This window comes from Dipodomys spectabilis, unplaced genomic scaffold, assembly GCF_019054845.1.
Source record: "Dipodomys spectabilis isolate Male_0828 unplaced genomic scaffold, ASM1905484v1 ptg000483l, whole genome shotgun sequence".
Classification (NCBI taxonomy): domain Eukaryota; kingdom Metazoa; phylum Chordata; class Mammalia; order Rodentia; family Heteromyidae; genus Dipodomys; species Dipodomys spectabilis.
Genome location: NW_024871160.1, coordinates 3299625 through 3371713, shown reverse-complemented (window position 1 = coordinate 3371713; position 72089 = coordinate 3299625).

Here is a 72089-nt window from a genome sequence, read left to right as displayed (position 1 = left end):
ACTATTAAGATCAATCAGCACTCTAGGATTATTGCATCCAATTTTAGAGCAGACCGATGCATAAACTCCTCTTTCAATCGGTATTCCTATGCATAGGAATGAGTCTCTTGTGATCTCCTGCTATTGGTGTCAGGACTGGGATTTGAACCCAGGGCCTATATTGACAGTTTGGCCTATGGCTTCACTGATAGCCAACCAGCCACCAGCAATGGCAGGTCAGGTCCACTTTGCAGTTTTGTCATTCAGACACAGGATGGTCACTGTGCAAAGAAAAAAAAATCATAAAAACCCCAGCTCTCTGCAGCTCACCACTTTTTGTGCTTTCCAATTTGTTTTTCTTCCTGAAAGACCTCTGTGCCAAGGATCTCATGATCGGCTATGGGTCCAATGAGTGCACCCCAACCAAGTGAGATCCAAGCTGAAGCAGAGTTTCCATGACCTGAGTTCAAGCCCCATGGTTGTCCAAATAATAGAAAAAAGAACATATAAAAACTTAATTATTTAACTAAATTTTAAAAAATGAAGCTCCCTGGTTTGGAATTTTTGCCAGTTTTCTTTCCTAGCCTGGGATTTGAAATCAAGGTCTTGGTAAATCTGTAGCAATGTGAGCGAAGAGTTGTCATTACTTGAGTTCAAACCCCGTGCCAACCAAAAATGGAAAACTAAGTCACTGACCTCGGCATGGGGAGGTAGTTGTGGAGATGGAAGGAAGGGATGGTAGGGGAAAAATACAGGAGTAAACAATGCTCAATAGGACATGTACTCATTACCTTGCTCCTGGAACTGTAACCACTCTGTAGAACATTTTTACAATAAAAAATGTACAAAAAAAGAAACAATGTAGTACTCAGAGAAACACTTTGCAGGTAAGGGAAGGATGATTGAATAACTATAAAAAACTCTACACTGCTTTTTTTAATGTTCAGTATGGAACTGAATAAACATAACTGCTTCTATTAAAAAAATTAAGTCACTGTAGTGGAACTCTGGCCAGTATTTCTGCCATTGCTAGTTTTTGTGCTCACCGTCCAGGTAACTCTTTTGCACCATGGGTGAATGCGGAGCTCACTGTCCTTCAGAAAAAGAAATTCAGGATAGAGTTCTAGAGTTCCCAGGGCCTGAATGAAGGCCCTGAAATTGAAGAAATATTTCTATACATGTGTAATACATAATATATACTTATATATGCATGTTAATTTCATACTATGATTTTTATTATTGATTTTGTACTTTATTTTTCTTTGATTCATTTATTGATTATTGTATTTAGTATTATTATACACATAATATTATATTTTGCACATCTATTATAAAATTATACACAATAATTTAGGGCATTGACTCATTTTAATTAACATTTTATTAAGTGTTGAAACATGATACATAATTAAATGGAAGCATTTGTCACAGTCTTCACATGTTTACAGTCTCTCCCAAGTATGAGCTTTGAGTTCAAGCCCGAAGACTGGCAAAAAAAATTGAGCCTGGTGAGACATATTATACTGGAACTCACAGAAAGGCCGAGGTTATAGGTAAGACGTAGGGTGGAGGTCAGGTGCTGGTGGCTCACCCCTGTATTCTACTCAGGAGTATGCGAGCTGAGGATCTCAATTGCAAACAGGAAGGTCAATATAAGACATTTTTCTCCAATTAAACACCCACAAAGCCAGAAGTAGAGCTGTGGTTCAAGTAGTACAGTGCTAGCCTGGAGCACAAAACCTCAGGGATAGGATAGCATCCTGGACCTGAATTCAAACCCCAGGACTGGCACACACACACACACACACACACACACACACACACACACACACACACACACACACACACACACACACACACACACACACACAAATACAGAGCATTAACCAGTTGGCCTGCACAAATTCCATCTCTAGCAACTCAATATTAAAATAAAAAAAAGATGGAGAAGGGAAGGAAAGACTTGCTACAGGAAGTGATATACCCAGTGCCAAAATTCCACAGTAGTTCTAATATGTGGGCACAAGACAGAGAGCCTCAGGCAGAAGGTATAGCATGGGCAAAGGTCCTGAGGTGTGCTGTACAGCAGGTGGTGTGAGTGGAATGAAGGTTCTATGGCTTCAGAAAGGTCTGGCAGGAAATTCAAGGCTGGGTCAAAGTTGACTTGTGTCACAGGGCAGAGGGTGAGGTCCCAGAATGGCGCCCAGGGAGAAGATTAGCTTGGCTTTATGCTAGGGACCCAAAGCCATTTCCTGTGGCTGGAAACCTGTTTTCACAGCTCCTAACTCTCAGGCCTCCTTTGCATGGAGGAGTCAGGGCAAACGCAGGGAAGAACTCTTGCTTTAGAAAAGCTTCTAGCCCCATGCCACCATTCGCTCAACCCCTGTAAATCCTAGCTACTCATGAGACTGAGATAGAGATCGAGGGTCAAGCCAGCTCAGGATAAGAAACTTAATGATTCTCCTCTTGCTGATTAACTACCAAAATCCAGAAATGGAGCTGTGGCTCAAGTGTTAAAGTGGTAAGCTTGATGGAAAAACGTATAGAGACCAGAGCCCAGACCGTGAGTTCAAGCCACAATACTAGCGCAGGAAAATTAAAGAAAAGATTTCAGGAGCTCCTAGTCCACTGTGGTGTAAGGCTAGATCATCCAGGCACAGGTGGATCATGCCTGTTCTCCTAGCTCCTCAGGAGGCTGAGATGTGAGGATCACATTTAAAAGCCAGCCCAGGCAGGAAAATCTGGGACTCTGATCTCCAAGGCACCTACAGAAAACCAGAAGTTGCTCTGTGGCTCAAGTGGTAACGTGAAGATTTGGGGGACAGCGCCCAGGCCCTGAGTTCAAGCCCCATGACCAACACCAGTCCTGCTTGGACCTTACTCTGTAGCTCTAGGCAGAGTTCTTTTCAGTGGACCCCTGAGGGTCTCCTAATCTCCAGGTGTTCTACAAGTCTTGGTAGCAGCCTTTTTGTAGGCCATTGCCTACAGAGCAGGGCAGAGAACCAGAGAAGTATCGAGCCTTGGGGCATGAAGATCATCAGAATGGCATGTCATGGGTGCAATGTGTATCGGAGTAGTCAATCACTGTCTCAGACTATGGTTCTGGGCCAGGAGGGGCAGGAGCATAAGATGTTACACCAGATAATGCCCAGTCACATGAGTATAACAAGAGTGCATATTTGTCAGTCAGACCTTGGGCAGGTGTTGAGTTGGGCTCATGGAAGTTTTGTAGGCTCAGGAATCCACAGCCAACTGGCTGCTGCTTATAGAAGTAGCTATCCCAGGAGTCTGAGGGCTCGGTTCCCTGTTGTCCTCACCAGTGCTTCGGGAAGGGGGACAGATGGAAGTCTGCAATCATGGGCCGACTACCAAGGAGCAACCCTAGTGTCCTTCCCTTGATCCTGTAGCCCCATGTTGAGATCGAGGTGCAGATTCCATGGAACTTACTGCCATGGACCAAACCCTTCAGCCCAAGAATTTCTTAAGAAGAAACCACTTGATCTGGCTTGACAGTTTACTGTGACTATGACTCGGGCAGCCCCCCAGTTCTAGCTCAGGTCATCCAGGTCAAAATTAATGCGCCAGAACAATGAGGTACTGGCTATACCAGTCTCTCATCCCCCAGTTCCCTGGCCCTGGAATCTAAAGTATATGCCTCTGTATTCTGGGCATCCAGAATTGTCTAGAATGACCTGAGAGGCCCAGCTGGGGCCAGAAGATAGATTTGCCTACGATAAGGTACGTTGTCATTTGCTAGACATCGAACAATACATCCAAGCCACCTTGCCTCACCTCTCATGTAGCCGAAGACTATCATTGTTTGGGGAGCCTTCAGTCAGCTATCAAGGTCAAGTTGGCCATAGCCATTGGCAACCACCCTTCCCCCACACCACTACCAGCCTTCTGGGAGTGGGACATGCAGCCAGGGGCCCAGCTGAGAAAAGGACAGGACACAGCATGACTGAACCTGATCCCCCAGAGGCAGGAAAGAACATATGTCAGCCGGTCCTGAGGACCCAGAATCCCCTGCATGAGTACAAAGATATGGACAGCCAGACTTGGTTCCCAAGGGAAAGCTGGAATATGCAGGTCTCTGGCAATTTAGGACTCATTGTAGACCATGATGGGGACTAAACACAAGGTTGTTATTGAGGAAGGCCACCATCCAAGGTCAGGAAGAGGCAGACAAGCACCCAGGAAGTGGGCAGAGAATGATGAGGGAAAAATGCACACACACACACACACACACACACACACACACACACACACACACACACACACGGGTAGCCCAAGGCCTCAGCAGTCCCTGAGCAACTGAACATCCCAACCTCTGATACTACCATCCTCAGACCGAATGTTGACAAAACTCAGAGCCTCTCACACGTCTGGAATGGCTCATAAAACAGTATGGCATTTCCTAATGTACACACCACTATGAAGAAAAATCAGCCACATTATTTTGGTTGTCGGTAATGGGGTTTGAACTATGGGCCTGTGTGCCATCCCTCAGCAATTCAGCTGAAGGTGTGCGCTCTACCACTGGAGCCACAGGACCACTTCCAGTTTTCTGGTGCTTCACTTGAGTTAAAGTCTCACCAACTTTCCTAACCAAGCTGGCTTTGAACCGTGATCCTCAGATCTCAGCCTCCTGAGTAGCTAGGATGACAGTTGTGAGGCAATGTCAGTGTCCGGTTTCAGCCACCTTCTTACAACCAGGGGAAACCCAACTTGTCAGGCCATAAAGCAAATGCAACCCTTCACTTTCAGACTTTGACACCAGTATCCAAAGCCATTCTTCCTTGGTTTGAGAGAATATAATCAACACTACCCTCCAACCCTGCTCCCATTTGCCCACTCCCTGCCTACCATAGGCCACAACCTCTGGAGTTCTTGGTAAGACAACGCCCAGCCTGCTGTAACTTCACACTCGGGCAAATTTGGAGAGTTCTTAGAAATGGCTGTACAGTGAGGCCAGAACCTGGTGTCCCAACCACATCAACCTCACTCCTTCACCATCTCTGGCAAGCAAGGGGTGTCTTTCTTTTCTGTTTTTTGTTTTGGATGAGGGGCTTGAACTCAGGGCTTGGGTACTGTCTCGGATGATGAATTTTGCTCAAGGCCAGTGCTCTTCCACTTGAGTCATGGCACCACTTCCAGTTGGAGATTGGAGATGAGACTCTCATCAGACTTCCCTTCTTGTGCTGAGAAACAAAACCCTCTGGATCTCAGCCTCCTGAGTAGCCAGGACGACAAGCATGAGCCATCAGCGCATGGCCTATGGTGTCTCATTCTTTACAATTTCCAACTAGTCCTCCTCTAGACACCACCACCTATATGATCCTCTACCTCCCTCAGGGACAGCAAAGGGAGGCTAGAATCTGGGGAGGGCCATGGGCGTTAATGCCCCCCTTCACATCACTACCTCTTTGTAAGCTCCCATCTGCTTCCTCTGGATGGCCTGGTTGTCTGGAGCATATCAGACCCACTAGGACTTCTTCAGGCTTCCCTTTATCATCCCGCCACACCAACTGATACCTGAGAATGTCTGGGGCCAGCTGCTCCATGTCCCAGTGGAAGATATTGGGAGGGTTGCTGATAACAGGGTCCAGGTGTGCCCAGGGCAGAAAGAGTGTCCAGATCCCCTCTGTCAAAGAAGGAGACACAAAGCAAGGATGGATCTACTAAGTGCTACAGGGCACACCATGCACCTGTCACCCAGGTCCCTTGGAGTGAAGTTTTACGTTGACAGTGCTGGGGCTTGAACTCAGGATACAGGCGCTGTCCCTGAGCTTTTTTTGCTTGATGTGAGTACTCTTCCACCTGAGCCACATTACCACTTCTAGCTTATTCTGTGTATGTGGGACCTAGGAATCGAACCCAGGGTTTCCTGTGTGCTAGGTGAGCCCACTACTGCTAAGACAAAATTCCAACATTGGATAGCTGTTCTTATGTGACCCTTTGGGCCTGTCTCGGGACAGTCTTACACATCTTTACCGAGTATCTAACCAGCAGCCTTGGCTGGAAAGGAACATGCTCTGCTATGTTGTCCTTTATCTGTGGCATCTTTTCTCTCTCTGCTTTCTATCACATCCTCCTTGTTAAGCAAGACCCCCTTTCAAGTGCTGCCTCTAAGAAGCCCGCTCCAATCACCCTGGCATAGGGGGATCTTCTCCGCTCTGCAGGTTGTTGGCCTTGTCATGCTCTGCCTTCCAGCTGGGTTGAGAGCGCACAAAGGAGAAGGCCTGGCTTTCACCACGCAATTTCTGAAGGCTCTGATACACTACCTAGGAACCAGTGTGGTATCACTCTCTGTGAGAGGGCACTTGAGGCCCAGGCAGTCTGGAGGCAACAAATGGGGCCATATCTTGTGTGGGTTTGAACTGAGGATCTGGGAGCTGTCTCTCTGAGTTTTCATGCTCAAGACTGCTATTCTACCACTTGAGCCACAGCTCCACATCTGGATTTTTGGTGGTTCCATGCAGAGAAGACTCTTATTGGCTTTCCAGCTTATGACTTCCTTCGATCTTTGATCCTCAGATCTCTGCCTAAGGAGCCAGGATGTCAAGTGTGAGCATGAGCCCAACAAGGTCCAGAACCTTTCCTTTGAGCTTCTGTTTATCTCGTGTGAGCTAACAAGCCCTAGTTAAAATAGTCATTTATAGGGGATCAATTTTCTCTCCTAGGTCAGTTAACCCCAAGAGATAAAGTATCTTTGGAAAAGGCTAGTGAGAGTTGGCCTAGGTGAGTGTGTGTGTGTGTGTGTGTGTGTGTGTGTGTGTGTGTGTGTGTGTGTGTGTATGTGTGTGTGAGACTATGAGTTTCAGGGATACTTACCTCCATCTCTCTGGAGCTTCTTTCACCCACTGGTGAGTACATCCAGGATCCCCACCCCAAGAAAGGCGGGTAGGGCAGGCTACTTAAGGTCACATCAAGTGGGATGATCTGAATTCTATCTTGCAACCGAAGCCAGGAGAGATAATAGAGAGAAGGAGAGGAACATCAAAGGAAGCCCCTTACCTATGGCTACAAGTACGGGAGTGAAGAAGGTATCCATCCATTTTGGTAGTAAGATAACAAGTGCCCACTATTCATTTATTTTATTTTTTGTGAGTCCCAGGTCTTGGATTCAGGGACTCGGTGTCATCCCTGAGCTTCTTTTACTTAAGGCTGTGGCTCTAACACTTGAGCCACAGCACCACAACTGGCTTTTTTCAGGGGGGGAAGGAAGTAATTTATGGGAGATAAAAATATCACAGACTCTCCTGCCTAGGCTGGCTCTGAATCATAACCATCAGAACTCAGCCTCCCGAATAGTCAGGATGACAGGCGAGAGCCATTGGCACCTTACCGCCACGATCCCCTAGGGCCAGTGCTGGGCTACCTGCAATACATCCTCCTTTTTCTGAGTGGGAAGCAGACCCGGGTGGGTTTGATACTTCAACCGCCTACCTACCTTTGAGAATTTTTCTGGCTCAGTCTGATGCCGGCTTCCTCCTTATCCACAGCAATGACTTCATGCTGTCACAGAACAAATGTCCCCCAGGAGGTGTCTGATCTGTTGTCTTTCCTCTACACACTGCCCCCACTCCCCGAAATGACACACTGCAGCAGCGTGAAGTAGACATAGAGTGAATTCAGTTTCTTATAATCAGGTTCTGGCCAGATAGGTGGCAGTGAGGATCAGAGGCTCGGGATAGTGCTGTGCAGTTGGACAATGCAATGCCTCCTCATCCATTTTACTTTAACTGTCTTAGCAGAGGGTAGTGGTGAAGGACTCACCAGACAGACTGACAATGAGTAATCATCACGGTCTACACCGGGCACAGAGGGGCTTACCAAAGGGAGCTAGTTCCGCAGTCCATGCGAGAATGATCTTGACACACAGACTACCACCAGAATGAGAGGGTCACCTTGGGTCCCAGCCATATGGGGACACTGAGCCAACTCCTCCAGCACATATTCAATAAGTTACTGAGAGAGAGACAGAGATAGAGACAGAGACAGAGAGAGAATTACACTTAAGCCGGCTGCCGGTGGCACAGGCCTACAATGATAACTACACAGGAGGCTGAGATATGAGGACCATGGTTCATAGCCAGCCCAGGCAAGAATGTCTGTGAGATGCTTATCTCCAAAGAACCACCAGAAAACCAGAAGTGGTGTTGTGGCTCAAGTGGTAGAGCCCTACACTTGATATGAGCAGCTTGTGGGCAGTGCCCAGGCCCAGAGTTCAAGCCCGATGACTGACAATAAGTGGACGTCCTACCACAAGAAATGGACTGAGTAGCACCCATTGTCCTAGGGAACCTGGCAGACAAGTCAGGCCTAGCTTCCTGTCACCTGGGGGTCATGAGTAGGTCACCCAGCTTTTCCGTGCCCTGTTTTCCAATGCTGCAAAGCTGAACAGTGAAGGATTCCCCTTCCTGATGGGATAGGGTAAGGATGAAAGAGAGCCACGTTTTGTTTCAAAATCCCATACCTGTGGCATGATAAATAACAGGCCCCTTCTGAGTCCTTTCCAGGTATCTTCTTGTTATATGCTCACAGATTTGCCAAGAAACTTATCTGAAGACCGTTCCCTCTATGCCTGGCCCTACCCCAGATTTCCCCTTGTATTGATCCCTTGTTTCCTCACAACTGTCCTGTGAGGAGACTGAGGACCAATGGTTCCAGGCCGAACCAAGAGCTTCAACTGTGGTCAAGAATCAGCTGCTGTGGACTGAGTTTGGGACAACCATCTAAACCGATGACTGAACATGGTGCTACATATCTACTACAGAGGACCAGGCATGATGGCACATGCCTGTCACAGGAGGACCATGATCCAGCCAAGCCTGAGCATATATGGAGTCTCTATCTCAGAAATGCCCAAGACAGAATGTTTGGCTCCCATGGAAAAAGACCTGACTGGAAAGCCTAAGCTCTGGAGTTCAAACCCTAATATACCAAAAAGAATCTGAGGCCCCTGGGCCAGAGATTTATGCCTATAACCCTACCTACTCAGGAGGCTGAGATCTGAAGATCACAGGTCAAGATTTAAAGTAGGTTTGGCCTTGCCCATCAGATATCATGATGAGATGACCCAGAGTCTGATCCATGCCAATAAGGTCCATACTAACAGGGCTCACATCCTTTCTAAGTGTTGACCACGCTCTCTGTCCCCCTGGCGAGCCAAACCCTATGGGCCCCACCCCTAGGTCCTCCCATTCTCCCTCTGCCACCAACCAGGCCCAAGGTAGTACACAGTTCCAGGTCACAAAATCCCTTACTCTTATAATTTAAAGGTGCTGAGACCCTTTCTAATGTCTCACCCCTCCACGCCCCCAGACCTCAGCCACAAAGCCCATGCACCCCCAAAGACAGCAGTTAGAAGTTACCAAAGGGTCCAGCACTCCTTGTTACAACCAACTTCTACACACACACACACACACACACACACACACACACACACAGAGCCATCACGGGTGGCTCATGTCTCTCATCCTAGTTACTCAGGAGGCTGAGGTCTGAGGATCACTCTTCAAACCAGTCACACAAGAAAGTTTGTGAGGCTCCTATCTACAATGAACCACCAAATAGCCACAGGTGTAGCTGTGGCTCAAGTGTCAGAGCTCTAGCTTTGAGCAAGATATCTCAGGGACAGCACCTAGGCCTTGAGTTCAAGGCCCAGTTCTTCTACCTCCAAATACACACAGATACAGACACAGTCAGACATACAGACAGACACACAAACACACACAGGATAGCCCAAGGATTCAGCAATCCCTGAGAACAGAAACATGAACTCCCTCAATTAGGATCAGATCCCACCCCCAGAAGGTGGCGGTAATGACATTAGACCCACTGTAGACAAAACATTGTGCCTCACACATATCTTGAATGTCTCATACACCAGCATGGCATTCCAATTATACACACTCCTATGTGGAAAACTTAGTCACCTCTTTTTTTTTTGTTGTTGGTCAAGGAGTTTGAACTCTGAGCAAAGGTGCTGTCCCTCAGCAATTCAGCTGAAGCTGAGCATTCTCCCACTTGAGCCAAAGCAACACTTCCTGTTCTCTAGTGGTCTATCATAAAGTCTCACAGACTATTCTGCCCAAGGTGACTTGTAACCACGGTCCTCAAATCTCAGCCTTCTGAGTATCTAGGATGAGAGTTGTGAGCAACCGGTGGCTTCCGGCTTCAACCACCTTCATATACACAGAAGAAACCCATCTCGTCAGGCCACAAAATTTTTGCAACTCTTCACTTCAGATTTTGATACCCAGCATCTAAATTTATCCTTCAATGGAGGAAAGAAAGACACAACAATCTCACACCTGCACCATTTTGCCCACACCGTGCCTATCACAGGACACTTCCTCTTGAAGCTGTGGCTTCAAACTGGGGCAAACTTGAGGAGTTCTTACAAATGTCTGTACAGTGAGGCCAGCAATTGGTCTCCGAAACACAACACCCTCCCCACACCCCCACACTTCCACCATCATTTGAGGGCAAAGATATGTTACTCCCTTTCTTTATGTTGTGAGGCTTGAACTCTGGGCCTGGATGCTGTCCCTGAGGACTTCAACTGAAGGCAAGCACTCAATTGCTTGAGCCACAACACCGCTTCTGGTTTTCTGGCAATTCCTTTTATGTAAGAGTCTCAGGGTCTTTCTTGACCAGGCTGGTTTTGACCCTTGATCCTCAGATCTCACATCCTGAGTACCTAGTATAGCAGCCATGAGCTGCTGGCACCTGGCCAAACAAACTTTTCCATTCCTGTCATCCTCTCCCCTTAGGAGACTGAAATCTGAGGACTGCAGTTGGATGCCACTTAGCAGCAAAACCTGTGAGAACTATTTATCTCCAATTAAACACCCAAAAAAGCTGGAAGTGGAGCTGTGATTCAAATGGTAGAGTGCTATCTTGGAGCATAAAAGACAAAATCCACGCCGTAGTTTCAAGCTTTTACTAACATAGACCCACCCAAGAAAGGGAAGCAAGTGGGCACACTGGAGCTCAAAGCTTACATATAATACAAAAGACTCCCAGAACAGACCCCATAAAGCTCTGATTCTCTAGAATCTATGTCATACATTATGGCATTCTTAGATTGGCCTGACCATGCACCAAGTTGGGACATTCAAGTACAATCTCATACTGAAGATCTCCTGACCTTATCAAAGAATCAGGATCTCTCACTGTCCTGCCTGAACACTGGGCAGTGAGGTAAGATCTAGTTATCCAACCACATGATATGGGAACCAAAGTGATTCCTGGTCAAAGGATGGAGACAAGGGGGATCTAGGTCTTTCTTGGGGAGGTGAAAAGGGCTGCTCTATCCAGAAATGTTCCTATGTTGTGAGTATTATCAAAGAAACAACCCTTCTTAGAGCCCAGTGCCTCTGGTTTTCCCACCAGCCTCTACCCAGGTCTGCCACACTTTCAGCCTGCCCTCTCTGAATCTCAGATCTGCCATCTAGACTAAAAACTGAACCAGACAAGAGAGCCACTTCCTGCCCTCATTCCCAGGCTGTCCTGTGGCAGTGACATGCTTACCTCAGTCTTTGGTGGAGGAATGAACACCAGGGGTGATATCGTCAGATTTAACCCTGGAAAATCCTAGTCCCCAAGGATGTACCGCACAGGCATCCTGCAGTGAACGACAGTCAGTTTGTCAATGATGAACCCAAGGTGCCAGGACTTTTAATAGCAGTGTGGCTGGATCAAAGGCTGGTAGTCTATGTTGTCAGGTGAGGTCATGGCTCCAATGTCCTGACACACGTGACCTAAGATCATTCTCCCTCTTCAAATTCCTACTTATCCTTTGACCCCCCCCCTTGGAAATTTCTCACTCCAATATCTCCCTAGCCCTTGGAAACTTTTTTCTTATCTGATCGGAAAATAAACTCGATGAGGCTGGGGATAATTGAAACCTGGTGACCCACCCTGAGCCCTAGGTTCAACCCGAGGCTGGTTCCCTCTATAGTAGGTGATTACAGAGCTCTTGGATGGCATGCAGTTGCTGAGGGGTCAGTGGCTTGGTCCTACATACTGGCTTTAGTCTCAGAAACAGTCCCCACAAAGATTGTGAATTGTTGGCTCCCTTGATCTAGGGACTCCAAACCAAGGCTTGCATGTTCTCCCTTCTTCCTTACTTTCCTTTTTTTCCCCTTTGTCCTTCCCTCCTCTCTCTCTTTACTTTCTTTGTGTCAGTTCTGGGCCTTGTACTCGGAGTCTAGGTGCTGTCCCTAAGCCTTTTTACTCAAGGCTAGCAGTCTATGGCTTGAGCCACACATCCACTTCTGGTGTTTTGTTTTTGGTAGTTAATTGAAGACAAGAGTCTTACAGGCTTTCCTGCCTGGGCCAAAAGCCTCAATCCTCTGATCTCAGCCTCCTAAATAGCTAGGATGACAGGCTTGAAGCCCTGGCATCAAGATCACTCCAAGGTTTCTTCATGGGCTGTGGAACCACTCCTGAAACTTTTCATTGTCTATGACCCCCCAGAGCCTGGTGCACACTGTAATGGTTTGTTGGATAAATAAATGGGCATCTTTCTATGACAATACTACGGAAAATTCCCATCTGATTCAGGTAAGAATCCTCTGTGGGGGAGGGAGAACAAAGACTCATGTAGCTCTCCCACAGTTCTCCCTCCTCCATCTTACCCCATCCTGGTGCCACCACACTTAACTGTTTTGGCTCTGAGGGTGTGAGCCACTATGTACTCGCTACATTCCAGGGCCTCTGGGATGCCTATCTTCTCAAAGATCTCTGTCCATCAGCTGACCAGCTGTGTGGCACTCAATTCCCCATGTAGATGTGAATGAGTTTCCTGTGAGCTGAAGGCTTGGCTCAAGGGGCCTCCTGTCCTACCCCTTGGGCCAGCCAGGATCATCCACCACATCTGGCCCCTAAGTTTCATGTTGCTGAGGAAGGATTCTTGAGGCAGCCTGGGTTCTAGGAATCTCCCAGAGTCCAGTACAGGTGCTGGGAATCATCTCTGCTCATAGCTGGCAGGCTGGGGATGAAGAGGTCACAATCTCTGCTCCCCACAATGTCCTCAAGTGGGGTAGTCACCCTAGGTAGATTCAACAGCTGCCAGAGAAATGCAGCCAAGGCACAACATTCAAAGCAGGAGACAATCTGGCTTGGGAACTCTGTCTGTGCCGCTATGAACATCATTGTTTGATGGCTGAAATCATCCATCTAATTTGAACCATAATCCAAGGCATTAGTGGAAATTGCCTGCTTAAATTTAAAAATCTTGGAAAATGTGGTATTTAATTTGTCCCAATCAATCTTAAAGGTTTCCAAAGTCAGTGGTCCCCTTTTCCTTCCAGACAGCCTATAGCAGGTCACAGAAGCTGGCATTCAGCGAGCCCTAGCTAACTGCCACCTCCTAATACTGAGCAGGCTCCAGTAGGGGGAATGGATTTGCCTACCACTGCCCAGCTGGAAACAGCCCAGGCGGGACACAGATTGGATTCTGCAGGACTCCAGGGAGGATTGACACTGGGCACTACCCCAGAAGGGTGTCCTCACCACCAGTGGGGGCCCACAGCCCTATGCCTGGATGCCCATAGAGACCGTTAATGCCCTAGATATGGTTCTCCTCTCATCCACTGTCATGGTGAACCATCTGCCATGTCACACCGTATGCCAGTCCCCAAAACCTCATAGTTTCACAGCTCCTGCCCTATCATTTCCATCATCTCATTCCCTAATTATGTCGGGCAGACACATTCCAAACCCTTGAATTACCTCTAATGAAACACACAAGGGCAGAGTTTCTGGCTGGAAGAGTGTGGCTGTGATCTCATTCGCCTCACCAAACTTCTGGCTGGGGAAATAAAGACAGGCGTCCACTCCAGTCCAGGATTGATACCGTTCTTCCAGGGGAGGCCCATTCAGGCCCAGCAGCTACTGTGGGCTACAGGAAAGAGGGAAGAGAGAGGTGGAAAGGGGAGGAAAGTAATGTCTACTGAAATCTTCCATAAAGGAGCCATGAAATTGTCAAGGAAAAAACAAAAATTGTGGCTGGGCTTGTACTTGGTATTGATAAAGAAAGAAAATCAAGAAATACACACACAGAGAGAGAAATAAAATGCTTTTGCTGTTTTTAGACATGGTGACTTAAATATATTTTCATTGTTCTCATCTCCCTGCTCTCCCAACACACACACACACACACACACACACACACACACGCACACACACACACACACACACACACCTCCAGAATGGTGACAGATGACTCTTCCATGCAGCACCTGCAATTTGCCAACTGATCACTCACCTGAGGACAGGCAGGCTGTACAAGGAGAAAGAGTCTCTCTCTCTCTCTCTCTCTCTCTCTCTCTCTCTCTCTCTCTCTCTCTCTCTCTCTCACACACACACACACACACACACACACACACACTCAGAGTAGTACCTCTCCTAAGTTTGTTGGTTCCTCATCTGGGACAATGTATTAGCTGGAGCATGCGGGTTCTCATTCTCCGTTCCCTTGTCAGAACCAAGGGCTCCAACCCAAGGGGAGCACCACTGTAATGACACAGCACGACCCCGCCTCTCCCCTTCTCCAGGGCCAGACCCTTCCCGTTGGGAACAGCCAGCCTTAACTCCCCATTCACCAAAACCCTAAGCTAGGACGCTGGGTGAAGGAATCTCCCGACAGGTGGTTCCTCAGAGCCAGGACTGAAAAAAGCAGTGGGTCATGGGGTCCCAAGGGGAGTATCTGACCCAGGGTGGGGGCAGTGTTGAGGAAATGGATGGGGTCTTAAAGGCTACATACATGGACAGACTCCTAGTTCCAGCCTAGATACTTCTGGGCAACTGGGCAGATTCTTGGGGAGGACAAGGAGACCAGATGGACAGGGAGGACCAACAGATGCTGGCAAAGCAGGGAAATGTGATCACACTGTGAGTACTGTTGACAGCTGGGGTGAGGGGATAGGCCAGGTATATGTGTGTCTGAGGGTGTGTGTTCCTCCCATATATTCACCTACTATCTGACTCCCTGTGCCCTCACCTCCCTAGTGGGTTATTCTAGGACCCTCCTCAGATGAAAGGGTGACTGAGCACAGAGGACAAGGGCTCACACAGCAAGGGAGGCCTATCTTCTGCATCCAACATCCCCCACTCCCAGAAAAAAAAGAAAAGACCCAATAAGACAGGTGCAGAGGTACTGTTTGCCACCTCTGACGAAAGCCACCAGGTTCCCACCAGGGAGAGAAAGGGTGCAGATGTGGGACTATGTGGCTCCCACTGCTCCAGCCAGGGGCTCAGTGGTGAACCCTTCTCACCAATTCCTGCATCTCTCCGTTTCTAGGGATACTGGCCACTAGGGATGGGGGTGAGTTCCCAGAGTCAACACCCACTCCCCCATCCCCCACTCCTGGGTCTCATTTGTGGCAGAGTCAGGGCTGACCTGCTTGGTGCTGGGGAGCCGTGGTTGGGACACAATAGTGGAAGCGGGATTTGAAGGGGGGGTAGTGGGAGTGGTAGGGGGAGGTCGTAAGGTGCTGACCTGCGAGCAGCCACTCACTTGTGCTGCTTGGAGAAAATGTAGGCTGTGGTTCTGTGTGCAGCGTGGTGTGATGGCACTGGCATGGTGGATGCTTGGGCCCAGAGCAGAGGACCAGGGGCTGATACCGGGTCAGGGCCTTAAACTGGTTGGGGGCGCACCATCACTGGATGACTCCAAGAGATGCCACAGGTCTGAGCCAGTGGCGATGCAATGCTGGAGGGAGAGCAGGAGATGGGGCAGGGGCAGGGGCCCGTGGATGGCTGGGCTGAGCATGCCCCTGATGCATCTGAGCTCCCAGCGCAGCGGCCTGGGAATGAGGGCATACCTAGCCTCGAGCTTCCCTGGGGTGGTGTGAGGGATGTGCCTGATGTGCTGGCTTTGTGTGCTCTGTGCTCCTGGCCGGGACCCATGCTCCTACAGCAGCAGAGGAATTGAGGCTGCCATCCCTGGTGCATGTGCCTGCTCTTCTCTCGTCTTTCTGCCCCCTGGCTGCCCTGCCACTGCTGCGCAAGTGCTCCAACCCCTGTGTGCCCCTGGCTGCAGCAGATATGTGCCCTCTCAGCCACGCCCTGTCCTCCCCTGGTCACACCTCCTCCCCCCTCAGCCACACCCAAATGCCTGGCTTTGTGCTGTCCTGACTCTGCCCTAAGGATACCAGGCCATGGCAGAAGCAGCCTCACCTCAGGTCAGGGCTTCCTCCCAACCCCAGAAGTTGCCCTGGGGGAGGGACCCAATCGCCTCTCAGCCCAACCGCTGGGAGACTCTTCTCCATCCACCCCACAAACCAAGGTGTCCCTCCATGTTTGTGTGTGTGTGTGTGTGTGTGTGTGTGTGTGTGTGTGTGTGTGCGATTGTTGGGGATACCTATACCTACCTCTCAAGGACTCAGAACAATTTTAAAAAATAGCACAAAGAACCCTGTGTAATGGACTCAGCACAATGCGCCTTTTGAAGGACTCAGCACATAGCAACCTTTGGGATCCTCATGGTAATCTAATGACTAAGATAAGACATGCAATTTTGACATCACTAAACTTACATATCATAGTATGACATCATATGTCATAGTGACATTATAGACATATTGTGAATGCCTATTCTGTGATTTCATTCTATTTCAAGTGAGCAATATTGGTGGATATCAGAAATCCTTTATGACCTCAAAGCCATTGTGACATGAAAATCCCTTTGTGACATCACAGTGCCATTGTGATAGAAACCTGTTGTGACATCACAAACTGGTCCTATCCATTGTGACCTCATCACCAATGTGACATCCCAAAGCCATTGTGATATCACATTGCTGTTGTGACATTACAATCACCTTGAGACCTCCCAAACCCATTATGACATCTTTAGCATCTTTGAAAAAACACATGGCTTTTGTGACATGACAGTCCCTTTGTGTATCCATATCCTCATTGTGAAATGTCAATTGAGATCAGATATGCCAAAGAAATACCACAAAGGATTTACAATATAATCATTGTTGTGACATCACATTGTCATTATGACAACATCAGCTCATTGTGACATCACAAATCTGTAATGACATCATACCTCTATGACATCACTTTGTCATTGTGACATTATATATACATTATGAATGCTTATTATGTGATTTCATTATATTTCAAATGTGGCATGTGGGTTCATATCAAAAACACGTTTTGACTTCATAACCATTGTGACATCACAATCCCTTTATGATGTAATATTGAAATTGTGACATCTCTAAACAACTGTGACAACTCAAACATGTCCTTTCCTCAAAAGTTTTGTGACATGTTGCCACTGTGTTATGTTAGGCCCATTGATAGCTCAATCTATTTTTGACCTCATATTATTTCAGGAATGATATGAAATATTAGAAATATACTTTGACATCATGAGCATAGTGACATCACACTGCTAGATGTAATGACCATTGTGTCATATTGTCACATCACAAATCTGTTCTGACTTAATCACATTTGTGCCAACAAATGCTTTGGAATCCTCACAAGCCCGTTCTAAATTTGTATACTCATCGTGAGTTAATGACACTTGAGGTCTGGAATGTCATTTTCACATCACCAATCTACTGTGACATCACAAAACAATTTTGAACTCATCACTATTATGATATCACCAATTAATTAGAATTTGACATCATATTGCAATTGTGATATTACTGTACCATCATGCTTTCACAAACCTATTATGACCTAATCACATCTTAGAAAATGCATGGCCTTTGGGACATCAAGCTCCTTCTGTGAACTTGTATCATTGTGAACTTGTAACAATTGAAATTTGAAATAATATATGATTTTACAAAATAGTTTAGACATCATTAACCCATTTTTATATCATTAACACTTTGACAACCAAAACCTGTTAGGAACTTTAGCACTTTTGACAAAAAACATGGAGTTTGTGTCATCACAGTTCATTTGTGTATGTCATGGTGACTTCATTCTCATGTCCTCACTGTAAACTAATAGCAATTAAGATCTGACATACCATTGTGACATCACAAACCATTTGTGACATCATCACCAGTGTGATATCAATCATATGACACCATCAGCACATTGTGGCATCAACAAACTACAGTGACCTCATAGCATTATGACATCGCATTGCCATTTTGCTGTCTTAGACACATTGTGAATGTACACCCTGTGATTTCATTCTATTTAAAATGTGGCATGCCAGTTGATATCAGAAACACATTGTGACCTCATAACCATTGTAACATTATAAACCCTGTGTGACATCATAACTGATGTAACATCACATTGTTGTTATGACATCTTTAGCTTATGATGACATCACAAAATGGCAATGACATTATAGCATTTGCCATTATGTCATTATGATATCATAGTCACAATATGAATGCCTAATCTGTGATTTCATTATATTTGAAATGTGGCATGTGGGTTGATATCAGAAACTCATTGTGATGTCACAACCATTATCACATCAAAATCCCTTTGTGACATCCATTTGGCAATGTGACATCACTCTGGCAATGTGATGTTAGTAAGGCATTGTGATATCAAAATGGTCATGAACACACAATGGCTTTCTGATATCAACCGACATGCCACATTAGAAATAGAATCAATAACATAATAGGCAAACACAACCTGTCTATGACATCAGAATAACAATGTGATGTTGCAAAGCTATGATGTCATTGTAGTATTACATGTCAAAATAAACTGATGGTGTCATAGTGACAGCATGATATCACAATTATGATGTTAGAAAGGATTTGTTATGTTTCCTTGGTATGTCTGATGTCAGTTGTCATTAGTTCCCCATGAGGTTATAGAACCAAGGTTCTGTGATGTCTCATAGGCCATGTGTTTTCAAAGGTGGTTATAAGTCATAATAGTTTTGGAATGGCACAATGTGATCCATAATGTCACAATGGAAATGAGATGTCGCATTGGGTTTTTGATGTCACAGTGTTGATGAGGTCATAATAGCTTTGTGATGTCACAGTTTGTTTGTAATATCAAAATGATATATCCAATTTCAATTACTCATAATTCATTATGAGGATACCAGTTGATAGAAGCTTCATAGTGTGAGGTCATACTATGTGAAAACCCAACGAGACAGTGATTTCACAATTACAATGTGATGTCTCAACATCATGTTATAATGATGTTTTGATGATGCCATACTGATAAGGAGGTCATAACTTAGTCATAACTTGTGTGATATGCTGCCATTAGGATATTTTAGGCTTTTAGTTAGCTTATAATCTGTTTTGAAACTCATAATTCAGGTATGACATATGATATCACAAATTGACACTGACATCATGAACATTGTGATATCATGAACAGTGTGACATCACATTGATAGACATCAAGACCATGGTGGCACATTATGAACTCACAAATCTGTTAGGACTTCATCATATTTGTGAAACACATGACTTTAGAGACAACACAGTCACTTTGTGAACTCATATCTTCATTGCGAATTAATGACATTTGAGATCTGGCATGCCATTGTGACATTTCCAACCAATTGTGACAGCACAAACCTATTACAGTAGAAACACATTGTGATCTAATAGCCATTGTGATAGCACAATCCCTTTGTGACCCCACATTTCCATAGTGATAACACTAACCCACTGTGAAATTTCAATCCTCTCAAACCCAATCTAGGTATGAAATGTGATACCGGAATCCAGTGTGACATCTAGATCATGGTGTCATCAAACTGATAGATGTTATCAGCATTTTGTCACATTCTGACAACACACACCTGTTAGGACTTCATCACTTTTGTGAAAGTGCATTCCTTTGGAGACATCAGAGTCCCTTTGTGACCTCATGTTCTCATTGTGAGTTAATGACAATTGAGATCACATGTGTCATTTTGATATCACCAACCCATTGTGACATCACACACTTCTTGTGAACTCATCAGTGTGGCATCACAAATTGTGATATCAAAACATTATGAAGTCATCATATTGCAACATCACATTGCCATTTTGATATCACTGTCCCATTGTGTTTTCAAAAACCTAGTATGTCTTCACAGCATTTTAGAAAATTCATGGCCTTTTATACTTGTCTTCTTCTGTGAACTCATATCCTCATTGTGAAATAGTAGCAACTGAAATTGGACTTGTGATTATGAGATGTGACTTCACAAAACTGATTTCATCACCAATGTGTCATCACAAAACAATTGTGAGCTTTCATTGTCATTTGACATCCCTATCACATTGTGACATCGAAAACCTATTAGGATCTCTTAGCACCTTTGAAAAAGCACGTGCCCTTTGTGACAACACAGTCCCTTTGTGGCAGTATACCCTCATTATGAACTGACAATTGATATCAGACATGCCAATTTAACATCATGAATCCTTTGTGACATCTCCAGAGTGACATAACATTGTCATTATGACAGCATCAACTACTTTTGACATGACAAAACTACAATGACAAGATAGCATTATGAGAACACATTGTCATTGTGATGTTATAAAAAGATTGTGAATGCTTGTTTTTAATATTTTTTTTTGTCGGTCGTGGAGCTTGAACTCTGGACTTGGGTGCTGTCCCTACTCTTCAGCTCTAGGCGAGTGCTCTATTGCTTGAGCCACAGAGCCACTTCTGGTTTTCTAATGGTTTTTATTGGGAATAAGATTCTCATAGACTTTCCAGCCTGAGCTGGCTTTGAACCTCGATCCTCAGATCTCAGCCTCTGGAGTAGCCAGGATTACAGGCGTGAGCCACAGGCGCCCAGCTATTTCATTCTATTTCAAATTTGACATGTGTGTTAATATCAGAAACATAATGTGACCTCATAACCATTGTAACATCATAAATCAGCAATGACATCAAATTGTCATTATGACACCATCAGCTCATTGTGATGTAACCAAACGACAATGGCATCATAGCATTATAAATGACAGTGACATTGTTACATCATAGACTTAACAGTGTGAAGGCCTATTCTGTGAATTCATTCTATATCAGAAACCCATTTTGACCATATAACCATTGTGATATCACAATCCTTTGTGACATCACATTGCCATTGTGATATCATTAACCTGCTGTGCCATCACAAACCAGTCCTGTCCTTATTAGTTTTGTGACATACTGCCATTGCCATATATTAGGCCCTTTGTGAGCTCATAATCTGTTTTCAATCTCATATTTCTGGTATCACGTGTGATATCAGAAATCCCCTGTGACATCAAACTTCCAGATATCATGATCATTGTATCACATTATGACCTCACAAGCTGGTTAGAACGGCATCACATTTGTAACAAAACATGCCTTTGGAGACATTACAGTCCCTTTTTAAACTCATACATTCATTGCCAATTAATGACAGTTGAGATCTCCCATGCCACTCTGACATCGTGAACCCATTGTGACATCACAAACTTATTGTGACCTCATCACGAGAATGGCATCAACAACTAACTGTTGTATCAAATCATTATCTTGACATGATATTGTGCTTTGCTGTTGTGGTATCACTCTCCCATTGTGTTTTTACAAAGCTGTTATGTCCTCAACAGATCTGAGAAAATTCATGGACTTTGAAACTTCAAGCTCTTTCTTTGGACTTATGGACATATGACCTCTAAGGCAAGGAGACAAACCATCGAGTCACATTTAATATAATAAACCTTTTTTCATTAGAAAGGGGACTGTGATTACCTTATCCTGGACTGGAAACCCAGGTTCAAGAGCAACCTTGACCACCAAACCGCAGACCTCCAATGGGCAACACCACCCTTTCTTAATTGTTCTGCAAACCACTAACCACAAAATTTTGATCTCCAAAGCTCCAAACCTCAATGGGCAAGGCTTTTTTCTTTTCTGTTCTTCCCTCCTTCTCTACAGACCTGTCATTCTTTCCTGGTCTTTTCCTTTTTCCCTTCCACCACTTCCTTCTTCTCTTCAGGAGTCTCCACTCTCCACAGGCCTGCCCTACTCTGCGCCAGTGACCACTTGCCAACCTTCTGCTCTCCTTCAGCTTCCTTTCTTCTCAGGTTTTTCTTTTTCTGCTGTCTCACAACTTTCTTCCATCCGGGTAACTCCCATTTTTATCTCCCCTTACAATGCTCTGAGAATGCAACTTATATACAGGTTGTATCCCTCCTCCTTCCAATGGATCTCAAGCCTAACAGTTTTCAACCATCACTTCCAAAACTGCCCAATGCTCAATCACTCCTTGACAGCTCACCGTGTGAGGCTTGACACCTCCACCTTTGGCGGCATTCCCCACACTCTCCGGTGGGCCAAGCCAAGAATTTACAATAAATATTGGCTCCCACAGATAATTCTGGCCCCAATGGTTATGATAGTATCCTCATAGTGAATTAGAAGTCATTGAAATTGTATATGTCATTGTTATATTACAAACTTGATGAGACATCATTAACTCTTTGTGATCTCATCACCTCGGAGACATCATAAACTCATTGTGTTATCACATTGCCATTGTACCAACATGATCACATTGTGAAATCCCAAAACTATTATGACCTCAGAAGCTTTGAAAGAAAGCATGCCTTCGTGACATGACAGGCCTTTTGTGTACTCATATCCTCATGTTGAGCTAATGACAATTGGGATCAGGCATGCCATTTTAACATCGCAAAACCTTTGTGACATCATCACCAGTGTAACATCACATTGTCATTATGATAACATCAGCCCATCATGACATCATAAAACAACAATGACATCAAATCACATGTACTTGTGATGTCATGGATACATTGGAATGCCTATTCTGTGATTTCATTCTATTTCAAATGTTTGAGGTGGGTTGATATCAGAAATACATTGTGACCACATAAGCATTATAATATCACAATACCTTGATGACACCACATTGCCATTATGATATCACTAACCCACTGTGACATCACAAAACAGTCTTATCCTCATAAATTTTTTGACATGCTGCCAGTGTGATCTCTTTGGCCTCTCTGAGTTCATAAATAGTTTAACTCATAATACTTCAGGTATGACATGTGATATCAAAAATGCACTGTGATATCATGACCTCTGTGATATCACACTGCCAGATGTCATGACCACTGAGTCACATGAGGACATCACAAACATGTTAAGACTCATTACACTTGTGCCAACATATGCCTTTGTATACATCATTATCCCTTATGAATTTATATATTCATTGTCAATTAGAGCTCTGGCATTAGATTGTGACATCACCATCCCATTGTGAAATCACAGGTGACCTCATCACCTCTATGGCATCATCATTTGTGACTTCAAAACTATACTATCTCATGTAATGTTAGCATCACATTGCCAATGGGATATCTCTGTCTCCTTGCAATTTCACCAGCTTATTATGTCCTCATAATATTTTACAAAATTCATGGCCTTTCTGACTTCTAGCTCCTTATGTGAACTGGTATCTTCATTGTAATCTAGTAGAATGAAACTGGACATGTAATGGTGATATTACATGTTCATTGTGACATCACTATCCAAGTGCTACCTAATCACCAATTGACATCACAAAACCATTGTGACATCATATTGCCACAATGATATCATGATCACCTTGTGACATCCCAAACCTGTTGTGACCGCTTAGCACCTTTGAAAAAGCACATGGTGTTTGTGTTATCTGGACCCTTTGGGTAACCATGTCGTCATTGTTTACAAAGCAACTGACATCAGACATGCCAGTGTACCATTACAAACGCGTTGTGACATCATCTCCAGAGTGAGCTCACATTGTTGTTTTAATACCATCAGTCCATTGTTACATTCCAAAATGAAAATGACATCATGGCTTTATCACATCACATTTTCATTGTGATGTCTTAGAGACAATGCGATAGCCTATTCTGTGATTTCTTTCTATCACAAATGTGGGATATAGGTTGATTTCAGAAACCCATTGTGACTACATCATCATTGTGACATTATAATCACTTTGTGACATCATATTGACTTTGTGATATCATTAATGCAATGTAACAACACAAACCTGTCTTATCCTTATAAATTTTGTAATAAGTGACTACCTTGGCTTGGACTGGATGCCGAGAGCTAAATTCAGTCTCAACCATGGACCCTCAGACCTCCAAAGAGCAGTTCAGCCATTTGTTAACTGGCCTGCAAACAACCAATCACCAAAATGATGATCTCCAAAGCTCCACACTTCAAAGGGCAAGGCTTTATCCTTTCTCTTCATTCTCCTTCTCTACAGATCTGTCCTACCTTTCAGGTCTTTTTCTTTTCCTTCCACCATTCGATTCTTCTCTTCAGGCTACTCTACTCTTGACAAGCCTGCCCTGCCTTGTCCAGGTGGCCAGTTGCCGTCCTTCACCTCCTGCTTTCTCTCAATTTCCCCTCCTCCCAGGTCTTTGCCCTCCAGCAGTCTCTTCCCTTCTTTCCATCCAGGCCTTCAACCTTTTTCTCTCCCCTTCTCTTGCTCTGAAAATGCTGCTTATATATAGGCTGTACTCTTCCCCAACTGCAGTATGTTTCTTGCCTTCCAGTTTTCAATTATCATTTACGAAATGTCCATGCCTAATCACTTCTTGGCAGCTCACCCTGTGGGGTTTGACATCCTATCTCCTTCAACAGCATGTCCTGCCCCCTCCAGTGTCATGCATCCCCCTCTCCATTTGTGCAGACTAGGAGGCCATGATGACTATCTGTTCCCGTGGATTATAGCGGCACTTCTGGTTATTACAGTGTCCTCATGGTGAACTAGTAGCAATTGAAATTTGACAAATAATTGTGATATTACAAACTCGTGACATAACTAACACATTTTGACCTCATCACCACTGTGACATCACAAACCCATTGTGACTTCACATTGTTGTTTTGATACCAAGATCACATTGTGACATTCCAAATCTATTATAACCTCTTATAACATTTGAAAAATACATAGCTTTGTGATATCAGAGTCCCTTTGTGTACCCAAAGCCCCACTGTGAGATATTGACAATTGAGAATCAGACATGACATTTTGACATCCAAAACAGTTTGTGAGATCATCATAATTGTGACATCACATAATCATTTTATACCATTTACTAATTGTGAAATCACATAACTAAAATGATATGATAGAATTATAACTTCACATTGTCATGGTGACATCATAAACACATTATGAATGCCTTTTCTGTGATTTCATTCTATTTCAAATGTGGCATATAGGTTGATATCATAAACAAATCAGGAATTCATAACCATCGTGACATCACAATCCCTTTGTATATCATGTTGCCATTGTGATATTACTGACCCGCCATGATATCATAAACCTATCCTCTCATCATAACTTTTGTGACATGCTGCAATTCTGATACCTTAGGCCTTTTTGTCCTCCATTGTGTCAAATTCTGATGTCACAAACCTTTTAGGATTTCTATGTATGAGTGACAACACATACTTTTGGAGAAACCACAGTCCTTTTGTGAACTCATATACTCATTGTAAGTTAAGACAAACGAGAATCATCATGTCATTGTGACATGCCCAACACATCACCAATATTTTGTGACCTCACCACCAATTTGGAATCATCAACTAACTGTGACACCAAAACAATATTTTGACATGATGTAATGAGTTGTCATTATCATGGTGATATCACTGTCCCATTTATATTCACAAACCTAAAATGACTTCCTAACATTTTTAAAAATTCATGTCCTTTATGACTTCCAGCTCATTCTGTGAACCTGTATGCACATTGTGAAATAAGAACAATTGAAAATGGACTTGTGTTTGAGATATTACAAAATCATTATGACATCAAAATCCCATTTTAACCTCATCACAACTGTGTATCATAAAGCTATCATGACCCCTAAGTACCTTTGAAAACACACATGGCATATGTGACATCATAGTCCCTTTGTGTACCCATATCTTCATTGTGAACACATGAGAATTGAATTCATATATGCCATTGTAACATCACAAACCCTTTGTGACTCCATCATCAGTGTGACAACACATATTCATTATTACACAATTACCTCCTTGCAACATCACCAATTTACAATGACCTCATAGCATTATGATATTTATTGTCATTGTGATGTCATAGACATATTATAAATGCCTATTCTCTTTTTTCCTTCTATTTCAAATGTGGCATGTGGGTTGATGTCAGAAATATATTCTGATCGCATAAATATATGGCATCACAATCACTTTGTGACATCACAGTGCCATGGTGATATCACTAACACACCGTGACATTAAAAACCTGCCCTGTCTTCATGTCTTGTGATGTGCAGCAATTGGGATATCTTAGGCCCTTTATGAGCTCGTAATCTTTTTTCAACCTTATAATATTTCAGTTATGATATATGATATCAGAAATCCACTGTGACATCATGACCATTGTGACATCAGACTCCAGACATCATAAACATTTTGTCACACTGTGACATCACAATCCTCCTAGGACTTCATAACATTTGTGAAAACACATGACTGGAGATACCACAGTCTGTTGTGAACTCATATTCTCTGTGATTTCAAGACAAATGAGATCCGTTATGCCATTTGGATATCACAAACCAATTGTGACATCATAGACCCCCTAACGTATGGCAACACCAATTAATTGTGACATCAAAACCTTTTGTGATGTCACAATGTGACACGATGATCATGACATCTGTCAGTGTGGTGTCACAATGGTCATGATTTCACAGTTGATTTCTGTTATCTCAAGTCATACATGAAATATGAGGTTGAAAACATATTATGAGGGCAAAAAGCTTCAGATATCACAATGTCAGCATGTCACAAAAGTTATGAGGACAAGAGAGGTTTGTGATGTCACATTGTGTTAGTGATATCACAATGGTACTGTGATGTCACAAAGTTAGTATGATGTCAAAATGGTTTGTAGGCACAAAATTGCGTTTCTGCTATCAACTTTCATGCCACATTTGAAATACAATAAAATCACAGAATAGGCATTCACAATGTGTCTATTATGTCACAACGAGAATTATTGTCATAATGCGATTCTGTCATAGAGTTTGGTGATGTGACAATGAGCTGATACTCTCATAATGAAAATGTGATGTCACACTGTTGAGGATGTCACAAACACTTTTTGATGTTTTAATGTCATGTCTGATCTCAATTGTCAGTTCACAACAAGGATATGGGTACACAAAGGGACTGTGATGTTGAAAAGGGCATGTTATTTTTCAAAGGAGCTAAGAGGTCATAATAGATTTGAGATGTCACAATGGAATCATGATGTCACAATGACAATGTTGTCACAAGGGATTTGTTATGTCGTGGTAGTGATGATGTCAAAATGGGTTTGTGATGTCACAACAAGTTTGTCATACCACAATCAAATTTCCAATTTCAATTGCTACTAGTTCACAAGGAGGATACTGTAATAATCAGCAGGGCCAGATAATCAATAGAGTCCAATAATCAGCATGGGCCCATCTCCTGGCCAGCTGGAGAGGACAAAGCATGTCACCAAAGAAGGTGAGGCATCCTGTGGTAGGGACTGGTGCATTAATCACGTGTTGAGCTGTTAAGAAGTGATTGGGCTGTGGGCAGTTTGGGATGTGATGGTTGAAAACAGACAGTTGGAGTGGAAAAGAGGTCCAAACTTTATATAGGCTGCTTGTTGAGAGCAATAGAAGGTGAGAGAAAAAGGAAAAAATCCTGGAAGGAAGGAAGTGGTGTGATAGCATAAGGGGAAAGACATGGGTGGAGAGGAAGTTGAGGGAGGGCAGAAGGTGAAGGATGGCAACTGACAAAACTTGCAAAGCAGTTCAGTTCTGTGGAGAGTGGAGAGTCTTAAAGAGAAGAAGGAACTGGTAGAAAGGAAAAAGGAAAAGACCTGGAAAGAAGTATAGGTCTGTAGCGAAGGAGAGACAAAGAGAAGGCTAAAAGAGGCTTTCCTTTGGATGGTTGAAGCTTTGGATATCATAATTTTGGGAGTTGGTGGGTTGGAGAACATTTATTATAAAAACGTGTCTTGATGGATTTTCTTGAACTATACAGGTCCTTATTTTTGTAGACTCCGTTGAGATAATCAATTTGGATTTCATCAGGCCTTGGCCCCAGGGAAAAATCCCCATAGGTGAGAGTGTCAGCCCTCAGGGTTGAAAGTCTGCCTCGAGTGTTTCTCTCTGGAGGTCCAACATGGAAAAAAGTCATTTATGTACCTCTAAAGGTGCATCTTGGCAAGCTTGCCAGCTTGTTTTGGACCCCTCTGGAAGCTATTTGTGGCTTCCTTGGGATGCCATCTGGAACCTACTTGAGAGATAATGTAGGGCTTCCATGGGAAGCCATCTGGAACCTCATCATAAGTACATATGTGACTTCCTTGAGAAGCCATCTGAGAGCTACGCTGGAGGTCATCTGGGGCCTTCTGCAGGGGCCCTCTTGGACTTTCTCCAGAGGTCATCTGGGGCTTCCTCAGGAGGCCACCTGAGACCTCTTCAAAAGTAGTCATTGGGGCTTTCTTAAGAGGCAATCTAGGACCACCTCCTGAAGTCATCTGGAGCTTCTTTGGGAGGTCATCTCAGGCTACCATGATGAGAAATCTATGACCGTCTTTGGACGCCTAACTCCAGTGGAGTCTGCTTAGCATGGAACATCTGCTATCAGATATGAGAATGGGGCTTCAAAGAGGCCTATCTCCTGGAAAGTATGGCAAGCCCCTGAGAAAGATGTGTTCCTATTCTTGTTTCTCTTTCCTTCACTGCATAGGAGTGCCCATTATTCTTTTACTGTTCCTGATACTTGTTCTACTTACTCATGCTCAACATTCTCTTATTCAGGACTCTTTCTTGGAAGTGATGACGATTCCAACATCCGATGAGTGTCCTGAGAATATGACTAATCCACCAGATTTAAGTGCTACCCTGAAAGCCCCTCTTATGGAGGCTATTAGACAAGTCATAAGTGAAAATAAAAGCACTGGGGGTTTTATGACTTCACTCCAGCAGAAGGAATAGTTTATAAGAGATTTACAAGAAGCTGTAGGCACGGCCAGAGCAGAAAGAGTGTATGGCTATTGGAGACTTCCCTTTAATCCTGAAGCATATACAATAGACCCATATGGATATCCTGTAGATAAGAAAGATGTAGAGGGATATTTAGACCGAAAACTAAATAAGATTCCTAAAAGATTGGTGTATGGAAGATGGCAGTGGCTTATTAGGGGACGCTGGTGGGATCCTCCCTTATCAAGAGGGCCTCAAAGACTTCCCCCAGATCCATAGCCTTTTACAGGTGTGTATGATAAGGATGACACACATTGGGTAAATTACTTAGGAGAAAGAACTCCCTATTACTTTCTTCCATTTACTGAGAGACTTGCTAGATCTAGGTCTCCTTGGGGCTTACTATCAAAAAAGAACAAGGAAGAACTTATGAGACAGTTAAGGCCTCTATGGAGAAGAGTAAACGATAATGTGAAAGGGTTACAGAGAAGACACTATGAGCCTGAATTTGATGTATGGCCAGATTTATCTAAGCATACTGAATATCATGATTTTTGGCCACAAATTGGGGACCCTCTAAAGAATAGCAAAGAAGCAAAATTGCTTAGAAAAGATTTGATACGCATAAAGTACAAAACTAAGCAGAAGTAAAAATAAAATACTAGAGTTTATGCCTTTCTGTCTAACACCTTGCCCAGATGGTCTGGTTAATGGTTGATAGGTGATAAGCATCTCAAAACCGATTTTACTTTGCTATTCTTATGGGGTTGATGAGGTAAAGCCAGAAACAAGTGCCTATCATCATAGCTCATCATCCAAGAACAAGATCAGGTGACCAGCTGGTGACCACCCAAAGCCTTGCAACAAGATTGTGTAACATTTTGCGCTTTCTCATGGAGACTTTTTTTCTGTAAAAGCCTGTCATCCTCTGCAATAAATCGCACTCAGCATTCACTCCTCTTGTGTTTGAGTTGTCTGTTTGCCCTCTCGTACCTGTTCCAGTTACCCCCACTAGGTGTCCTCTGCTGTCCCGACAGAGCCAGTCTGCGGCAATCTGGGACTTCCTTGAGAAGCTCTATAGGACCTTCTCTGGAGGTTATCTGTCGCTTTCTCAAGAGGGTTATCTGGAACTTCCTCTGGAGTTCATATGTAGCCTCCTTGAATGGTCATCTGGGAACTACTTGAGAGGTAATCTCAGCCTCATTGAAAAGACATCTGGAAACTCCTTTGGAGGTCATCTGACCCTTCCTTGGGAATCCATTTGAAACCTCCATGAGAGGTCATCTAAGGCCTCCTAGGGAGGACATATGTGACATCCTCCAATGGTCATCTGTGGCCTCCTCAAGAGGCAATCTGGGAAGTTCTCTCTGTCATCTGGGACCTCCTGTAGAGGTCAACATTGAGAGGTATGGGACATGTGGGTTAAGTGTCTGTTGCTCTTGGTCTTTGTATGTATGCTGATAGTTCTATCTGTGTCCTATATGCACCTGTTTACTCCTTTTCTCAGGATGGGAGAACAAGGCCTTAGGTTGTCATATCCAAAAAATATTCTCTCTGTGGTTTACAGAATCCCTCAAAGGAAGATGCATTGATGTATTCTCTCTCCTATTCTTTGTCATCAGCAACTCTAATAAGTCCTCCCATATCAAAAGTGGTTACTGTTATGCCAAGGTCGCAGGACCCCCCGCAATAAGACCACTGAGAGTCAGACTATATAGCTGTTTTATTTAAACGGCCTGCAACTTGGGCCTCATCCTGTACTCCGACACAGCGGAGCATAGTAGGAGAGCCCCGAGCTAAAGATTTGCAGGTCTTATATAGGCACATAATCAACCAGGTATTTTGATTACCATCACGTGTTGCTTTGCTAGACAGAAACAAGCAACAAGTGGTGGTCACTGCCTCAAATTTTAACCTTTCAGTTACTTGTACCAGACTGAGGTGGTACAATGTGTATGTTACTCTTATTACCCATGAGACAGGAACATAGAAGAGATGGTGGGCAGGACCCCTTTCTAATATATGTTCCCTTTACAAGTAGTGACCTGTATAACTGGAAACAGAAAAATCCATCCTTTTCAGAAAATAAAACAGGAGCTCATTACCTCATTAGAGACAGTAATTTTCACACACAAGCACATCTGGGATGACTGTCAGCAAATTTTACAGGTGCTTCTCACCTGGTATAAAAGGGAGTGAATACTGTCGGTGACTTGACGCTAGTCCTTGGACCAGACAGTAGCCCCACTATTGAACCAAACTACTTGGAGCTAGTCTTTCCCCAGACTTACCCAAGCTGAGACTAACAGCAGTCGAGGTATGGAGGTGCTTACCAATTATTTCCAGGTTTAGCTAGCTGGGATACTGCAGTTGCTAGAAAGCCAAGTCTTCAATCTAAGGTGAGTGAGATGGTACTGTTCCCCAGTGAGTACCCTAATGTTTTTTCTGGAACTTCTGCCAGAAGCCTATAGGACCTAAAGGCTATAGATCTTTAAGTCCTGGAGAATGAAAAAGCCCTAAATATGGCCTTTGTTACCCAGTCAGCCACAGATATTAGAAGAAAGCTTGAAAAGTTAGAAGGTTTTGAGGTAAAGTGTTTGCCCAGTTGGTGTTTGATAACAGAGACACCCTGAAAAAAAATGAGTCTAAGAAGGGAGTTTGAGTTTTGGTAGGAGCACTAGAATAGGGATCAAGAAACCTTTGGCAAAGACAGTACAATTCATTTGCAAATGGCAGTAGGGAACCACTAGGTCTAGATCAGTGAGCTTAATCAAGCAAAATGGACATTAGGAAGAGAAATGTCCAAGGAGGAGAAAGATAGAAAATGACAAGTTACATAATCACATTAACCACCTGGAAAATGTAAATGACAGGTTAAGTAATCACATTAACCACATGGAAAATGTGTTCATAGCTCTGGAGAAATATGCAAAGGACCTCTGAATTCCATTAAGAAATTGTGGCTATGAAAAAGGAGCTGGGGGGCTGGGAAGGTGGCTCACTGGTAGAATGTTTGCCTTTCTGCATGAGGCCTGGGTTTGATTCCTCAGCACCACATAAGCAAAAAGAAAAAAGCCAGAAGTAGCACTGTGGCTCAAGTGGTAGAGCGCTAGCCTTGAGCTGAAGAGCTGAGGGACACTGTCCAGGCCAGAGTTCAGACCCCATGACCGGACCCAAAAGAAAAAGAAAAAAAAAAGAAAAAGGAGCTGGACCTGATATAAGATTATATTAGACTGAAGTACATGTCGATTATAAGCATTGAAATGTGTCACCAGAAATTCAAAGCAACAGAGAAAGAAGGAAAGAGTAGTTAGCAGAAAAGACTGGGAAGTGCTGTGTCATATAAGATGAAGCCAAGAAAAGAGAACAGGAAAATATAAGGCTCAAGAAAGAGATTGTTTCTCTTCAAAAAGAGTTAAAGGACTTGCTTTGATAGAGAATGCCATGGAAAGGGAAAGAATATTGGGAAGAAAAACAGAAGAGCTAAACAAACAGTTGAAAGATCTGTCACAAAAATACACTGAAGTGGAAAACTAGAAAGAGAAACTACTAGAGTAAAAGCCCCAAAAGACTGCTGAGATCTTCACCATAAATGTAATGTAGAAGCATCTTGTCCCAGTGGAACAAGTAGAGGTGGGAAAAAATACCTCTCAATAGCACCTTTGTGAACTTAAGGGGGGAGCTGAAGAGCAAGCAAAGGTGTTGTAAGAAGGAACAGCAGTTGGCCAGTCAAGGGAACTCTCCTGTGACCCTGCCAAAACACTTTCAGGTTAAGGGGCACATTGAGAAAGAGAGTGGGATCATGAAAGCAAGTTTGAGATAAAAGGAGGAGAATAAAATGGAAGAAGTCTTCAAGGTTCAGAGTACTATACAGGAGTTAAAGAAACTAGAGACCCTAAGATACAGGGAAACATCTGAGCTGATCAGGTAGCTTGGGAGACCAGTCTAAAACCAGTTGGTTCTCTACTGATACTAGTTATCAATATTAAAGGAAGAAGCAAAAACAGTGGTAATAAGTGTGCAAATGTTGACACTGAATTTGTGAAAAATGCATACAGGCTCAAGCTTTCTGTCAGTTTACATGTAGATATTTGCAACCTGGTAAATTGCCCGAGGACACTGCCTAAAACTGTTCTGAAAACCAGTGGAGCCTCAGCCTGACAATACTTTGCAATGTGTGTAGATAATTTCCAACAAGTAAATGCTGAAATGCTAGAACATATGGAAAGAATTCATATGTGAGGAACTTCAGATGGTGACTTTTGGAAAGTGGACTCCACAGAGGTAAAGCCTGGAAAGTATGGCTATTAGTATCTGTTAGCAATAGTGGACATTTTTTCAGGCTGAGCTGAGGCATATAATAATACCTTGATTTGGCTTACCCTTAGCTGTGGAGTCCAAAGATGGCCCTGCATTCATGGCCCAAGTTCTCAATTATTAACTAATGCTCTAGGAATAAATTGGAAGTTACAATCCATTTATAAGCCTCAGAGTCCAAGCACTAGAAAGAATGAATATGACCTTAAAGAAAACTTTAACTAAATTAATACAGAGACTGGATATGGCTAGGTAAGCCTCCTCCACTTCACCCTCCTTCGAGCAAGATGTAGCCCTTATGTTAAAGGATTCAATCCCTTTGAAATACTTTAGTGTAGAACACCCCCCTGGGTTCCTACAATTAGGAAGCCTATATTAACAGAAATGTCTAACTACAATCTACAGTCTTTACAACATATTCTTTTATGTACATATCCTTTTGTAACGAAGACCCACTGGCCGGATAAGAAAAACTCCATCTGAATGGGTGGGACCAAGAAGGTGATGGAACAGCAGGGAAACACCACAGCTCTCTCCAACCAAATACAGAGTTTGGATTTCAATGCTCTGTTTCTCCAAGTGACCCACAAAAATGCAATTTCTCAGAGAGATAAAAGAAGTGCAAAAAGAAAATGGAAAAACCTACCCAGACAGTAAAGTGGGAAGACCCTTCCCCCACCCTTTGTTGGTGATGGGGCTCCACGTTGCGCAGCTTAAATGATGGGGTTTTGTGCCAAGCTGCTTAAGTGCCCCGGGTCTGGACCCTCTGAGGACCACACATGCACAAGCATCCCAAGTCTCCCAGGAGACTTCCAAGTGCTGGGCCAACCCAGAATATACAAACAGAAATCTCAGAAGGCAGAGCTAGAACAAAGACTCCCCTCACCCTCCCTGGAAAAGCGACTCTGCCTGGCTGGTACAAGTAGCCCAGCCCATCAGGAGCAGTAACAGCTGTCAACAATGGCGAATGACCCTAGACTGTAAGGGTGGCACCTCTGTCCTGCTGGTGTAAATAGCCTAGCCTAACCTGGAACAGTAACAGCAGCTGGCAGTGGTGGCAAACCACCCAGAATTAGGGCACAATGGCTCTTGGCACTTGCCCAGACCAGCACGGGGCAGCAGCAGTGGCTGATTTGGGGACAGCTGCAGTGAACATGTCCAGAGCCATGGTGGTTTGTGCCTCTCCATACTGGCCTGCATAAGTGGCCTAGCCTAACCCGAGAGAGCAGCAGTGGTTAACACCTGACATGTGGTGGGGTGCTTGGCTTGCATAAGTGGCCCAGCTGATCCTGGGGCAGTGGCAGCTGCTGGGGCAGTGCCAGCAGCTGGGGCAGCAGCAGTGGCATCAACAGCGGCAGCAAACAACTCTGGACCCGTAGTGGGGTGTGGCGCCTGTCCATAGTGGCTTGCATAAGCAGCCCATGGTGGCAAAGGTGGTGAACAACCCCAGACTTGAGGCAGGGTGTGGTACTGAGCAACCCCAGAAAAACCTCATGACCTTTCCTACCTAGGCTGGCTTTGAACCTGAACACACATATCTGAGCCTCCTGAGAAGCTAGAATTACAGGTATTCACACCAGTACGGTCTTCCTCTTGCAACCCCCCTAACTTTTTCTAAAAGAGATCATTTCTTAGTTCATACATGGAATTTAAGCAAATACAAGAGGATCGACATAATACTCTGAATTCTATCTGAGCATAGTGGAATCTAACTAGTTCTCAATAACAAGGCATAAAGTAGAAAAAAAACACATGGAAATTAAACAGCACTCTGTTGAACAATACAAGGATCACAGAAGACATTAAAGAAGCAATTAAAAAGTTCCTACAATTCAGTGGAAATGAAGATATATCACAAAGAAATCAATGGGACACAGCGAAAGCAGTCCTGAGGGACAGATTTATTGCTCTCAGTGCACACATCCCGAAAACATAGAACAAGTAAACGATCTTATGTTGCAACTAAAAATGCTAGAGAAACAAGAAAAAATTGAACCTAAAGTTGCTAGACAGACAGAAAACCGAAATAAGAGCTGAAATTAGTGAGACAGAGACTATGAAAATTATAAATAAATTTAATTTTTAAAAGCTGTTAAAAAAAGTCACTAAAACTGAGGGACCACTGGTAAGAGTAACTAAAAAATAATAGAGGAGATCCAAATCAATAATATCAGAGATACCACAGGAAAAATTACAACAAACATCCAAGACATCAAAACAATCATAAAGAAATAATTCCAGACTCTACTCACCAAGGAAGGAAAACCTAGCCGAGATGGATGAATTTTTACAGAAATACAAATTGCTATCCCCCCGTTTCCTTTTCAACCATTCTTCTCTACCATGTATGGTGAGGGCAGAAGTTTGGTAAATAAACTTCTTTTCATACCTGAATACCTTGTGGTGTTCTCTTCATGGGCTACTTAATGAAACCTACATATTTAATATACCTTACAAATGGTGCCATGACTGAGATGAGGTTTTTAAGTTGGAAATGCTAGAATGTCCTAACCACCTCTTTTCTGCAAAACAAACTGCCTTGAGACACCATGTGAGACTTTTCACCAATACCATTGCAGGCCTTCACATCCACATCCACACACCACTTCTCTACTCTGGTGAATGAAACTATTCTCCACGGCTCTCTGTTGCTCAATCTCTGCTCAGATGTGGCGCCTTTCAAGAGAGCTCCTATGGCCTTTAGCAGAAAGGATGGTCATCTCTGAACGGGAGAATGCCTGGTTTGGGGGGCTTAACCGTTTCTCTCTATAGGGCTCTGGGGCAAGCCGGGACACTGCTTCTTCCTGGTCAGCTCTCCTTCACTCACCAAACTGACTCTCTAACATATTTAATGGGGTCTTGCGAGTCATGCCCGAGCTGTGAAACCCCTCTGACATGCCTCCTGCACTCCCTGGATAGCCAGATGACCTAATATTTTTTGCTGTTCTCAGATTTAGACAATTTATGCCTCTGCAATGGTATATTGTCAGAAGTCTCTTTACTTTCAGGCTCTCTTTGCTCTCTGCTATTCATGTCCAACTTTCTATATCTCTACAACTTTTTGGATTGTGCCCTGAAGAGTGCAACATGGACTGGTTACCGGGGACCCCCTCTAGGTTCCCTCTCAAAGGCTAGCCGAACTAGGTTTGATTTTTTGTTCAGGCTTTCTTTGCATTTTTTCAGAAATTCACCATCTTGAGTTTGCCATCTTGGCCACATGGTGGGTTAAGGGTTTTGCCCCATCCAACCCTTACACTTCCAAGAAGCTTGCTATTCCTCTATCCATCTATTCTGATATGCATTGCCAAAAAGTTGCTCTTTTCACAGATCCTGGTAACTGAGGCCCAACTGTCTCATGTGCTTTGTTAGCAAAGATGTCTCAATAATGTTGTCAAAAATTTTGTTTTGAGTTTTGCCTTTTTTGGTTTTTGTTGTATAGTCTAGTACTGACTACATAATTCTAACATATTGGGAATATCTGTGCTAAGATTCTCACATCTAAGGAGTTTTGTCATTGCAGAAAATTTGGTCAATTCTTGATAAGGACCAGGTAAGCTCTATTTATTATATTTGATCTCCTTGTTGCTTTAATTGGAAATAACAAAGAGCTGTTGTGGAAAAGATTGCAGTGCAAGCCAGCCTGGGCTGAAAAATCCCTCAAACTACATCTCCCAACTAACCTGCAAAGAGCCAGGCTGGAAGCATGGCTCGAGCCTCTTATCTCTAACAGCAAACACTACAAGTGGTACCATCACTCAAAGTGGTAGAGTGCTAGCCTTGAGCAGAAGTGCTCAAGGACAGTGCTCAGGCCTTGAGTTCAAGCCTCCTTGAATACCAACTGGGACTAACCATCCCAGCAAAGAGCACCTAGACCCAGCCAATATGGGGAACAAAGGAACATGGAGAGGAGTAAGAGGAGATGATATCACATCAGCCACTTTGTGCCTGCCCTATCAAAATTAACCAGAGCCAGGAGGTCAATAGAAGTAAGACTACACATCTAATGTCCCTACCTGTCTACCATTATATTCTTGCCTTTGTTAGTTGACTTCTTCTCTATCTAGTCGGCAGTTGTCAGAAGAAGGTAGGGACATTTCTACCAAGAAAATAACCCTTTACAAAACTAACAAACCAATTTTGAAATTGTCAAGCGAAACTTCTCAGAAGAAGAGGTAAAAACAGCAAAGAAACACATGAGGAAATGTTCATCATCCCTGGCTGTAAAGGAAATGCAAATAAAAACTACTCTGAGATACCACCTTATCCCAGTCAGAATGGCCTACATCCTAAATTCAGCCAATGACAAATACTGGAAGGGATGCAAAGAAAGAGAAGCATTACTGCATTGCTGGTGGGAATGTATACTAATACAACCACTTGGAAAGAAGTCTGGAGGTACCTCAGAAAGCGAAATATCGACCTGTCCTATGAACTCACCATACCACTCCTAGGCATCTACTCAGAACAACAGGAAACAGTATACATAGACACACACACCTTTATAATTATTGCAGCACTGTTCATAATAGCCAAGATTTGGAAACAACCCAGATGAGCCACTACTGATAAGTGGATCCAAAAATTGTGGTACCTATATACAATGGAACACTATGCAGCCATTAGACAGGACAAAATGATGGCATTTGTAGGGAAATGGATGGAACTAGACCAAATTATTTGAGTGAGGTAAGCCAAGAACAAAGAGACAAATGGCACAGGGTCTACCTGATATGTGGATACTAAAGCCAAAATGCAAGAAGGTATGACAAAGTAAACAGGACTTGAGAAACAAAGGACAGCCACTTTTTTTGTTGTATCACCCTTAATGACTCCATGTTCTTGACTATGTACATGGTAGAAATATGCACACAATGGAGGGAAGCCAGGAGGAGGAACAGAATAAGTGGGAAATGGAACAACATAAAACAAAGGTGTCCATCAGCTGCACTGGACATAGAAGAAAAATAACTAAGTAACCCAAACTCAGTGATGGAAAGGGAGGAATGAAAGGGAAGGAGGGAATAGCTTACACTAAGCAGGAGGGAACAAAATGTAAACATCACCTGAGGAGGGAGAAATAATTTGGATTGTCAAAGCTCATAGAATTAACAAACTTTAGATCTTGATAACGAGAATTAAAATGTGTTTGTGACTTTAACTAAGTATCACAATTACACAATATTGTGACATATGTAAAATATATAATCACCTATCTCAATCTTTACAAAAAAGTGTGAGAAGGGAAGGGTTATTCGGGATGGGTGACGTCAGACACCTTGTATTCACATACTGTTTTGTAGAATGGGAACTTCTTTCTACAACTACTTAAAAATAATAATAATACAAAGTATTTAAAAATAAATAAACAGGATGGCAACGGATAAGTTCAAATATAAAATAAGAAATTAAATCCAATTGGAAGGCAAATTTCTTTGGGGAGAGTAATGTAGTTTATTCTATAGCAATTCTTCTTCAGCAATAAATTCAAAAGCTAGACCTCAAGTAAGTGAAATAAACTAAGAAATCGAGATGGAAAAAAAACTTCACCCACTCTTTCTTGCCTGGAAATCTGGTGTGGGAAAAAATTCATCATGCTCCTGAATTAGAACCAAAGTGTCAGGGACCATACTTGGTGGTGCCAGGACCAATATACAGAGAAGCCTGCAAGGTGAACTGTTCAGTGACACTCAGATGATCCCTTTAGGATAAGACTTACTAAGTGTTAATTACTGCTAACTAGTGTGTTCTTATAATTTACTCATTTTCTATTAAATTTACATTTTAAGCCTGTTGTGGAGAGAAGGGAATTTTTAGGATTTGGTAAGAAGGAATCAAGGATTTGATTGGACATGAAAACCAGTGTGGGGTATATAAAGCAACAGGGTCCTAACAATCAGCACTGCCACTAATCAATGTGGCCCCATGTCCTGGCCCACTGGAGTGCATGGGACATACAACCAAAGGGCCAGGGTATGTAGTTGGAAGGGGTAAGATGTCATCCTCACATGTTTAGCTGTGAAGAAGTGATTGGGGAACGGGCAGTTTATGAAGTGATGGTTAAAAACTGTTAGGCAGGAGAACAAGTGGAGTGATGGAGGGGTTCAATCTACGTGTATGCTGCATGGTCAGAGAAATGGAATTGGAGAAAATCAAGGGAAGGAAGTGATGAGACAGCAGGAGTTGAAAGACTTGAGAGAAGAGGAATTTGAGGGAGAGTAGGAGGGAAAGTATTCCAATTGGCCACCAGGTCAGAGAAGTGTGGGCCTGTGGATAGTGGAGAGGCCTAAAGAAAAAAAGGAAGTGATGGAAGGGAAAAAGGGAAATGAAGGAAAGTCTATAAAGAAGGAGGGAGTAAGGGAAAAGGTCAACGCCTTACCTATTGAAGTTTGGAGCTTTGGAGATGATAATTTGGGGAGTTGGTGCTTTGCAGACCAATTCCCTATGTGTGGCTGCCTATTGGAGGTCTGAGATTTGGTGGTTGGGGCTGGCTTGTCACTGAGTATACAGCCCAGGACAAGGTAAATGCAGGCCCACTTCGAGTGTAAATAAAGTTATTTTCAATGTGCCTCACTGAATTTTCTTTGGTTTTATGCATCATACGTATACACAAATTACCAGCTCCTCTGGGACACAGCAAAAAAAACTACTCCGAGGGATGTTTATAGCTCTGAATTCCTACATCAAAAATTAGAGAGACCTGAAACCAACAATTCAATAAAACATCTGAACCTCCTTCAAAAAGATCAGCAAAATAAACCCCAATCCAGTAGACAGAATGAAATAATTAAAATTAAATTAGAATTAAGTAAATTAGAATCCAAAAACACCATAAAAAGAAACAACAAAACAAATAGTTGGTTCTTCGAAAAAAATTAACAAAATTGACAGACCCTTAGCAAATCTTATCAGAAAAATAAGTGAACACAGCCAAATAAACAAACTCAGAGACGAGAATGGGAACATCACCATCAGAACATTATAATGGAATACTTCTGAAAACTTTATGCTAATAAGTTTGAGTCCTGGCAGAAATGGACTTTTTCCTATCAAATATTGACATGACAAAACTCAACCAAGATGAGTTAAATAAACTTAACATGCCCATATCAAGCATAGAAATAGAAACAGCAATAAGAGACCTCACATCTCAGAAAAGCCCAGGACCAGATGGATTTACAGCAGAATTCTTTTTTTTTTTTTGGTCCGGTCATGGGGCCTGAACTCTGGGCCTGGGCACTGTCCCTCAGCTCTTCAGCTCAAGGCTAGCGCTCTACCACTTGAGCCACAGCGCCACTTCCGGCTTTTTTCTTTTTGCTCATGTGGTGCTGAGGAATTGAACCCAGGGCCTCTGTCATGAAAGGCATGCGCTCTACCACTGAGCCACCTTCCCAGCCCCTTACAGCAGAATTCTACAAGGCATTCAAAGCAGGGCTCACACTAATCCTTCTCCAACTATTCAATAAAATTGAAAGAGTAAGTTCATTGCCGAATTCATTCTATGATGCCAAAGTAACTGTTATCCCAAACCAGGCAGGGACTCATCAAAGAAAGAGAACTATAGACCCATTTCTTTGATGAACATGGATTTAAACAGCTCAACAAAATTTTGGCCAATCGACTTCAACAATTCAACTAAAAAATCATACACACTATGAAACAGGATTTATTTCAGGGATGCAAAGCTGGTTCAATATATGCAAATCAGTTAATATAATTCATCACATCAACAAGAGCAATGATGAGAACCACATGGATATATCAATAGATGCAGAAAAAACATTTCACAAGATCCAACACCCCTTTATCATGAAGACTCTGGAAAAACTATGAATCCAGAGAACATACCTCAATACAATAAAGGCTGTATAAGACAAACATATCCAGCATTTTAATTAATGGTGAAAAATGAAAGCCATTTCCTCTTAACTCAGTAACGAGACAAGGATATCCACTCTCCCCAATTCTCTTCAATTTAGTATTAGAATTCTTACCTACAGTAATAAGACAAGATGCAAACATAAAAGTATACAAATAGGGAAAGATGATGTAAAACTCTCCCTTTTTGCAGATGAAATGGTCTTGTATTTAAAGAATCCCAGAGACTCCATTCCCAAAATACTCATGCTGATTCAAAACTTTGGCAAAGAAGCATAGTATAAAAATAACTCTCAAAAATCAATGGCTTTTCTGCATGCCAACAATGAGAAGTGTGGCTGAAATCAGGAAAGCAACTCCATTCATAAAATAAAAATAAAATACCTAGGAATTATCTTAATCAAAGAAGTGAAGGAACTTTATGATGAAAACTTTAAAAACCTGAAAAAGGAAGTCAAAACAGAACTTAGAAAGTGGAAAAACCTCCTATGCTCCTGGATTGGAAGGATCAACATCGTGAAAATTGCAATACTTCGCAAGGCTATCTACAAATTCAATGTGATACCTATCAATATTCCAAACTCATTCTTCAAGAAAACAGAAGAGGCAATCCAAAAATTCATATGGAACAATAGAAGACCCCGAAGAGCAAAAATGATCCTTAACAGAAAGAACATTGTTGGAGGAATATCACTACCAAATTCCAAGCTCTACTACAAAGTCATAGTAATCAAAACAGCTTGGTATTGGCACAAGAACAGACCTCAGGACCAATGGAATAGAATTGAAAACACAGAAATGAACCTACAGACATATAGCTACCTAATCTTCAATAAGGGAACCAAAAAAAATAGAATGGAAGAAAAACAGCCTCTTCAGTAAATGGTGCTGGCAAAATTAGTTAATCACTTGTAGAAAACTAAAGCTAGATCCTTATATATCACCCTGCACCAGAATCAATTCCAAATGGATCAAATACCTCAGAGTCAAAGCAAACACCCTGAAAACATTATAGGATGGAATAGGAGAAACCCTCGGTCTCCTTGGCACAGGCCGAAATTTTCTTAATAGAGACCCAGAAACACGAAAAATCAAAGAAAGGTTGGACAAATGGGATTGCATGAAATTGCTGAGCTTCTGCCTGGCAAAGGAAAAAGCTAGCAAGATCAATAGAAAGCCCACAGATTCGGAGAAGATCTTCCCTAGCCATACAACAGACAAGGGTCTCATATCTAAAATATACCTGGAACTCAAAAAATTAAATCCCCAACAAAAAAACCTCAAAGAAAGAACTTCCCAATAAATAAGTGGGCTAAAGAGAAACTTCTCTGGAGAGGAAATAAGGATAGCGAACAGACACACGAAGAAATGCTCAAACTCCCTAGCCATAAAAGAAATGTAAATCAAAACAGCATTGAGATACCACCTCACCCTAGTTAGAATGGCTATAATCAAGAACTCTAATAACAACAGAAACTGGTGGGGATATTGGTGGGACTGTATACTTGTTCAACCACTTTGGAAAGCAGTATGGAGGTTCCTCAAAAGACTCTACATAGAACTCCCCGATGACCCAGCAGTCCCACTTTTGGGCATTTAACCAAGTGATTACAAACAATACCATACTAAAACTACCAACACAACTATGTTTATTACAGCACTGTGTACCATAGCTAAGATACAGTACCTACCCAGATGCCCCTCAGTAGATGAATGGATCAAGAAAATGTGGACTATATACACAATGCAATTCTATGCATCCATCAGAAAGAATGACATTTCCACATTTCTCTAGGAAATGGAAAGCCTTGGAAAAAATTATATTAAGTGAAGTAATCCAGGCCCAAAGAAACATAAGTGCCATAGTTTCCCTTATTTGCCATAACTAGTATATGTCTGAGACAAACAGAAACTGTCAAACAAGTTAATGTTAAGAGAAATGAACCCTAGGATAAGGACTCAAATTGGTTTTTGTTCTTGCTATTGTTTCTGCCATTTTTATGACATGATTTATTTGTTGCTTTTTATGTCCCTCCCCCACGGTATAACCCTGTTTTCACTGTATTTGTTGTTGGTATAATTTGGGGATGGCAAAGGAAAAACAAATTGTTATACAGGTGGACTATTTACCACAATGACATGTACAAGACATTATGTCAAAAAACAAAGTTTACAACTTTGTTGTGGAGGGGGGTTGTGGGGTGGTAAAAGGGGAGATATGAAGGGATGGGAAGGGGCAACAAAGGAGGAGGCTGCAATGCTTGATGCGAAATGTACTCATTACCTTGTTCATGTAATTGTTTTTTTATTTTCATTTTTTGTGAACATACTGTACAGAGGGGTTACAATTACATGGGCAAATAATGAGTACATTTCTTATCAAGCATTGCAGCCTCCCCCTTTGTTTACCCTTCACATCCCTTCCCAGGCTCCCCGCTCCCGCCACACCAAAGTTGTAAAGTTCGTTTTCGACATGACAACTTGTACTTCTCATTGTTGCAACGGGTCCACCTGAATCCTTAAACGACTTGTTTTTCCCCATCTCCTCCACAAATTATACCGACATCAAATATAGTGAAAGCAGTGGTTATACTGTGAGGGAGGGACATACAAAGCAACAAAGAAATAATCTTATAAATGCATTAGAAACAAATGCATGAAAGAAAAAAACACATTTATATATATATCTAAAGGTTCATTTTCTTAACATCACATTATCTGACCTTTTCCACTTGACTCATACATATACTAGATATTGCAAATAAAGGAAACCATGAGAACTATGTTTCTTTGTGCTTGGCTTACTTCACTTAACATAATTTTTTCAAAGCCTTTCCATTTCCTAACAAATGGGGCAATGCCATTCTTTCTGATGGAGGCATAGAATTCCATTGTATATATATACCACATTTTATTGATCCATTCATCTACTGAGGGGCACTTGGGTTGATTCCATATTTTAGCTATGGTAAATAATGCTGCAATATACATAGTTGTGGTGGTAGATTTAGTGTGGCCTTGTTTGTAAACATTTGGGTAAATGCCCAAATGTGGGAATGCTGGGTCATAGGGGAGCTCTATGTGAAGTCTTTTGAGGAACCTCCATACTGCTTTCCAAAGTGGTTGAACAAGTTTACACTCCCACCAACAATGAAGTAAGGTTCACTTCTGTCTACATCCCCTCCAGCATCTGTTGTTGTTAGAGTTCTTGATTTTTGCCATTCTAACTGGGGTGAGGTGGTATCTGAATGTTGTTTTGATTTGCATTTCTTTTATGGCTAGGGAGGCTGAGCATTTCTTCATGTGTCTATAAATCCCATTGGTCATGTAATCGTAAACACTCTGTATTTTCACAATAAAAATCATAAAATAATAAAGTAAAATCCATGTTAATTTTGTTTTGTCGGTCGTAGGTCTCTAAATCTGGGCCTTGGCCCTGTTCCTCCTCTCTTCGGCTGAAGGATACCACTGAATCTCTTCTTCTACAATGACCTTTCTAGTTTTCAAGAGATATATTGGAGATAAGAGTCTCACAGATTTTTCTGCCCAGGCTGACTTTGAACCACTATCCTCAGATCTCAGAGTTTGGGGTAGCTAGGATTACAAGCATGAACCAAAAAAGCCCAGATCTAAGACAATTTTTAAAAAGTAAGCTTATTGAAACTTCTGGCTTTTTCCAATAAATAATCTTACTTTTCAGCATTAGTTTATAACTATGATTTATTTTTAGATGTAACTGTATTTTTTAATCAAATCATATATAAGTTTTTCTACACTCTGTATCTCACAAAAATCCAGTTATTGACTTTCCCCCAAGTCAATTATTACATAGTATATTACTTAGTATTATTATTACACTCTTATTACACATAATGTGAAGTGAAAATAGTTTGGATCATCTCAGATAAATTAGTAGCTGCTATTTTAGCATTATAAATTCACATCTGTGATTTTAAACGAAGGAAAGAAGATTTTCGAGTTAAAATGAAGTATAAATGTGTAGTATGTCCCAATTGAAACAAAAATTCTGAATTCATACAGACAAAATTATTTTCTTTCCAATTATGACTTTGCAGTAATACTATTGGAAATAGTGAGGCAAGAGGAGGAAGAATTCAATCCTTTTTTTTTTTTTTTTGGTCAGTCATGAGGCTTGAATTCTGGGCTAGAGCCCTGTCCCTCTGCTCTTCAGCTCAAGGCGAGTGCTCTACCACTTGAGCCCCAGCTCGACTTCTGGTTTTCTAGTGGTTTATTGGAGATAAGAGTCTCACAGAGTTTCCTGCCCAGGCTGCCTGTGAACCATGTTCCTCAGATCTCCGTGATCCTCCTGAGTAGCTAGGATTACAGGCGTGAGCCACCAGTGCTGGGCAAGGAGGAAGAATTCAAATCATGTCAAACAATGTCTCTGTATGAAGACCTGCCTATTCCCAGTTGTCACAAAATTTCAAGTGTCTATCTTAGAATTTTATTTGGAAAAGTTCTGAATCATTGATTCTTTTTTACTTTCTGTTATAGGAAACAAAATATAGACACAAAACAATTGAAATAAAATGCACACATATTTTGAAGTCACAACTGGAAAAACAACCAACAAAGTAGAACTCCCCCAGGAACAAAAGCATGTTGTGCCCAGTTTATTTTAAGCACAAAAATCTCAAATACATAATAACTTGGCATAGAGCCATAAAGATAACTGTGTCTCAGAAATACAGTTGTGTTCATTTGTAATTAAATTCATATAGATGAACCTAATATAGCAAATCCCTTGAATGGATCAAATTGTTTAAAGCAAATGTGACTGTCTGCGGAGTGAGATCTGCACATATTTAAAAGAATAAAATCACAAAATCATGACATACTTAAAAAATTCAGAAATGTAATTAATAACTCCAATAGTATTCATATTGAGAACTAATTCCTACTGATTTAAAAAGAAAAAAAAATATGCAAATAGTAGAATCTGAGCATTGTAAATGAGTCTGCATAATTTTAAACTACTCCAAATTACTTTGTAGAAGATTGAATGTGGCTTATCTAAAGGAAAACATCAACACATGATATGAATGAAATTAAAAATCTCATGAAAAGAGTGAAGTGGTTTCTGGAAAATAATAGTTTAATAAATGGTGGTCAAAATCTTTCTAGTACTGACAAAATTGCATATCTATTTATTTAGAGCCAAAAAAGACCCAAGTTACTCGTGCAGATTTTAAACTTTGGCAAAGTATCAGTATACATCTGTAACATTATTATGGGTGTTGACTTTGGCAAGGGATTCATTTCCTCTTGCATCTGACAAATGAATATATGAAAGAACTTCTCCAACTAAGTATCAAAACCTAACTAAACATATAACCAGAAAAGTCATCATGTAAGCCGTATTGCTACTGGGGTAAAAGAAAAATCAGTCATACTGATTCTGTATTTATTGTAAATGTTGATTTTTTTCATAAATTATTTCCTTTAGCTTGCATTTTTAAAACATTGTATTACATGATGTATATCTTAGTAACTAATTTTGGATGCCTCGTTAAATTTTGTTCTGAGTATAATGTCTCACTTCAGTTCCTAACCCATGAAATGATGTTGATTACAAAAAAAATTCTAATAACCACTGTTTATAACACACAAAATCTCATAAGCATGACACCAGTAAGCACTGGTTAACATTTTGATATCATGGTCTCATGACTGATGAGGCCTATCTGCATGAGTATCATTGTACCTAGAATCCTCAGCCTGAATATTGCTATTGTTAAAAGATATTTATATCTTTATTTGTCACCAATCAGAGTTTAAATCTGAGTATAAAGCCCAAGGAAAATGATAAAGTAAGAATTTAGCTTTTCTGGATATAAGTAAACAAAATTCAGCATAGAGTAACTCACTGTTTGAAGTCAACCAATTTCTCCAAAACATTCTAAGCATTTCCTTACAATGTGTATTGTTCTCAAGAAGGGAATGGGTAATGTGAGAAGAGGACTAACCAAGCATTGTCTTCAAATATACATAATGTGGAGTACCCTCTACATTAGGATATAAGCATATCTGATAAAAACTGTTTGAATAATTGATTTTCAGGTCAGGTATACCAAACTACATTCAGAAAATGGTATATATGAATTAACTAAAGAAAGTCCTGGCAGAAAAATGGCGTCTCTGTACTATGTGATGCCCAATTCTTAGGTATTTCATTATGCCTCCATTTAATGAATGTGAATGTTTAAATGATTCATGAAGTATTAATTAAAATTGATCAGTGTCTTATAATATAATTGTGTATAATTTTATCCTAGAATCATTCAAGAACGGCCCATTCAATCATGAAATACATCACATTCCACTGGTATTCATATAGATAGTAATGAGTTTCTTAGTATCTTCTGCCATTCGGAGATGTCAGGACCAGGATTCAAACTATAGGCTCTAGCTCCCACCACTTAAACCTGAGGATAGGGCACTCACCGGCCTGTCCAATAACGTCAGCAAAACCAGTGATTAGGCAGGCACCAATGGCTCTCAGCAGTCCTCCTTGATACTTACAAGGCTGTGATAGGATTATCATAGTCAAAGTCACCCTAGGCAGGAAAGTGCTTGAAACCCCTGTCCACCTTCAGTGCCAACAAAGCTAGGAATAGAGCCATATGGCTACAGTGGTAGAAGGCTAGACTTAAGCAAAAGCAGCTCATGGACTGTGCCCAGATCCTGAGTTCAAGGTTCGGGACTGGCAACAGACAGACATACACAACAATATGTGCAGCCATCCAGCTAAAGCAGGTCACCCTCTTTTCCCCAACTGGATTGGACAAAGTTCCCTGGGAAAGGTGCTGGGGGAGCCGCTCTCATCTTGACTCCACCCATGCTGCCTTCATCACAGGATTCCGGCCACACCCCCATTATTTCATGTTTCTTTCTGACCAATGGGATATAAGAATGGTGGCCACACCCACATTCCATGATGCCCAGCACCAGGATTCCCTTTGGTGGTTGACACTACTACCAGCAGTTGAGGAAGGTAGAGGTGGCTGAGTGGTGAGCATGAGACATGAGGCGACTTTGGAGTAGAGTGGAAAATTGATGTCCTAGTCAGAAAGTGAGAGAATAGAGGATTTCCCAGAGCCTGGGAACATGGCCAGCCCATCTTTCCCATCCCAGTGCTCAGATGTCTGCAACAACAGGACTCCGTGAAAGAGCTACAGGCAAGAAACAACTTCCAGAACACCAGCAAAGGAATCCTCCTATCAGACCTGCAACATTCAAGAAAACAAAGAACACAAAAAAGGGAGTGATCCCCAAGTCAAACACCACTGGGGAGTGTGATTCAACAGAGGAAGGGCCAAAGGTGATGCAGACCGTGGGCCTTTCCTGCCTTTGGACACAGTCACAGTCACCGGGGGCCAGAGTGTCAAGGGTCCTGATACCATCAAGCATCTGCAGAGGTGCTAGTGACACGTGGTGCCCACCCTGGACTGGAGGAAAAGATGAAACCAGACACTCAGTGCCAAGATTTCACCACTGAAGCAGGAGAAGACAGACCTGCAGTATCGACCAGAGCAAGAGAGGGAGAAGATAGCCCAGTTGCATGAAGCACCACAAACAGAGCTAGAGATCCACAAGTCACCCATACAGAGGTTGATTTCAGCAGAAAGAGATTTACAATCTGCACCCGCCCAAGTGAAGCAGGTGGCCAATGACAGATAAATGGAGCGCGAAGCTGTTACCAGCCACCTGCAGGCCGCAGAGCGGTGTGTGGCAGAGCTGGATATGGTGGCTTCTGCAGTCACTGCTGCATAGAAGGAGACTGAAATGTTCTTTCAACGGCTGAATGATGTGACCCTTCAGCTTGAGGAAAAGACCAGAAGCTTCGATGAACTACAGCAAGTGAACACAGAGTTGCAGGAGAAGCTGGAAGTGCTCTGGACACAGAGCAGCACCAGAAGAACAGAATCTGCAAGTTCCAACTAGTGCTGGTGGGGCATGAGTTACTGAAGAGACTACTGGACAACCTGAGCTGGATGGTGACCTCAGCAAGTCTGGTGAGAGACACATTCACAGAGGACCTGAGCATTGAGAGGTCTGCATGGAAAGAGGTGACTCAGTGGCTGACTGACCAGGTGAACCAATTGACAGAGGAGAAGGAGAGAAGGGTGAGGCAGGTGTTGGAGGATGAGCTGGGGGAACTGAGAAAGAAGCTGACAGAACTATGGCCCCCCTCAGGACCATCTCAGGTAGAGCTGCAGTTGCAGGCCTTGGCCTACCGCACAAAGATGAAGTTAAAAAAAACTGGAGTAACAACTTCACATCCAGGTCCAGGAAAACCAGAAGCTCTGTCTCCAGAACACAGAGCAGCAGGAGCAACTGCAGAGACTGGAGGATAAGGCCAAGGATCTGCAGGAGATACCCTAGACCACACAAGGTGCATGTGTGTGTGTGTGACCCATAGCCAGAGGAAGAGCTTGCCCTGCTGTGGGACACTCTCCACAGGGTGAGCGGTGAGAAGGAGGAGCTCATCAGCATCCTGGACTCAGAGCAACAGGTGAAGAAAGAACTGCAGGAACACCTAGATCATTCAGAGGAAAAGATAGAGGAATGGAAAGAGGTGGCAGAGAGAGAGAGAGAGAGAGAGAGAGAGAGAGAGAGAGAGAGAGAGAGAGAGAGAGAGAGCGCTAAGCATCATGGGAGCTGCAGGAGCAGCAGGAGCAGTCCCTGGCCCAGCTGCAGGTGCTCAGAGCCACCTGTGAGCAGCACATTGCCTCCAATGAGCAGCTGAACTCTGAGAAGGAGGCCCTGCAGCAGCACCTGCAGAGGCAGGCCCAGTTACTGGAGCTACTGAAGCAAGTGCAGGGCCTGAACAACTAGGGGAACCAGGTGGTGCCCCCAAAGTGGCAGGACACTCTCAAGTGCTTGGAAGTAACCAGACCATAGGAGGAGAGCCTGCAGGCCCAGCTGAGCTTCCTGGCTTCACCTGGGGAAGTGGAAAGTGTGAGCCCTGGGGAAGAAAGAAGAGGAGGTTACTCCCCCCAATGTAACCAGCCCAGAGGATGGATACATGCCCCAAACCTAGAGGGATGTGGATCTACGAGCCCTCTCAGAGGCTGAGATACACAGGGGAAAACTCCTGCTGCAGGAGCAGCGGCCCTGCTGCAGGTGTCCAGCCCACCTGCAGCTCAGTGCCAGACGGAGCTGGAGCCACAGGACCCCTGCTCTGTGAGCTGCCACCAAAGCTGGCTTGGGGATGGCAAGTGGGACACTTGGGCATCTGAGAAGAAAATCTGCTTCATCCATGACCTGTCTGATGAGGTGGACTTCCAGAGTCCAGTGGATGAGCTCCACCATCAATGTAGCCAGCTGTCGGCACACTCTGCACCATCGAGGAGTCCCTCATGGCATGTAAAAAGCAAATGTTTGTCCTGGATTAGCTGTGTCAGGAGAAAGCTGAGCGCTTGTGCTGGCTCTCCCAGGAGAAGATGGAGAAGAAGAGAGAGCTGCAGGAGCTGCTGTGGGTCCTCGCAGGTCTCCAGATGCCAGCACAGGTTGAGGCCACCCCCCCCCACTGATTCAGACGCCTCAGGATCTGGGGTGGGTGAAATGAGGGAGGAGCAGAAAGGTTTTGAAGAACTGCAACTTCAGGACATCTTGGAAACTGCCAGAGGAGAGGTCAGGGTTCCAATCCCGTAGATTACTCCGCCATGGAGCACATCCTGTGGCAGATGCCCCACATCCCGAGCCGCCTACAGCTTGAGGGCTCAGACAAGGGAGTCTCCCTTTCTTCTGTAGACTGATGTGGATGACAACTCTCTATGTGACATACTGACTCTCAAAAGCCACAGCAGCCACCAGAAGTAGGTGGTAGGTGGCCTTCTCTCATGCCTCCATCTGCCACAAGATGGGGGTAAACTATGGGTCAGGTAGGGCAGAGGCTTCCAGGAAGTGGCCCAAATTGAAGGGACATCTAATGGCCCATTGGTAGCCAGGGAAGAGACCCATGTTTTGCTTATCACAAAGAATAAATTGTTTTCAAAGGGAAGAAAAGCCTCCAACAAAGATTTATTCTTCCAGTCCTGGGGCTTGAGCTCAGGGCCTGGGCACTGTCCCTGAGATCTATTTGATCAAGGCTGGTGCTCTACCAGTTGAGCCCCACCTGCCCTTCCAGCTTTTTCTGTGTGGAATGAAACCCCTGGTGTCAGGCATGTTAGGCTACCACTCTACCATTGAGCCACATTCTCATCTAGGTTGATTCCCCCTGTCCAAAACCCATATGGCTATTCCTCAGATAAATAGGAAGTAGGGGCTAGGATGAATATGAAGCCCAAGTCTGGTTCACACAGAAATACTCTCCTGCCCCCTCTTGGACTCACTTATTTGAAGTTTCTCTTCTACCATTGAAGGATGAATGAGGAGGGGGGAGTCTCGAGAGAGGAGTACCAAGAACAGTGGGCCCCTGACCCCACAGCCTACCTCATACAAGTGGTCCTCTAGATTCCAATCTTAGCTGATTCAATGTGGATTCTACACTCTCTCCTCACCTCTTCAATGCTCAGGATGAAATAAATGTCTGCCCTGGCCTCAGCCCACACCCAGAGTAGAAGCTCCTAGTCCCAGCCCGACTTCCATCTCTGACTGCCCCGAGTTAGGCCAGACTCACCACTCACCATAATGTTGGTGGCAATGACCTCATGTATGCATTCCAGGAAGATGGTCTGTAGCAAAGAGCAGAAGCAACAGAGTGAGCAGGGCAGAAGAATGTGGTGGGGTGATTGCTCTGAGATCTTCCTTCTTGGAGCCCTCCTGTCAAGCCAGAGCCATGCTAACCAAAGCATGGCCAAGACCAGAGAGTGAGATGAGATAGAGGAACACAGGACTAAATGAGGTACTGCTTTGTCTTGGAGCACTTGAAAATTCCAATTTGACTCATACCAAGCCAACATGCAATGCCTCTCGTTGTTGTTGTTGGCTGTGAGCATTCTCCCTGAGCTCTTTGTCTCAAGGCTGGCACTCTACCACTTGATCCTCAGGGACACTTCTTGTTTTCTGATAATTCATCCAGGATAAGAGTCTCACAAACTTTCCTGCCCAGGCTGGCTTGCCACCATAATCCTCCAGATTTCAGCTTCCTGAGTATCTAGGATGACAGGTATGAGCCACCAGTGCCCAGCATGTGATGCCTTTTGAAGGCATCTTGATGAGTCTGTATAAGGAGCCCCAAAGGGCCTGGATAGACCACAACACAATCAAGGAGCTGGGATGGGGGAAGGCTGACCTTCTAGCCATAGTGTTCCCCAAAATTAAATATGCCAGGTGGTTTTGTATGCATCAAACCCCTAGGCCAACAGCCATGAGGCTTAGTGGGGAAAACGTGAATACCTAAAGATTGCACTGTAGAAATCTCTGATTTTGCATGCATGTGGTGTGTGTGTGTGTGTGTGTGTGTGTGTGTGTGTGTGTGTGTGTGTGAACTCAGGGCCTAGGCTCGATCCCTGATTTTTCTTGCTCAAGCCTAGTGCTCTGCCACTTGAGCCACAGCCCCACTTGTTGTTTGATGGTTAATTTTATGTAAGAGTCTCAAGGACTTTCCTGTCCAGGGTGGCTTCATAGCATGACAGGGGTCCAAGGGCAGTAAGAGTAAACATAACTCACAGGTACAATCCCTATGGTGGATGACTCCTGCCTCCTCGTGGCCAGATGCAGGACATGCAGCCCCGTGCCATCGTCCTCTAGAGATCAATTGGGGGAAGTGACCAGGGCCAAGCTGACTTTTGCCTACCCTGAGTGCTGATGCCAGAGCAGGTCTATTCCACCTTAGGCCAAGAGAGTTCCAGGAGGCCCAGCTCCCAGAGGCACAAGGAAGGGAGAGGTCAGCTCCAGGCCAAGCTAAGAGCCTTTGCCCTCGGATACCCAAGTTTGCCTTCCTAATCACTGTAAGACCTGCCAAAAAATAAATCAAATAAAACCAAATTGGAGCTGTTCCTCCAAGTGCTAGAGCTCTAGCATTGAACCAAAGAGCTCAAGGACAGGGCCCCCAAGCTTTGAGTTCAAGACCATCAGCTGACCACTCACACAGTTTAGCTAAATATAAACTAGTAGGATTTGTGAAGTGTTTGGGAACAACGGTGATACTGAAGAAAGCATCCTAATTCTAATGAAATATGAACTTGTGACATACAGCTATGTGCTGAGTCCTTCACAGGGTCCTGTTTGCTGCGTCCTTCCAACATGGGGATTTTGTGCTGAGTTCTCAAAAAGTCCTGTTTGCTGAGCCATCCCAAAGGGTGCTCTGTGCTGAATCCCTGAGAAGAGTGAGAAGAGTGGGACCTGCTACTTTTTTCAAAGGTGTTGTGCACTGTATCTATTACACAGCTACTGTATGCTGAGTCCTTCAAAAGGTGCGGTGTGCTAATTCATCCCTAAGGGTACTTCTATGTTCTGAGTCCTTGAGAAGAAATGGATAAGTTGAATTTTTCAAGTCCTATGTGCCGAGTCCTTTACACAAGGCACTCTGTACTGTCCTTCAAATGGTGCTATGTGCTGAGTCCTTTGACAATGTGGTATATGCTGAGTCCTTCCACAGGGTAGTATGTGCTGAGTCCTTCAAAATTGTGCTATGTGCTGAGTTTTTCAAAGGGTGCTGGGCAGTATTTTACACAGCGTGCTACGTAATCAGTCTTTCAAAGGGGGCTGTGTGTGGTCTTAACACAAGGTGCTATATACTGAGTCCCTGGGAAAGAATGGTATGCGTTGAGTTTTCCAAAGCATGCCATGCACTTAGTCCATTACCTTGTGGGCTATGGACTCCCTTCTTCAAAGGGTGCTGTGTGCTGAGTACTCTACACAGGGTACTATATGCTGAGTCCTTCAAAGGGCGCTGTGTGCTGAGTCCTTTACACACGGTGTTTTGTGCTGTTTTTTGAAGTGTGCTGTGTGCTCATCTCAAAGGGTACTGTGTTCTGAGTCCTTGAGAGGTACTTATCCCCAACAATCATACACACACAAACAAACATACACACAAGGGTCACCTTTTTGGTGTGTGGATTGGAGGGGCATGGAGGAGAGTCTCCTCCAGCGGTGGTGCTGAGGGGAGATTTGATATCCAGGGGTGGGGGCCAGGCCCGAAAGGGACAGGGGGAGGGGGCGGGGCTCAAGGCACACTCCCATGGCAGCAGTAGCCAGGGGCACAAATCAGGGGAGGGTGAGGTGTTAGGCATGCCCGGCAGGAGCAACACAGCCCAAGAGAGGAGTGAGGGCAGAGAGAAAGCAGAGAGAAGAGTGAGTACACACAAGGGCAAGTGACTTCATCAGCTGGCAGCCTCGCTGATCATAGTGCAGGTTCTGGTGGGGAGCACAGAGCACGTGGACCTGGTGCAGCAGGCACATCACCACGGGCAGCCATGCGGAGTCACGGTGGCCATGGCGGCACTGAGACTGAGGTGCTGGCAAGGGGGGCACAGGAACAGCTGAGGTGGGGGTAGTGTTGGCTGAAGAAGTGGAGCAGGGGCCACATGCAGCCCTGCCATGTGCACGCAGATGCCCCTGTCCCCTCTCAGCAACATTGCATTTGAAACATGGTACTTTCGGCTCCGACCAGCTGTGCCTCTCATAGTCGCCCAGAGGAGATGGCGCGCCCCATGTTGGCTTGCGGCCCAGAACTGGTAGCCACCCCTGGTCCTAGGACTCCAGGTCTATGTGCACCCGGAGCCACCGCCTACAGCTTTTTCCATTAGTACACATGAGTGGTGGCTCTGAGGGCCCACATCCTGGAAACACTCCGGCCAACCAACCACTGACCCGGACCTGCACCTCCTGCCTCACCTTTCCTGTCTCCTCGAGTCCACCCTCCCCCCCCCCACAGTCTGCCATGGCCCTGTCACAAATGTTCCCCAGGGGTGGTGGGTAGGGGTATGTGTTGACCTGGGGATCCCACCCTCATCCCTAGTGGCCAGTGTCCCAGGAAACAGGGAGATGCAGGAATGGGTGAGGAGGGGTGCCACAGAGCTCCTGGCCTGGAGCAGTAGGAGCCACACAGCCGCACATCTGTACCCTTCCCTTCCCTTTACTGGTAGGAGCCTGGTGGCTTTAATCAGAAGTGAGGAGCAGCACCTCTTTCTCGAGTCTTTTTCTTTTTGATCGGGGTGGTGGGTGTTGGATGCAGAAGATAGGCCCTCCTTGCTGTGTGAGCCCTTATCTTCTGTGCTCAGTCACCCTTTCTCCTGAGGAGGGTCCCAAAAGAGCCCACTAGGTATGTGAGGCACTTGGAGTCAGACAGAAGGTGAATATCTGGGAGGAATATATCCACTCTTACCCACATACACCGAGCATGTCCCCCCTCCCCCCTAATCCCAGCTGTCAACAGTACTCACAGAGTGATCACATTTTCCAACTCTCCCAGCATCTGCTGGTGCTCCCTGTCCATCTAGTCTCCTCGTCCTCCCCAAGAATCCACCAAGTAACCCAGAAGCATCTAGCCTGAAAGTAGGGAGTCCATCCATGTATGTAGCCTTTAAGACCCCATCCATTTCCCCAACACCGCCCCAAACCCAGGTCAGACACCCCTGTGGAGCAGCATGACCCCCTTGGTTGTTTTCAGCCCCAGCTCTGAGGAGCCACATATCTTGGGACACCTTCACCAATTGTCCTGGCCTAGGGTTTTGGTGAATGGGGAGTCAAGGCTGGTTGTTCCCAAGGGAAAGTGTCTGGCCCTGGAGAATGGGAAAGGCAGGGTTGTTCTGTGTTATTAGAGTGGTGCTCCCTTTGGTTGGATCCCCTGATCTGACCAGGCAACCCCCGTGCTGCAGCTTGTACCTTGTCCCAAAGGAGGAACCAACAAACTCAGGAGAGGCACTGCTCTCTCTGAGTCTGTTTGTGTGTGTGTGTGTGTGTGTGTGTGCATGAGAGATAGAGAAGGAGCACGAGAGAGACAGAAAGAGAGAGAGAGAGGGAGGGAGGGAGGGAGAGAGAGAGAGAGAGAGAGAGAGAGAGAGACAGACAGACAGATCATCTTTCTCCATATACAGCCTGACTCTACTCGAGTGATCCATTGGCAAATTGCAGGTGCTGCATGGACTAATCTTCTGTCACAGTTCTGGATTTGTGTGTGTGTGTGTGTGTGTGTGTGTGTGTGTGTGTGTGTGTGTGTGTGTGTGTGTTTGTGTGTGTGTGTGTGTGTGTGTGTGTGTGTGTGTGTGTTTGTGTTGTTCTTTTTCATCAATGCCAAGTACGAGTCTAGCAATAATTGGTGTTTTCTCCTTCACGGTTTCATGGTTCCTTTGGGAAGGTTTCAGTACACGTACTTTTCCACCTCTCTCTTATCCCTTTCCTGTAGCCCACAGTAGCTGCTGGGCCTGCGTGAGTCTCCCCTAGGATTCCTGTGTGAAACACAGACCAGGGTGGACACCTGTCCTTCTGTCTTCAGCCAGAAGGCTCGTGAGGCAACTGTGACCACAGCCGTACACTTCCAGCCAAACAGTCTGCTGCTCTAGTGTGTATAGTTGGAGCTAATTCAAGGGTTGGGAATGTGTCTGCCAAACGTAATTAGGGAATGAGATTGGGAGCGGGGGGCAATAGGGCAGAGGCTCTGAGGCTAGGAGGGTATGAGGAGTGGTGAACGTTGTGACATGGCAGATGGTTCACCACGACCGAGAATGAGAGGGGAAACTTACCCAGGGCATTGACTGTGTCATGGGCATCTTGGCAGGGGACTCCAGGCCCCCACTGGTGGCATGGATTCCCTCCTGGGACAATGTACTGGTGAGCATTCCTCCCTGGAGTCCTGCAGACTCCAGTCTGTGTCCGGCCTGGGGTGTTTCCAGCTGGGCAGTGGTAAGCAAGTGCATTTTCCCTGCTGGAGCTTGCTTGCTAACTGCCATGGAAGTTAGCTAGGGCTCTCTGAATGGCACTTTCTGTAACCTGCTGTAAGCTGTCTGGAAGAAAAAGATGACCACTGAATTTACAACCCTTCAAGTTTGATTGGAACAACTGAAATGCAATATTTTCCAGGTTTTTTTTTTCCTTGAAGCTGCCAATTTCCACTAACACCTGGGATGAGGGATCAAATCAGACAGACGATTTCAGCCTCCAAACAATGATGTTCAAAGCAGCACAGGAATAGTTCCCAAGCCAGATGGTCTCCTGTAATGAATGTCATGCCTTGACTGACTTTCTTTGGTAGCTCTTAATTCTCCTCCAGCACTCTCTAGGGTGACCACCACAGTCAAGGATGTCATGGGGAGCAGAGATTGTGACCTCACCATCCCTAGCCTGCCAGCTGTGAGCAGAGATGATTCCCAGAACCTGCACTGGACTCTGGGAGATTCAGAAACCAGGGATACCTCAAGAATCCATTCTCTGCAACATGAAACTTGGGGGCGGGATGTGGTAATCCTGACTGGCCCCAGGAGGGGAGGGAGAGGAGGCCCCTTGAGCCAGGCATTCAGCTCACAGCAACCTCATTAACATCTACATGGGGAATTGAGTGCCACAGAGCTGGTGAGCTGCTGGACAGAGATCTTTGAGAAGATAGGCATCCCAGAGGCCCTGGAGTCCAGAGAGAACATAGTGGCTCACATCCTCAGAGCAAAAACAGTTAAGTGTGGTGGCACCAGGAGGGGGTAAGACGGAGGAGGGAGAACTGTGGGAGAGCTTCATCAGGCTTCGTCCCCCTTCCATCACAGATGATTCTTACCTGAATCAGATGGGATTTTTCTGTAGTATTGTCATAGAAAAATTCCCATTTATTTATGCAACAAATCATTAATGTGTGCACCAGGCTCTGGGGGGGTCATAGACAATGAAAAATTCCAGGACTGGTTCCACAGCCCATGAAGAAACCTTGGATTGATCTGGATGCCAGGGCTTCAAGACTGTCATTGTATCTACTTAGGAGGCTGAGATCAGAGGATTGAGGCTTTTGGCCCTGGCAGGAAAGCCTGTAAGACTCTTGTCTTCAATTAACTACCAAAAATAAAATGCCAGAAGTGGATGTGTGCTTCAAGCCATAGACTACTAGCCTTGGGTAAAAAGGCTTGGGGACAGCACCTAGGCTCCAAGTACAAGGCCCAGGATTGACAAAAAGAAAGTAAAGAGAGAGAGGATGGAAGGACAAAAGGAGAAAAAGAGGAAAGGAAGGAAGAAGGGAGAACATGAAGCCTTGGTTTGGAGTCCCTGGATCAAGGGAGACAACTATTCACAATCTCTGTGGGGACAGTTTCAGAGCCTAAAGCCAGTATGTAGGACCAAGCCACTGACCACTCAGCAACTTCATGACAGCCAGTAGCTGTGTGGTCACCGACTATAGAGGGAACCAGCCTTGGGTTGGACCTAGGACTCAGGGTGGGTCACCAGGTTTCAATTATCCCCAGCCTCATCGAGTTTATTTTCTGGTCAGATAAGAAGAAAGCTTCCAAGGCCTAGGGAGGTTTTGGGGTGAGAGAGTTTCAAAGGGGGATCAAGGGATCAGCAGGAATTTGAAGAGGCAGGATGGTCCCAGGTCAGGTGTGCCAGGAAATTTGAATCATGACCTCCCCTGACAACATAGATTACCAGCCTTTGATCCAGTCACACTGCTATTAAAAGTCCTGGCACCTTAGGTTCATCATTGATGACCTGGTTGTCGTTCACTGCAGGATGCCTGTACAGTACATCCTTGGGGACTAGGACTTTCCAGGGCTCAATCTGACGATACCACCCCTGGTGTTCATTCTTTCACCAAAGACTGAGGTAAGCATGCCACTGCCACAGGATAGCCTGGGAATGAGGGCAGGAAATGGGTCTCTTGGCTGGCTCAGTCTTTAGTCTAGATGGCAGATCTGGGATTCAGAGAGGGCAGGCTGAAGGTGGGGCAGAGCTGCGTAGAGGCTGGTGGGAAAACCAGAGACACTGGGATCTGAGCAGGGTTGTTTCTTTGATAATACTCACAACATAGGAACATTTCTGGGATAGAGCAGCCCTTTTCACCTCCCCAAGAGGGACCTAGATCTCCCCAGTTTCCAGGAAACCCTTTAGTTCGCATATCATGTGGTTGGATAACTAGAACTTACCTCCCTGCCCAGTGCTGAATCAGGACAGTGAGATATACTGAGTCTTTGATAAGGTCAGGGGATCTTCAGTATGAGATTGTACTTGAATGTCCCAACTTGGTGCATGTTCAGTCCTATCTAAGTCTGCCATGATGTAGCATATAGAATCTAGAGAATCAGAGCTGTTCTGGGAGTCCTGATTAATATGTGTTAGCTTTGAGCTCCCATATGCCCACCTGCTTCCCTTTCTTGGTTGGGCCTATGCTAGAAAAAGCTTGAAACTAGGGCATCGATCTTATCTTTTATGCTCCAAGATAGCACTCTACCATTTGAATCACAGCTCCACTTCCAGCTTTTTTGGGTGTTTAATTGGAGATAAAGAGTTCTCACGGGTTTGGCTGCTAAGTGGCATCCAACTGCAGTCTTCAGATTTCAGTCTCCTGATGGAAAAAGATGACAGGAATGGAAAAGTTTGTTTGGCTGGTTGCCAGCACCTCGTGGCTGCTATCCTAGGTACTCAGGATGTGAGATCTGAGGATCAAGGGTCAAAGTCAGCCTGGTCAGGAAAGACCCTGAGACTCTTATGTCCAAGGAATTGCCAGAAAACCAGAAGCAGTGCTGTGGCTCAAGCAATTGAGTGCTTGCCTTAACCTGAAGAGCTCAGGGCAAGCACCCAAGCCCAGAGTTCAAGCCCCTTAACCAACAACAACAAAAAAAGAGATGATTAAGTTTTCCACATAGCAGTGTGTATGGTAGGAAAAGCCATGCTGGTCTATGAGACATTCCAGATATGTGAGAGGCTCAATGATTTGTCTACAGTGTGTCTGATGTCGGTACTGACAACTTCTCAGGGGTGGGATGTGAACCAAATTGAGGGAGTTCATGTTTCTGTTCTCAGAGACTGCTGAATCCTTGGGCTATCCGTGTGTGTGTGTGTGTATGTGTGTGTGTGTGTGTGTGTGTGTGTGTGTGTGTGTGTGTGTGTGTGTGTCTGTCTGTCTGTCTGTCTGTCTGTCTGTGTCTGTGTCTGGGTGTGTTTGGAGGTAGAAGAACTGAGCCTTGAACTAAAGGCCTAAATGTTGTCCCTGAGATTTCTTGCTCAAAGCTAGAGCTCTGACACTTGAGCCACAGCTACACCTCTGGCTTTTTGGTGGTTCCGTGTAGATAGGAGCTTCACAAACTTTCCTACGTGGCTGGATTTGAACAGTGACCTTCAGACCTCAACCTCCTGAGTAACTAGGATGACAGACAGGAGCCCCCCGTGATGGCTTTGTGTGTGTGTGTGTGTGTGTGTGTGTGTGTGTGTGTGTGTGTGTGTGTGTGTTTGTAGAATTTGGTTGTACCAAGGAGTGCTGGACCCTTTGGTAACTTCTAAATGCTGTCTGTGGGGGCAGCATAGGCTTTGAGGCTGAGGTCTGGGGGCCTGGAAGGGTGGGACGCTTGAAGGGGACTCAGCACCTTTAAATTATAAGAGCAAGAGAAATTTGTGCCCTGGAACTGTCTATGTCGTGGGCTTGGTTGGTGGCAGAGGGAGTGTGGGAGCATCTGGAGGTGGGACCCACGGGGTGTGGCTCCCTAGGGGAACCGAGAGTGTGGTCAGCACTTAGTAAGGTTTGAGTCCTGTTAGTATGGAACATATTGGCATGGATCAGACTCTGGGTCTTCTCATCATAACGTCTGATGGGCAAGGCCAACCCTACTTTAACTCTTGACCTGTGTTCTTCAGATCTCAGCCTCCTGTGTAAGTAGGGTTATAGGCATGAGCCTCTGGCACCGGACCTCAGATTCTTTTCGGTATATTAGGGTATGAACACTAGGCCTTAGGTTTTCCAGTCAGGTCTTCTTCCTTTGGAGCCAAGCCTTTCTGTCTTGGGCATGTCTGAGATAGAGACTCCATATATGCTCAAGTTTGACTGGATCATGGTCTTCCTATGACAGGCATGTGCCACCATGCCTGGTCCTCTGTAGTTGGGCTGGTAGATATGTAACGCCATGCTCAGTCATCTGTTTAGATGACTGTTCCAAACTCAGTCCACAGCAGCCGATTCTTTACCACAGTTGAAGCTCTGGGTTTGGCCTGGAACCATTGGTCCTCAGTCTCCTCACAGGACAGTTGTAAGGAAACAAGGGATCAAGACAAGGGGAACTCTGGGGCAGGACCAGGCATAGAGGGAATGGTCATCAGATAAGTTTCTTGGCAATTCTGTGAGCATATAACAAGAAGATATTTGGAAAGGACCCAGAAGGGTCTTGTTAATTATTATGCTACAGGTATGGGATTATGAAACAAAACATGGCTCTCTTTCATCTTTACCCCATCCCCATGAGGAAGGGGATCTTTCACTGTTCAGCTTTCCAGCATTGGAAAAAGCTGCACAGAATAGCAGGATGAGCTTCTCATGACCCCGAGCTGACAGGAAGCTTGGCCTGACTTCTCTGCCATGCTCCCTAGGACAATGGGTGCTATTCAGTCCATTTCTTGTGGTGAGAAGTACACTTATTGTCAGTCGTGGGGTTTGAATTCTGGGCCTGGGCACTGTTCCCAAGCTCCTCAGATCAAGGTTACGACTCTACCTCTTGAGGCACAACACCACTTCCGGTTTTCTGGTGGTTCTTTGGAGATAAGGATCTCACAGACGTTCCTGCCTGGGCTAGCTATGAACCATGATCCTCATATCTCAACCTCCTGTGTAGTTACCATTGTAGGCCTGTGCCACCGGCAGCTGGCTTAAGTGTAATACTCTCTCTCTCTTTCTCTCTCTCTCTCTCTCTCTCTCAGTAACTGTGCTGGATGAGGTGTCTCAGCATCCCCATGTGGCTGGGACCCTCTTAATCTGGGGGTAGGCTGTGGGTCAGGAGCTTTCTTGCTCGGCTTGTTGAACTAGCTCCCTTAGGTTAGCCACTCTGTGCCCGGGTTAGACAGTGATGGTTACTCATTGTCAGTCTGTATGGTGAGTACTTCCCCACTACCCTTTGTTAAGACAGTTAAAGGAAAGTGAATGAGGAGGCATTTCATTGTCCAACTGCACAGCACTATCCCGAGCCTCTGATCCTCACTGCCACCTATCTGGCCAGAACCTGATTATAATAAACTGAATTCACTCCATGTCTACTTCACGTTGCTAAGTGTGTCGTTTTGAGGAGAGGGGGCAGTGTGCAGAGGAAAGACCCTAGATCCGACACATCCTGGGGGACATTTGTTCTGTAACAGCGCGAAGTCATTGCTGTGGATAAGAAGATAGCCTGCATCAGACTGAGCCGGAGCAATGCTCAAATGTAGGTAGTCTGTTGAAGTATCAAACCCACCCATGTCTGCTTCTCACTCACAACAAGGAGGGTGCAATACAGGTAGCCCAGCACTGGCCCTAGGGGACTATAAATGGATGGTGACGGTCAGGTGCCAGTGGCTCTCGCCTGTCATCTTGGCTATTCAGGAGACTGAGTTCTGATGGTCATAACTCAGAGCCAGCCCAGGCAAGAGAGTGTGTGAGATTTTTTTTTTGTCCAGTCATGGGTCCTGAACTCTGGCCTGGGCACTGTCCCTCAGCTCTTCAGCTCAAGGCTAGTGCTCTGCCACTTGAGCCACAGTGCCAATTCTGGCTTTTTTTCTTTTTGCTTATGTGGTGCTGAGGAATCGAACCCAGTGCCTCAGGCATGCAAGGCAAGCACTCTAACACTGAGCCACCTGCCCAGCCTCATGTCTGTGAGATTCTTATCTCCCATAAACTACCTCCCTCCCCCACCCGTGAAAAAGCCAGTTTTGGTGCTGTGGCTCAAGAGATAGAGCCTCAGCCTTGAGTAAAAGAAGCTCAGGGATGACACCGAGTCCCTGAATCCAAGACCTGGGATTCCCAAAAAATAAAATAAATGAATAGTGGACACTTGTTATCTTTCTACCAAAATGGATGGATTATTTCTTCTCTCTATTAATCATAGCCAAAGGTAAGGGGCTTCCCTTGATGTTCCTCTAAACCTCTCTTTCCCTCTATTATCACCCTGGCTTCAGTTGCAGGATAAAATTAAGATCATCCCACTTGATGTGACCGTAAGTACTCTCCCTACCTGCCTTCTTGGGGTGGAGATCCTGGATGAACTCACCACTGGGTGAAAGAACCACCAGAGAGATGGAGGTAGGTATCCCTGAAACTCATAGTCACACACACACACACACACACACACACACACACACACACACACACACACACACACACTCACCCACCTAGGCCAACTCTCACTAGCCTTTTCCAAAGATACTTTATGTCTTGGGGTTAACTGACCTATAAATAACTATTTTAACTAGGGCTTGCTAGCTGACACGAGATAAACAGAAGCTCAAAGTAAAGGTTCTGGAGCCTGTCTGGGTCAGGCTCACACTTGACATCCTGGCTCCTCAGTAGGCAGAGATCTGAGGATCAAAGATCGAAGCCAGTCATAAGCTGGAAAACCAATAAGAGTCGTCTCTGCATGGAACCACCAAAAATCCAGATCTGGTGCTGTGACTCAAGTGGTAGAATAGCAGCCTTGAGCATGAGAAATCAGAAAGACAGCTCCCAGATCCTCAGTTCAAGCCCACAAAAGAAATGGCCCCATTTGTTGCCCCCAGACTGCCTGGGCCTCAAGTGCCCCCTCACAGAGTGTGATACTGCACTGGTTCCTGGGTAGTGTATCAGAGCCTTCAGAAATTGGGTGGTGAAAGCCAGGCCTTTGCCTTTGTGTGCTCTCAACCCAGCTGGAAGGCAGAGCATGACAAGGCCAACAGCCTGCAGAGCAGAGAAGATCCCCCTATGCCAGGGTGATTGGAGCGGGCTTCTTGGAGGCAGCATTTTAAGGGGGTCTTGCTTAACACGGAAGATGTGACAGGAAGAACAAAGAGAAAAGATGCCATAGATATAGGACAACATAGCAGAGCGTGTTTTTTTCCAGCCAGGGCTGCTGGTTAGAAACTCAGTAAAGACGGGCAAGACTGTCCTGAGACAGGCCCAAGGGGTCACATAAGAATAGCTATCCAATGTTGGTATTTTGTCTTAGCAGTAGTGGGCCCACCTAGCACACAGGAAACCCTACGTTCGATTCTTAGGTCCCGCATACACAGAAAAAGCCAGAAGTGGTACCGTGGCTCAGGTGTAAATATGCTCACCTGAAGCAAAAGAAGCTCAGGGACAGCGCCTGGACCCCGAGTTCAAGCCCCAGCACTGTCAATGTAAAACTGCACTTCAAGGGACCTGGGTGACAGGTGGATGGCTATGCCCTGAAGCTCTTAGTAGATCCATCCATGCTTTGTGTCTCCTTTTTGATAAAGGGGATCTGGACATTCCTGCAATGGGCACCCCTGGACCTGGTTATCAGCAACCCTCCCAAAGGCTTCAACTGGGACATGGAGCAGCTTGCCCCAGAAATCCTCAGGTACCGGTTGGATGTGGTGGGAGGATACAGAGCAGGCCTCAGATGTCCTAGTAGGTCTAATCTACCCCAGACATCCAGGCAATCCAGAGGAAGTGGATGGGAGCTTAGAAAGAGGTAGTGATGTGAAGGGGGCCATTTAATGGCCACGTCTCTCCCCAGATTCTGAGCTTCCCTTTGCTGTCTCTGAGGGAGTTAGAGGAGTGTCTAGGTGGTAGTGTCTAGAAGCGGACTATTTGGAAATTGTAAAGAATGAGACACATAGGCCATGCGCTGATGGCTCACGCCTGTCATCCTGGCTACTCAAGAGGCTGAGATCCAGAGGGACTTGTATCCCAGCACAAGGAGGAAAGTCCAGTGAGAGTCTCATTTCCAATCTCCAACCGGAAGTGGTATCATGGCTCAAGTGGAAGAACACTGGCCTTGTGCAAAAATCATCATCAGGGACAGTATCCAAACCCTGAGTTCAAGCCCCTCATCCAAAAAACAAGAAAGAAAGACACCATTTGCTTGCCAGAGATGGTGAAGGAGTGAGTTGCTGTGGTTGGGACACCAGGTTCTGGCCTCAGTTTACAGCCATTTCTAGGAACTTCCCAAGTTTGCCTGAGTGTGAACTCACAGCAAGGTGGGCATTGTCTTACCAGGAACTGCAGAGGTTGTGGTCTGTCTTAGGCAGGGAGTGGGCGAATGGGAGCAGGTGTGGGAGAGTAATGTCAATTATATTCTCTCCAACCAAGGAAGAATGCTGGTGTCAAAGTCTGAAAGTGTAGGGTTACATGTGCTTTATGGCCTGACATGTTGGGTTTCCCCTGGTTGTAAGAAGGTGGCTGAAACTGGGCACTGACAGTGTCTCACAACTCTCATCCTAGCTACCCAGCAACCCTACTTTTGCGCATTTACCCAAATGATCACAAAACTACCAGCACAACCATGTTTATTGCAGTATTATTCACCATAGCTATGATATGGAAACAACCCCAATGCCCCTCAGTAGATGAATGGTTCAAGCAAAAATGTGTGATACACACACACACACACACACACACACACACACACACACACACACACACAGGAATTCTAGGCTTCTCTCAGAAAGAATGACATTGCCCATTTATTAGGAAATGGAAAGATTTGGCAAAAATTATATTAAGTGAAGTAAGTCAGACCCAAAGAAACATAGGTCCCATGGTTTACCTTGTTTTACCTTTGTTTGCAAGGATTAATACATGTTTAGGACAAGCAGAGAAGATCAAAGGCTAGGTATATATGACCATACAAGGTGATGTTAAACAAAATGTACCTGAAGTCAGAGACACAAGTTGTTTTTCCTTTCTTTCTTTTGTTTTTAATATGTGATTCTTTTGTACGTTATTCCCCCATGGTAAACACCTGTTTTCACTTTATTTGATTCCAGTATTTGAGGAGTGGAAGGGATACATTAGAAGGATCCGCATAGGAAAGAATAAATTAAAATATCCCTTTTTGCATATGACATGATACTATACCTTCATGGTCCATAAACTCCTTCCCCAAAATATTAGAAATCAAAAATCACTTTGGCAAAGTAGCAGGATACAAAAGTCAATCAAATAAAATCAGTTGCCTTCCTGTACACTGACAATGTAAAAGCAGAGAGGGAAATAAAGGAAGCAACCCCATTCACAATAACCTCCCCCAAAATAAAATATTTAGGAACTAACCTAACCAAAGATGTAAAAGAACTATTTAATGAAAACTATAAAAAGTTAAAGAAAAAAATTACAGAAGACACTAGGAAATGGAACGACCTCCCCTGCTCTTGGATAGGCAGATAATATAGTGAAAATGGCAATAATGCCCAAATTAATATACAAATTCAATGCAATTCCTATTAAAATCCCAATGATGTACATCTCTGAAATACAAAAAACAGTCCCAAAATTCATATGGAACCACAAAATATCTATAATAGCCAAAACTATTCTAGCGAATAAAGACAAAATGGGAGGGATATCCATGCCGCACTTCAAACTCTACTATAGAGCCATAATAACAAAGACAGCATGGTACTGGCACAAAAACAGACCCGAAGACCAATAGAATAGAATAGAAGATCCAGAACTAAATCCAAATGCCTACAGTCAGCTGACATTTGACAAAGGAACCAAAGACCGACAATGGAAGAAACACAGCCTCTTCAACCACTGGTGCTGGAAAAACTGGGCGGCCACATGCAGAAGAATAAAAGTGGACCCCAGCATATCACCATACACCAACATCAACTCAAAATAGATTAAAGACCTTAGCATCAAACCTGAATCTCTGAAACCACTGCTGGCAGAGTAGGAGAGACACTTGAACTTACAGGCACAGGAAAGAATTTCCTGAACAGAGTCCCAGGGTCAAAAAAAATTGGAGTGAGACACGACAAATGGGAATACCTTAAAATAAAAAGCTTCTGCAAAGCTAACGCTGTTGCAACCAAGCTAGAAAGACAACCAATTAATTGGGGAAAAAACTTTACTAGCAATATATCCGACAGGGGGTTAATACCCAATATATACAGGGAACTCAAGAAACTAGGCCCTCCCAAACCTAACAAACCAATTACTAAATGGGCAAGGGAACTAAAGAGAGACTTCTCAGAAGAAGAGGTAAAAATGGCAAAGAAACACCTTAGGAAATGTTCACCATCCCTGGTTGTGAAGGAAATGTAATTAAAGACAACCATGAGATACCACCTTACCCTAGTCAGAATGTCCCACATCCTGAAGTCAGCCAATGACAAATGCTGGAGGGGATGTGGACAAAGAGAAACCCTAATACACTGCTGGTGGGAATGTACACTTATACAATCACTTTGGAAAACAGTCTGGAGAGTCCTAAGAAAACGAAATATTGACCTCTCTTATGACCTAGTCATACCACTTGTAGGCATTCATCCTTAACAACAGGAACCAGTATAAAAGGACACATGCACCTCCATGTTTATTGCCGCACTGTTCGTAATAGCCAGGATACGGAAACACCAACAAAGATGAATGGATCCCAACATTGTCGTATCTACACACAATGTAATATTATGCAGCCGTTAGAAATGATAAAATAATGGCATTTGCAGGGAAATGGATGGAGCTAGAAGGTGATCATGTTGAGCAAGGTAAGCCAAGAGCAAAGAGACAAACAGTACATGGTCTCCCTGATAAGTGGATGTTAAAACCAAAATGTTAGGTAATACGACAAAATTAACAGGACTTAAGAAACAAAGACTTCCACTCATCTGGTCGAATCTCTACTAAATAACCCCATGCTGCTGATCACATGTATAGTATATATGTTTACAATGCAGGGGAACCAGGAAGACGACATAGAACTAGAGGGAATCAGGGGAAAACCCATCAGCTGCACTGGGCATTGACCAAAATGAACTAAGCAAGCTAATGGCAGGGATGGAAGGAAGGGAACAAATGGGAAAAAGGGAACAGCTGATGTTATGCAAAACAAAAGAAATGTACATACCAACCAATGTGGAAGAAACAACTGTATCACAAAGCTCATAGAACTCATAAATGTTATAGACTGATAGACAATTTGCTCCAGAAATGTTAGAATGTGTTTGTGACTTTAACTGAGCATCACTATCCCATAATACTGTGAAATTACGGAAATTATGTAACCACTTAATTACAATAAAAAAGCACAAACTCTCCAGAAATCATTATAGATGTATACAACTAACTCTTGAATACATTTTGACATCAAAGTCAGGCAATTCACTTGGAAGACTTCGATGGAATCCATGAATTGTTACAGTAAGCTATTGTTGTTATTTGGTTTGTGAAAATATTTTGTATGGAAACAAACAATGCAGTGGCATTTTTGAAATTTAAGAAACTTAAATGAACAATTATGACTTAGGAGAGCAATTTGTAAAACCTTCCAAAACTTCAAAGAGGTAGTGATACATACTTATCCTTTTGGCAATATCAAATACAGTTTCTTCCAAGTTGTTCTTCAGACATAATGGCTCAACAGAAGCAGATCCCACATGTCTTTGCTATCTCTATTCCCAGCAGCAAGATTCAAGGGGGCTATTGGTATCTGCATCATGATGAAGTAAGAAAAAAGCCTCTCTCGTATTATTCCACATATAAGCACTGCACAGGGTTGTCCAGCCATCTACAGTTATTGCATGAATATCTGCCGCTTGAGCCACCAACTCACGGACAGTTCTAATTGTCCACTGTAGGCTTCCTGATGAATATGGTTGTACTCATCGTCATCCCTAGGATTCACATGAGTGGCCTTTTTGGAAAGTAGTCTCTGCACTGTAATAACCTGATTATTTTCAGCAGCCCAAAGAAGAAATTTGCATGGATCCTTCTCCATTTTTCTTGCAATTGTACCATTCCTCACTTTTTCATCATGTTCCTCGTCTTCATTAGAATTGCCTAACCAGAGACTTTGAGTGACAGTGGGAATGAGGTGTCCATGTATTTCCCTAATGGATCAGGTTAGTTGAACTGTTCACAACAATCTGGTGAATTTTCTGCATCTGTTTTTTCACCATGATTTGTTTTCCCTTTTTCAATTTTTACTATTCGAAATTATTCTAACTGGATTTAGGGAATTGATGGAGAGCAGAGGAAAGATTTTCCTCTGTTTTCAAAGATACAGAGTGGAAATAAGGACAAGTGGTGTCTTCATGTGCAGCTTATTCTAGGAATGAGAAAAGTTGAAATAATGCCTTCTATATAAATGATTTGGGAAATGGCAGAGTAGAAAGTAAAATGATGCAACCAAAAAATATAAAAGCAAAATGAATTACGATAATTACAGAGCAATCCTATTATCTATGAGAAACATTAAAGAGAGAGGAAGAGAGAGAGAGATGTGCAATGACCTAGATAGCCAAAAATGCATGCCTCTGATCAAGTTATAGAGCAAGCAGAATTTTATGTTTTAAAAAGATGGAAATAGAATTTATGTATTTATTTGAATTTGGTAAATACATTTTTAGCACCCTACATGAAGAGACGTAGGTTTAATCATATTGCAGACAAGAATCTAAATCCTTGATAATTCTAGGAACAGATCTGAATGAAATCAGTTGAATCACACTTTTCATGTACAATGAAGGAATAGGTCCAGGCTAGGAAAGCAGCAAGAAATTGCAGGTTGATTGTATCTGTGACAAAACTTTGTGGAAAATGGTATTGAGGATTACTTACTGTTGATCCACTTGCACTGGAAGCATGATTTGAACAATTGCTTGCTGATTCTCAACTATTATTTTGATCATTATATTCTCCAAAAAGAAAAAGTGAGATTTAATTGATAGCAAAGGACTACTTATACATTTTGATTTCTCATTAAGCACCTTCAATCATTGAAACCACATGAACACAATAGACAGGCCTACTTTTTTAGATGAAAACAAGTGTCTCAAAAAAACAAGGAATGTTAGTAGTCATGTAAAGGACTTCTATTTTAGATCTAAGTATGTGCATTAGATAACTATAGAGGAAAAAGTAGAAGCCACTCTGATGGCTCATGTCATTAATCCTAGCTAATCAGAAAGATGAAATCTGAGGATTGTGGTTTGAAACCAGACCAAACAAAAAAAAGTCCATTAGATTCTGATTTGAAAGAAACGAACAAAAGCTAGAACTGGAGGTGTAGTACAACCAGTAAAATGATATCCTTGAGAAAACTAAAAAAAAAAAAAAAAAAAAAAACAAATTCTGGGACAGAGACAGGCCCTGCGTTCAAGCCTTAGTATTACCACCAAACAAATGGTTGAATTAATTAGTTAATTAAGTAATTAAATATAAATTAAGTGGTCACATGTGGATAGGCAGGTCAAATGTAACATCCGTGCTGACTGGATTGTGTATTATTTTGTAGTAAGACAAATTATCATTTGTACTAATCATTAATATTTATTTGAACTTTTTTGTACAATAAACCTTGAATTTAGTATGCATGTATAGGTGTGTGTAAATGTGTGCATATGTGTGTATGTGTATATATGCGCATGTGCTGTTGCAATGTTGCTTGCCAATGTGGAAGGGTGAGGCTGAAAATAGATAATTTTGTTGCAATGTTTTTATTTATCAGTATTCTGTCATGTCATTTCAGTTGGACCACCCTTTTGTACATTTTATTTGTCAAATAATATCATCAGAATCAAATGATTTACAATATTAAGTTAGATAAAAGAGACTGCTTTCAGCTCTTATTATATGTTAGGTGAGAAGATTCAAACATATTTAGGTAGTAAATTAGTGCTGTAAGATGACTGTAGGTACAAAATATGTATTTGACCTCTTAAATTTGTTATACATTTAACATATTCTCATGGAGTGAGTTTGACCAACTGGGCCAATTAGGTATTGCTCTCTGGTTATTCCCGTGAAACCCAATGTGGATAAACTTTTCCTGGCTTTCTGTTGAAAATAACTTTCTTTGTAAGATCATATCTATTCACACTAAGAGGTAATCAACCCAATATTTATCAATTTTGAATATCCCATCATATTGACTGAAAATCGTTATTGTTGTTATGCTTAATAGATATTCCTTTCAAAAACAAACAAAAAGCATGTGTCATCTCCAGATAGTGGATGTATCTGAAGTTGTTTTGTACATGCAAAGGGCTAATGGCTCTTTTGTGGGAGTAACTATCTCAACTTAACAAATAAGGCTTTTCGAATATCTTTTCAATATAAATAACATCCCAGAGTGAGTCTTGCAATTTCTGAAATCCCTTTGAATATTTTAGTATTATTTCAGTTCATTGACTATAGAGCTAAAGACATTTCTGAAATAAATATTGTTAAGTTCTGAAAATGTAAGTGGGTATAGAGGCTTTTTATGCATCATCTTATGAAAATCCAGTTTTTATGAAACTAAATGAAATAGAATAAAAGAATGTAAGTGAATTTGGTAAGCTAATTATTAGTTTAACTTTGTTTTCTATTAACACAGTCCTTTGAATGTAGATGATACAGTTAAATTATTTCTTTGTGTTTCTGTACTTCACTTATTTTTCGTATCATTGTAGTTATGGGAGTGAATTTGTAGTAAAAAGAAAGGTCCTTTAAAATGATTAGGATTAATCTTGTGCTTTGTGTCCTACTCCCAAGAAAATGAGTTATTTTCAAATGTTAATAGTTTATAATTGAATCTTCATATCATAAGAAAATTTTAAAAATGCAGTAGTATTTATGACTTCTTAAACCAATTGTATTGACAAGGTGGAGAGTCTTTAATTCATGCTTAGGTCTTGGTGTCTATGATTTTTAACCTCTTGTTCCTAAAATTAATTATAGTTCAGACTGCATTTTGGGGTATATGAAAGGTAAAATATTTATCTGGGGTCAAAGGTGATTTTTATATCAATCTTGCTTTAATCACATTTTAATTTAAATTAGTATATTTCTCTCAGGATGTTGGGTACAAAAAGCAATCAAAATACTTCTAATGGTAAACAACCTAGGTGAGCAAC